Source organism: Ambystoma mexicanum, chromosome 1q (assembly GCF_040938575.1).
Source record: "Ambystoma mexicanum isolate Mex_15411 chromosome 1q, UKY_AmexF1_1, whole genome shotgun sequence".
Classification (NCBI taxonomy): Eukaryota; Metazoa; Chordata; class Amphibia; order Caudata; family Ambystomatidae; genus Ambystoma; species Ambystoma mexicanum.
Genome location: NC_090922.1, coordinates 151,242,144 through 151,314,232, shown reverse-complemented (window position 1 = coordinate 151,314,232; position 72,089 = coordinate 151,242,144).

Sequence of the window (72,089 nt, the reverse complement as noted above, 5' to 3'; positions counted from 1 at the left end):
CATGTCACAGGCAAAGCCTAGGAAGTGATTACTGAAGTTCATAAATGTAGATATGAACTCATGAGTTATTGTAAAAACTGGAATACATACATGCATAGATTGGTATTGATAGGAATGGGCAACACCTTCAAGAGAAGATTGAGACACAAGTGCACACCGAATAGGGTTTAGATTCCCTTGTGACAAATTTAATGGAGTTAAAACCAGGATGTCCCATTGTGAAGCTATGGGTTCATCATATATTATGTATGGCAGTATATGTATAGAGGTGGAATTACATGCCCACTAGGGCCTCACAGTATTCTGTACTAACTCTTGGAGCTGTATTAGAACAGGAGTAAATACATCCACAATGCTTCAGTTTATTTATGCTAGGGCTTTTTAACCTTTGGAACTCTAGATGTTTTGAACTACTAATCGTGCCAGGCCGATTGAGCATAGTCAGGGGTGAGTGATCATGAGAGTCAAAGTCTAAAACATCTGCATTGCCATAGATTGCAGATAAATGATTTATGCTATAGGTGATAGAGTATGTTAGAGGCAAAAGCAATATGTGGATCACTGAGTGGACTGTCTTACTGTCTAACGGGCTAGCAGTAAGCGAAAGGCAGGCCATTTTATAATTGTAAACTTATATATTTTTTCTTTATATCTTATTACTTACAAGCAGTAGCTTGGAGTTCACTATAATTCCGTATGTATACATTAAAAATGGGCATGATTCACACAGGAACGCTTCAGCATGCTAACAAAAGAAAATCTGCGTTTTAAGAAAACGCTGCAGCGATCTCTATCATGGTCTACAGACATCCAATCCTTCTATCTGAAAGAAAAAAATCTTACGCATAATGGAGAGGAACTAATGGAAGATTCGGGTGACTCAAACCAACTAATGAATAGTGCAGTAATTCTACCGGCTATGCCGAATGCAAGTACTTCATCTCTCGTGTCCACGGCAACGGAAATAAAATCAACCTGCACTTATGACTGAAGAAATCACAGACTCAGTCCTTGACTCTGCCTGGTAAAGCGGCGAATTACAGCCAGCACTTTCCCTGGATTCTGTTGAGCCAATCTCATGTAATTTTATCCAACAAATGTCGGCAAATTGTATGCCTATGCAACCCATCCATGTAACACGCGAGGCTAATAATACACATAAGAGGTTCACTATCACAAGAGAAGTGGATAGGGAAGGTCTTGACTTTATGAATAGTCATAGCAACTTGTTACAGAATTCACAGTACATACTCTACATATGTTCTAATACAGGAGATCATATCCAGTTAGAGGAGGGCACAGAAGATTATAAAAGTATAACGTCCCCTGTGTCTGATCCCCTGGATGTGTCTAACAGCCAAATGTCGGCGGATAATAGCAACTTAGGACAGCATGATTTATATAAATCACTGGCACTGTTTGACAAATAACAAAATGTTTCACGTGAGTCCTCTCCATCCTTTATCGCTCTGACGTTGCAGCGCTCTCAATTCAATGAGGTAGCAGTCGGACAGCAGTTTTTCATTCGGGATCAGCAATCTCAAAGATTCTCATTTCCGGAAGCACCAGCTCTAAACAGCACACTTGGGGCAATGAATACTGCCTTATTGGCAATTGCCAAATTGTTTGAAACATTGGATGTGAGAGTAACCAAACAAACTGATATGCTAATTGAGCTAATGGAAAACAGTACCCTTGTGAAAGAAGTTTTAGCAAAAGTGATACAGCAAACACCTTCACCAATTTGGAAGGCTGTTATGAAATAGCCAGAATTCATTAAACCTAGCAGTTAGGAAATAAATATAGTATCTGATAAGAATGTGATAGAAGTTGAAGACGTTATCCTGGATAATACCCAATAATTGCCAGTGTTGCCTTCCAATCCTGCTGCTCAAGAAGTCATAAGGCTGAGCTTAGAAACTACACCTAGACCTCCAGGTAATTTAGGAGTCTCAATAATTTTGGCAAACCAATTTGAAGAGGTAACCCGAAAAGATAATGACACAATTGTGCATGCTAATTTAATGAACGCATTTGATATGTTCAATAAATCTAAATCAAGTGATGACAAAACGCCAAAAAATACTAAGTTAGCCATTAAACGGAAAGCAGTTAATATGAAAACACAATCCTTAGGAAAACAAAAATCTAAAACAAGGCGATTTGTTAAGATCTTGACAACCCCAATAAACCCTAAAACAAAGGGGAAGACTCTTTATAAAATTGATCGAGTGGTGAAGACATAGAACACTAACCAACAAGATGAGAGTGTGGCTCAATCAGTCACTGAAGATCACTTAAATTATAAATCATTAGAGGACTTAGTAGCTATGTCTGCGGTAGTTGAGGGCAAAGAGGTGCGACCTGTGCAAATTAAAAGCAATGCACAGACCGTGAAAGCATAGACAATTCAGTTTTTCCAACATTTCACCAGATGCGTGATGAGATGAGGAATACGATCGCCTCATATATCACTAATCTAAAAGATGATATGAAGCCAAAGCACCGCCTCACACTTGGAGGAGGCAGTGTATAAGCCGACACTCCTAGGGCCACTCACAAATAAAACAGATGAAAATTGTTTAAGGCCAAAAAGCACTCAGTCATCGAGTGCACAGTTAATTAGAAACAGTAGGCCAAATAATGATCAAGGCACCTATAATGAGGAATCATATCCTATTGAAGCTAAGAGGTTGAGTATTGTATATCCAAATTGTCATCGCCTGATACTAAAATGCAAGGGGTACCCATGTTAAACCATATTCACATAAATACTTCCTGATTATAAACATTGGCCTAAGCCATTTTACATTTGTATTAAAAACCTATGCTTAACTAGATCTGGACAGAATTTACTTTGCCGCCATTTTGGAAAACATCTGCCATTTTGATTCTGACTCTTGCTCTCAGAAATGATTAACTATGTTTCCAGCTGCCAGAGCAGACTGATCTTTGAGCATATGTCAACACTAGAGCTGCCAAGAGCAGACTATTTGTTCTGTGCAAAGAGACCTTGTAGTCAGAATGAACTCTCATTCAAAGTGTTATCTGTGCCTGCAACCTCATCCTCCCTCAAACAATGACATACAATGCAAAGTAACTAATGCTGTGCGTTTTGGAAGAAATCCTTTGTGCATTTCCTGGAACAGGACTTATCCTAAAGCTCAAGAAACAAGTGAAGATCTACACAGCTGAATACAACAAAGTTTGCCAGTATCTTTAAGAAACCTTGGAGCCACAGTGAACCTCAATTCAAAGTGTAGTCTACATCAATAGCATCAGCCATATACAAACATCAGAACTGAATGGTAGACAAACTAAAACTATGTGCCTTAGCAATAAACTATTCAATTTATTTCTTGAAACTAGGATCAACCTAAGCTGGAGAACCAACATCACCATTGAATCTTCAAGGATAGGACAACCATTCAAAAGTGTGTACTACTATTGTTATATTTATTATGTGAACTGGGCACAAACCCACATTTGTAACTTATTGGTTTGGAGAAGAGCTGGGCTATGACCAGGACACTGTATAAATAATGCATGCTCACTCGCCTCACAGTGTCTGCTGGTACACACTGTGAGGCGCTTGGGAGCCAGATAGCTATCTGCTTTGATATTTGAATCTGTACGGAATAAAGTTATATTCATAACTTTGACTTTGTGACTGGCGGATTCCATTTTTGGTGGTACTAAGCCTCGATATTCCTTGCTGATCTATCACCCATTTCAGAACTTTCATCTTAATCGAACAAGTGTATTTAATATGTGCTCTGATATACCGAGCTTGGAAGACATTTCGACTTCTGATTTTGGCTTGATACAATTTGTTCATGATGATGATCTAACTAAAGTATGTTTATGCATCCAGTCAGGGGTAGTACTAAATACCCTGTGGCTAGCAAGACAATCACTTTTTGAAATAGTGTTTGTATTAACACAGGATCATTCTGTGTACAAACCTAGACCTTTTATGACTAAACCTAATGTATATGGACATTTACAAAAAGGACACTCAAATGCAGCCATGAGAATACAAAATACACAGACAAGTCAAATGGTGAGTCAAGATCCACGACAATAACAACTCACAGACCAATGTACAATGAATATGCAATGGAAGAAACTAGGAGCATATGACATCCTTGTGCTCCAAGAAACTTGGCTCACCACCACCCCAATATGGGACTCATGTAACATCGTAACAGTTCCAGCCATAGTTAATCAAAGGGGTCATCCTGTGGCAGGGTTGTTGATCGCCACGAACAAGACAAAAACTTTGCGGTTGTTCCCTACACTTCACCTACTAAATATGTTCAGGTAGTCAAAATAAACATTCTCAGTATAGGTTTGCTCTTGTCAACATTTACTGGGGTAGGACGAATGTACCTGTAAATTTATTTTTTACACACCTGCCGAACATCTTAGACGACCTCATGTTGGATGCAACTCCTCATTACACATTAATTATGGAGGATCTAAATATGCAAATCCTGGGATGCACAGCCTTTGAAAAACCACCTGAAGAACTCAGATGGTCTCAATTAATGGCAGATACAAACTTTTTCATTTTAACGGATGACACATTTTTTAACAAGGTGCAATCTTTAAACGTTATTGACTCAGGTTTAAGCGATCACAAGCAAATTCATCTAACATGGACTTGGCCGTCTGCAGTGACCTATCTGGAAGACTATAAAGATGTATCACAGCAATTTTTATGGAACTATCTATTTCACACTACCAAAAAATCTATACTGTACGCCATTGTAAAATATCTGCGCAGTTTGAATTTGAAAAGTATACTGTAAAAAAACAAAATATTTGGGGAGCTGGTTTGCGAGGATTAACTTAATCTTGTTTGTATTAGTCTTGTGTTTAATTGTATTGAATTCACTTCTATGAAGTTGCAATGTGTAAGATGTAAGATATTGTTTTAGTCATTTTTATGTTAACCTGTATGGATTTGTTAGTGTTGAAAGCCTGAAATTCATTTTTTTTTTAGCCAAAACAACATAGATAAAAATAATAAATAAGTGATGGTTGTAATAGCACTTTTCTATGATCGAGATTAAGACTAACTCTAGAAGTTTGATTTCAAAATATTGTAAATACATAGGAGTTTACAACTCAGTCTCCTCATGTTTTGTTCATATGGAAGGGATATCATCTCTGGCCATGTCTGAGGCCTGGTTAACCACCCAGAGCAGCCAAAAGACAAGATGTGAGGAATTTGACCATCTGCACGGGAGTGTGTGCTAGCCTGGGCTTTGTTGAAGTTTTGTAATTAAAATGAATGATGGGACATGAACCTCGGAAAATGTGTGGGGCTAATCCACACATATTTTCCTCTGCTCACCGCACAACAAACACATGGTCAAGTGTACGCTGGGGGGACACAGCCTAAAGGTGCTGTCCTCCCTTTCACATTTAGCAACACCTTCCTCTGGCCATGGCCAGCCTAATGCAAATATCAAAGGCCCCATGGATCTGCCCTCTTTATTGTCTAACGTTCTGCTGGTGGCAGCACATACTGATGAGAGTTAATTGAAACATGCCTGTGATAGGCCTGAGCACAGAACTGACACAAAGGGGCAGTATGCTAACACCTATTTGAAATGCAATGTGTCAACTTGAAGCTAGCTCACACTGATCTGTATGAAGGGTAGTGAATGGCATGTCTGGGACAACTATTTACAGTAGGCCACCCCTGCTGGGGGACCACCTTTCAGGGGGAAGAAGTATGTGATTTGATGGAGACAGAAAGTCTATTCTCCACACACTTCAAGGGAGACCTGTGCTTTGATCAGGAGTCACAGAGAGCTCAAATGACCAGAGAGGTACTTTGATTCTCAACAGACAGGAAGATGGGTGGGACTTAGTAGTACATGTTGTCACCCCTTACCTGTTGCAAAGCACTCTGGTTATGACCTCAAGCATAACAGAAGATTGCTGATGGGGACCCAGGATTGGTTAATTAAGGTAGGCTTAGCCTGCACCAATCACTGGGGCCCATTTGGCTTTAAAAGAGGGCTCAGCCCCTCACTTAGGAGATCATCTGACAACTTCAAAAAGAGTAAGAAAAATGGCTCATCAGGGTACAGAGGGAGATACCAACCTCAGAGGACCCCTACAGCAGTTCCAGAACCGGTACCCAGTCATCACACAGCATGCCCTGCTACGTTTTGCCAGTAATCTTCATAGGTGGGAAGTGCCAGAGAGTCTCTGAACAAAGGACAAAGCCGTTGCCTGCAAACACTCTCCTCAGCTTTGCGCTGTCCGCCTTAAAGGACAACACGAGCCCTGTGAAGAAGCTAGTATAAATGCCACAACAAGAATCAACCAGCACCCATTTTTAAGGACATTTTTGAGGCAGTCGAGCCCTGAAACTGTGACCATCTGCAATACTGAATGTTGTCATGCTTCAGTTTTTTAGCCATCCTAGATGCCTCAACCAGTGTTCCAGATCTACCAACCGGCACAGAGACAGCGATTCTTGACCCCAATCTGCTGTGTAGGCCAGCCTGCAGCCGTCCAGCCAGCCTCGCTTGACGAACTGCCTGCTGCCTGATACCCGCAGCTGTCTCCTGTCTTGAACTCTGTCGCAGGATCTGCAGAGCGTCCTGGAACTGACTCGATGCTGTCAAGCATCAAGATCATCTCAAGCACCAGGTACATTGTGGTTCTGTCCCCCTGGTCCTTCTCTGAAGGCCACTAGTGGCATTTACAACCCCTAACTCCCGGTGTCCAGTCAAAGTATCGAAATAAAAGGATCGAATGACCTTTTTTTCGAATCCAAAAGGATCGGGAAAAAAGGGTTGAATGTTTCTTTATTTAATTATTTATATATTTTTTTAGCTTTGTATGTAAAAAAAGTTTTTTTAAAAGAGAAAACAGGAGGTTCGGGGGAACCCCCTTAAAAAAAGAAAAAAAATAAATTGACCCTTTTTTTCAATCCTTTTGCTGTAAAAAAAAAAGGCATTTGATCCTTTTGTTTTCAAATATTTGACCTAGAACCCTAACTCCCTTGGTGTGAAACCAAATAACATTGAAATGTTAAGTCTGATTGCTTTACCGACTACCTTCTTGTCAGTATCCAGAATGCAACCCTTTCCTTCGTAAACTGTCTGTCCTCTATGTTCAATTACAGAGTGGGTTGTATTTTGTAGTGTGCTAGAACTGTCTGTTGTTATAATAATAAGGTAGATATTTGTATACAACCTTGACTGGAAAGTTCCTTTTATTTGTCAGACGTTCATCCATTGTCATTTTTTGCCAAACATTTTATGCAGGAAAAGATCATTGAAAAATATGGAGCGGGATGGGGTAAGGTCATATATGGGGTGGGGTGGGGGCATGGGGAATGAATAATAGGGGAGTAGGAGTTTGGTGGGACCTCACCAAATAAAAAACAAAAAAACATTTGATGCATTTTTTCAGCAAAACATTATCGGCAAAAAAAGCAGTGAAATAATAAATGAATCAACATAGAACTCTTTTATCATTGGGTAATAATTGTATTTTTGCTGTATTGCAACTAACCCACGATTCACGACCTTGCAGAGTTAAGCCTGCCGTTGCATCCACGTTACCAAAATTGGACAAGGAGGTTTATAATTTACTTATGTTTCCAATCGGTTTGGATGGCTTGTGGTGTACTAGAGGTGTGGGCTGATTGATGGTTTAGAAACCAATATTCATCCATGGACCACTGCTTCCCCCAGAACTTGATTTGTCAAATTAGTGGCAAGAGGTTGGATCAGTTGGAGCCTTCCACACAGCTTAGTCACCTAACGATAAAAGTACTGTTGGAGGCAATGTTTAGTAACTGCTAGGTATTAGTAATAGTCATGGATCTTGAGATGGAGACTGTAAAAGGCAGGACCAAAGATGTCCTGTACGTCTTAAATCAAGAATGGGACTTTCCCACAGCACTAAGGTTAATAAACCTGAGTTGATGACCAGCATCCATGCTTGGGTAGAAGCAAGGGTGGTTGGGGAGAAGACCCTAGGGGACGGGCTAGGCCCCGTGTACTCGAACTGATTAGACCGTCAGTAGGGGGAAAATGATGAGAGCGACTGCATGAGCAGTGTTTCTCGCCAATCATCCCACTGTGGGGCAAGTGTGGTTTCTCAACACTCGAGAGTGTCAGTGAGGACAGGGGCTAGTGTGGCATCCCGTAGGTCCCTGGACTCAGCACAGTCTCTAAGTGGCCCAGTAATTGTTCTGGCTGTTAATGAGATAGCGGAGAGGAGACTGCTTGAGGAGATGATTCTAGCCCTAGAGGAACAGAAAGAACGGGACAAGGTCACCATAGCACTGTGCAAGCTGGCACTTGAAGAGAAGAAGGAAGCCAACAGATCCACCTCTAGTAGAAGCAGCAGAAGTGGCTCAAACCAAAGTGCCCGGGATAAGCCCTGACGGCACATCCACAAAGACTTAGTGCAGGCTATTGAAGTGGGGAAGGTTATTTTTAACTGGTTTGAAGTGCTCGAGCTGGCTTTCCAGCATCAATAGGTGGATGAGGTACTGTGAGGTGCAGCCCTGATGAGTCTTTTACTGATTCCGGTGACTGATGCAATTCTTCAGTTAACTCCTGAGGAAAGGCCTGTTTATAAAAGAGACTGGATGAACAACTACATGCGATTGAGTCCCTTTTGAAAATAAGAGACCGGCGCCGGGCATAGCAAGGGAATGTATTCAGAACCCGCTCTCGTTAAAAGCGGTTCTACAGGCAGCAGGAAACAGAAGAGGCAGGTTAGCCGCTACAAGAAGGTTTCCCCCACCAGTGAGGGCAAGGATTCTCCCTAGCACCACCCTGTTCCAAATACCTTTTCACCAACAGAACGATACCGGTTTGTTCAAAGGGGCAAGACTGGAGTTAAAACACGGAAAAAGATGTTACAACATGACTAAGACCTTTTGTATAAGTCAATACTAGATTACCCGGTCCCGACTAGACTCCAGTCGAACCTTAAGAATATTGAAGATTCTAGGTTACTCGCACCGACCACTGCTAATAATAGGTGAGTCATCCATGTTTTAACAAGCACAACGTGGTGCTACAGATCGGACCATCAAAGATCAAATTTGAAAGTCTTCGTGACCTTTCCTTATCCTCCTGAAGAAGGTTCCAGATACTTACAGCGAACCAAAACATGTTGAGGGCAATATCTAATAACTATTTGTATTAGATTATGATGTGGATCATAGGAGATCACAGTTCAGTGGAATGGTGTATTTGTTGTTTCTTCCCTGAAATGGATGTTGTTTAGTTCTTGTTATATTGTGTTGTGCATGTCTGGCCGTGTATAAAATTGTGAGTCACCAGTACTTTCTCTTTATGTGTTATGATTTATTGAAAATATTTGTCTTTTTAATTGATACTGTTAATTTTAGCAATGTTTTAAATATTTTTTCTATGAATAAAATGTGTAATTTTGTGTATTACTTGATGAGGTTATTGTGGATGAACTGTATTTGTTGCAGGTATCTACCTTTTTTATATATACACTATGAGAGGATGAAGGCAGCCCTCCTGAGGAAGTTCTGTAAAGCCCCAGAAAAGTATTTCAAGAGCTTCAGAGAGCTCGGAAAGAAAAGTGGGCAGGCATTTGAAATATTCACACACTTGTCGTTGAAATATCTGAGCGGGTGGGTGACTGGTAACAAAGTTGACACATTTAAAGGGATGTAAAATTTGATTGCGTATGAGCATGTATTGAAAAATTGTGAGGCTGACCTACGCCAGCATCTTGTGGACAAGACAATCATAGACATTATGGAGCTTGCAAAGGCTGCCAACAGGTTTGTGAGTACTCAAGTCCAGAAAAAGGCTCAGGTGAGCTCATCTAACAGGAAGAGAAATCAGCAGACAATAAAGTAAACAAGGATGGGAAGGACAAAGGTCCAACCCAATCCTATTCAAAGTCAAAGGACAGATCAGGTCAGGTCAGGTCAAATTCAGGTCCCAAGAGGAACAAAGGGAAATCCCAAATCTATAGTTCAGCCGTGCACACTGAAAAGTGTTCTCACCACCCACAGGTTGTTTTGTGTGGAGCTGGGCCATCTGAAAGGGGATCCTCCTTGGAAGGGCTTACACAAGCAAGCCATAGTGAATGTTGGACTTGTGGAAGAGGCCATCATTAGTATGGGCCTCTTAGAGGAGGACTTCCCACTAGGCCAGGGAGTGGCCGAATGTGGATTGGTTACACTGAGTGGGAACAGTACCGGCTCTCCAGAAGAGATCCCAGTTCCCATTAATACTCAACTCTATCTAGAACCTGTTTATATCAATGCACACAAAACTCCTGCAGTCTGAGACACTGTGGCTAGTGTCACTGCTGTTACCCGGCAGTGGGTAAAGCCAGGCCAGTATATTGATGGGCCTTATTGTAGCATAAGTGGGTTTGACGGAAGAGTAAGTGCCCCTTGGTGATGATAAAGTTCAGCTGGTGAGGTTAAACAATCCAGTGCCATGTAGCAGTGAAAGACTCAATCCCTGTCTTATGTTTGTTGGGTAATGATCTTCCTGATCCCGAGATAGTCGCAGCGGCTACCCGATCGAGGGCCCAAGAGATCACCAGATTGAACCAGATCCAGAGCCTTAGGGCCTGGAGTGCTTACAGAGTGCTTGTTTGAAGGACTGGGGTGGCCGGTAACCCCTAGTACAGTTTCACAGATTACTGAGTTGCCTACTCCTGCGGGAGAGGGGCTAGTAGCCGCTAAGGACCCTACTTTGGAAGCAGGGGACTCAGTGACATCAGAGTTGCCTGGATCAGTGCAGGAACCAGAGGTGGAGGACCAGTTGGCGCAGATCTGAACGGCCTGCCCAAGCTGAATGAGTTTGCACCAGCTGGGGGCTCAGGTCAGACTGACTTCTTCACAGTCCAGAAAGAGTGTCCCACTCTGGTGGGTCTGAAGAAGCAGGTGGAGGAGCAGGCTAAGGGCGAGGCCCCTGGCCTGGTCAAAGTGTACTGGGAGGATGGACTCCTGTACAGTGAGCTAAATGACTCTGAGGACGAGGGCACCAGAAGGTTGGTAATTCTCCAATGCCACAGGATGTTCCTTTTATATTTGGCTCACCAAATTCCTTAAGCGGGTCACTTGGGAGTGACTAAGACATCAAACAAGCACTTTTACTGGCCACAGTTCGGCATAAAAGTTGAGAAATGTGTCCGTTCCTACCCAACTTATTAAGCTTCTGGCAAGTCAGGTGGTGTCACCAAGGCCCCCTTGATTCCAATACCCGTGGTTGGGCAGCCTTTCGAGAGAATAGGCATGGACATTGTGGGTCCTTTGGATCCTCAAACCAGCCCAGGGAACAGATACATCTTGGTGGTGGCAGATCACGCCAAAAGATACCCTGAGGTTCCCCGTTTGAGGAGCATCAAGGCCCCCGTGTTTGTGAAGGCTCTGATTGGGATATTCTTCCGTGTTGGATTCCCCAATGAAGTTGTTTCTGATAGGGGATCAAACTTCATATCCGCCTATATGAAGGCTTTGTGGGAAGAGAGTGGAGCAACCTACCGGTTCTCTACATCCTTCCATCCACAAACAAATGGGCTTTTTGAGTGGTGCAACAGGACCATTAAAAGGCATGATAGGTGGCTTGGAAGAGTACCCGAGTAGAAAATGGAATATTCTCCTACCATGCCTTCTGTTTACCTACAGGGATGTGCCACAGAACGGAGTAGGGTTTAGCCCCTTTGAGCTTCTGTTTGGACACCTTGTACGAAGTCCCCTCAGTCTAGTGAAAGAGGGATAGGAGGGCATCCCCTCATCCCCTACGTGAGATGTGGTGGACTATGAATGGCAAAGTACATGAAACAGTTGACGAAAAACCTAACAGCCACTTTGGAGCTGATGAAGCACTAGCATGACCAGAAGGCCACAATGACCGGCTATTCTCCAGGCCAGTGGGTGTGGATTATGGGGTCTATAAAACCCATTGCCCTTCAGGACAATGAGACTGAGTCTTACTGTGTGCTGGAAAAGGTCAGTTAGGTGAATTATATGCGCCTTACAGATGTGCTGGGTCTTTCACGTCAACAGGCTAAAACCCCATTGTAGTTGTGAAGACTTGGTCATGGCATTAGTCACTAATGTAGAGACTGAGGAGGATACCTATTCCCTCCCAGACTTCCTTCAGACTGAAGCCACAGCTGGTTCAATTGAAGGCGCCAACCTTACAACAGACCTATCAGAACGGCAACTGACAGACTGTTGCTGTTTACTGGGATAGTATGCCGGTCTGTTTTCTCTGACTCCAGGTCACTCAGACTGGTGCACCCATGATGTGGACACTGGAGACAGTAAACCGGTGAAGAGTAGGATTCACTGGATGTCTGATAAGGTTGGGGACACCATCAAGGTGGAAGTTTCCAAGATTTTGTCCATAGGAGTGATAAAGCCATCCCACAGCCCGAGGTCTAGCCCAATGATACTGGACCATAAAAAGACCAGTGGGTGGAAGATCTTTTGTGTGGACTACAGGGGTCATTAAGACAGGTGCTCACCCCATTCCTTGGACAGATAAGCTCATTGCCAAGCACATGAGTACCTTTGTCCTCACAGAAGGGCACTGGAAGGTTAGCTTGACAGATGAAGTGAAAGAGAGGTAAGCTTTCTCAACCCCAGAAGGACATTATCAGTTCACTGGGATGCCATTTGGAATGAACCATTTCCCTGCCACTTTTAGGTGAATGGTTAACCAGGTTGGGTCTGGGCTGGAAACCTTCAGTCTCACCTACTTAGATGCCATTGCTGTGTTCAGCCACATCCTAGAAGGATCCCCTTTCCCACCTGAAACTAGTGCTTCAGAGGCTGCATAATGCAGGTCCGACTGTCAAGGCCACAAAGTGCCAGATAGCGCAGTGCACAGTGCACAGATACCTAGGCCATGTGGTCTGTGGAGGTAAGAAACAACCTCTCGAGGCAAAGTTACAGGCAGTGAAGGATTAGGAAATCCCCACCACACAGACGCAGGTGTGAGCCTTTCTAGTTCACTGAACTGCCTGCCGCCTGATACCCACAGCTGTCTCCCATCTCAAACTCCTTTGCAGAAGCTGCAAAGCACCCTGTAACCAACTTGATCATGTTGAGCACCAAGAACATCTATAAACACAATTACATTGTGTTTATGTCGCCCAACGCACCACATGTTAACCATATGTACTTTGACTCCTTCAAGCAAATCAAAGAGCAATGTAAGATGTGTCTGCACTTTCTGCACACCTTGCAAGGCTGCAAAGACTATCCTTAAATTAACCCTTTAAAATAGGTGGACCAGAGCTGGGCCACAGAGATCCCAGAGACGATCCACCAGTCTGTAAGGGAGTGAAATAAAGAAACATAGAAAGTTGAGATGTGGTCCTTGAAGCTGCGTCGAGCAGCTACTAGAGACCCACACAAACCAAGAAATCTATTGGCCACCTGAGTTCCCTTAAACCAGAGAGGGCTGAAAGGCAGGGCCAGGATTTCTCGGGCAGAAGGAGGGTCACCCATGGAGAGGGTCACAACAATCCTACGTCCCACACCAAAGCTGCCATCCCAGAAGCAGAGCTCAAGATCTAACCTCCATCTCATCTGCCAGATCTGAATCTCATTACTCCAGAGGGAGGCTGGCAGGAGAGGATAACCCCCTACTAAAACCCAAGGGACCAGTCAGTGGTTGGTAAATCCATTTGGAGCTGGAAGGAGAGGCGAAGTGATGTTGCTGAAAATGATGCTGCAGAAGGATCCGGAGTTGGAGAAGGAAATAGGGAGAGGAAACTGGAACATAGCCCCGTGGAGCCTGGGGAGAGCAGGAGACATGAGTGTGGTGATGCAACAATGAAAACTGTGGTAAGAAGGAGACAAGATTCTGCAGCGAGGACCCAGGCGACTGGGCAGAGACATGTCATGAGGGTGGGAATTAGGATACCCAGTGAGCTGCAGCAAGACCCAGAAGGCTGGCTAAAGAAAGGTCAGAGGGGTTGCAGGATATTGATCAAGGGGGTCAAGGAGGTAGGAGAGATGGATGTGAATTGTGGATTCTTTCTTTTCATGAGAGAGGGACCCGGAGAGGAGAGGTAAAGAAGGAAAGAGAAGAAGGGAACTGGGGAAACTGAATTGTTTTAAGAGAGGAACCCAAAAGGATGAAGCAGGTTCTCAATGAGTAAAACAGTTGAGAATAAAATAGACATCTGTTGTGGGAAAGTAACAATGAGAGACAGATAAGAAAATAACAGGATATGGAGGAAAGCGAAGCAGTGTGGGTAGATGATTTTATTAAATTGAAGGAGGGGCGGAGCGACCTTCGGAAGATGAAAGAATAGGTAACTGAAATAAGTGAAGGTGAAATGTTGGGTATGGAGGCAAATGAGCATGAGGTTACAAGGAACATACATGTAGGACCATTAAGGGAGTAGGCAAGAAGGTAGTTGAAAGAACCGATGCGATAAAGGGGAGGACCAGTAAAGAACTAAGAGAGGAGATAGCGGAGAGAGGTGTGGAGAGGAATTTCTTTAAAAAAAGAAGGCACTGAATGCTAAGACCAAATATGGTTCACGTAGGCTATGAGATTTGTAGGAGCTAGACTTCAGTCAAAATCCTAAGAAAGAGAGAGAGTTTGGGGCAGGTGGTTGGCAGGGAGGCAGGGCGGGACAAAGTAAGAACACGCCACTCAAGGCCCAATTCCCAAAATCCACCCACAGCTTCCTAGTATGGAGCTGAAACCAAAGAATACAAAAAAACATGAACTGTGGCAAACAAGGTGTGAGAACTCTTAAAAACAGTGATGGAGAACTAAGGAAACAAGAGCTCAAGAACTGTGGGGAACAGGGTGCGGGCACCCTTAAAACCCACCACTGAAAACTAATGAGAAGAGACATCGAGAACTATCGGAAATGGGGAGATAAAATCTGAAACTGTGGGCTCAATAGTTATGGTGTTGATTTTCTGGGAGACACTCGGCTATGAAGTTATTGGAAACTGGAAGAATGTTTTGTTGGAACACTGTACTTTCCCAAGAGATGATTTATTTTGTCAATTGGTCTCTGACACTACCTCACATTGGGTAATAACCATCTTGAAAAATCTTAGTTTAGTTCAGTCCCGACTTGTTTATTTTGACCATCGCTTGCACAAACTGTTAATAAAGAGTCAGTTTGATGTACGGAAATATTTATACTTTTTTGGGCCATACAAAGTTAATATCACGTCTTTGGCTCTTCTTTAGAATTTTTTTTGGCATGTTATGTTATGTTAGTTTGCATTTATATAGCGCCTTATGTACCATTGGTATGATCTCAAGGCGCTGGTAGGTTGAACGCCCTTGGGAATCGAAGTTCAAGAAGTCAGTAGAGAGAGGAGCGAGTCATAAGGTGCGAGTGATCACCGGATATGTGTGCAGCTGGTGTGGCATTCGTGTGATAGCTGCTTCTTAGCAGTAGGTGTGGTGGTTGATCAAGAGAATGTGATCGTTCTGGCAGGTTGTTATCCAGACCGATTCTGGCTGCGTTAGGCCTGAGGAGAACGCCTAGGCTGGAGGGTGTGTAACCAGCTGTGTTTAGTTAGGATGATGGGAAGTATGAGGCAAATGATGGTATGAGAACAGCTATACCAAATGGTGTCATAGTATTGCCGTGTTCTAGTTGAGTGGTGGTGTAAGGAAGAGAGTAGTAAGCGTGGAGATGCGATATGGTGGTTTACCTTGGGTGCTTTAGATCGAGCACACTCGCACTACTGCAGCCAAATGCTTCGGTGCTTACTAAAAACACGTAAAATAGACACATTTTCAGATATTGGGAATTTTTCACCTCTCGAAATCCCAATGCTTTCAGGTTTTTTTTTCCAGCAATATTTTCTTTGCATGTAAACATTGATAAAACGTCACCAAATTTGCCATGAGTTTTCTGATTTGGCAAGATCAGTTGCATGACTAATTAGAATTAAGAGGAAAAGTAGACAAAGATGATGCTATCTTTTTGGTACTCTTTTTGTTGTTTTGATTAATTTTGTTACCTTTTTTCTTATGCTTAGAAGGGTGATTCTAATCTGCAATATCTTGTGAATGTTCACGTAACTGACCGTCACTGAATGCTGAATGTGCTTGTAACTTATTGAGAATCAATTGCTTGAGCGCCTAAGTCTGAGGCGTAGAACAACGCCCAGATCTAACATTTCTTGAATCTATTATCTTCAATAAAAATGAACAATCCATAAGATTCCAGATGAGCATGCCAACTATGCTGAAGATTCTGAAAGTGATGACCATTAAAACTGTTCTCCAGAAAAACAGTTTGATTAATTAATTTATTCAGCATGTGCCTCAAGGAATGTAACCATCAAGGCCAAACCCAATTTAAAGCACAACGTGTATGTGAGCATTTCGTCTGTTGGGAATGTGATTTTGTAAGTGCTGGTGACAAAGCAACAATGCTTTCTACTCTAAGAAGTATAGTAATTCCCATTTATGAATTGCGTTCTTAATTTAACTCGTGCCTCACTGCATTTGACTCCTTGAACACTGTACAATCTTTGTATGGTCTAGTTGGATATGTATTTTTACTTTTGAATTTGTGCCACACTTTATTTTGTATCCTTATCGTCCTAGATGATTTGCCTATGGTCTGAATGGCATGTCCCAACACCAGAACACACTGCTTCTCACCCAAACACAATATATACAAAGTACAACTATGCAACTATTATGGATCGATTTAGAATCCCTCCCTACAGACACCAAAGAACAACTCTACATCTACAACCAATTTACCATATACAAGTGTCCTTGTCAGTGCAGCCTAGTGCCACAATAGCATGAGGCTCCATTGTGGGTACAAATACCTTTATGACAGTCCTCGACAAAAAAAACACCTTGAAACAAACCTGGCTACTTCCAAACTTCATGCATCAACATAGCAGCAAAACTGTTTTGCATTTTCTCTCTCACCCCCCTTACCAGACCCAACCCCTTTTTTCGCAGTCCATGGTATCTATCAATCCCTGTAACATAAAATGTAAAGTACGATGCAATCTTAACTATGCAGTCATGGCTGCATAATAAGAGAGAAGCAAAGATTTAGTACACCTATCGTACCCATATCCTATCACACCTCAGGTAATATAAAGAAACAGGTGGCACTTCCCCTTTCCTTGTTCTTTGGATATTGGCACCCTTGGCAGGAGCGTCACCTCATCAGGTGGCTCAAACCCGTGCCGAATCAAACAATCAAAGCCCGTGCTTCTAGAAACCTATGAGCTCGATGCACATTGCACCCACAGTTTATCTTCGTTTCTGCTCCTCAGTGCTTACCTTGTCTCTCTCTACCCGTCCCTCTCTGGCCCCAACGTACCTGCAGCTCCTGCGGTTGCGCACCTCCGTTTCTCTCCTCTCATGCCCATGGCCGGCATGGAAATGGAAGAAGGGCGGCATGGAAATGGAAGAAGGGCCCTTCACGGACCCCCTCTCCATTTCCATGGCACACATGTTAAGTGAGGAAGAATGTGCGAGAAATGTACGCACTGGTCTTACAACTCGCCGTTTGGCCGCAGGGTGCTAATAGCCATAAACTAAACAGCAGTTCTGGGGGCTGCACTGGGGGCTTCCACTTAGGTTACAGGGTGGTGCACTTTGATTATTAATTGTTTGCAAATGTTGGCTATTGGTTGCGAATTAATATAATTACATGTTCTAACACAATCCAGTCATTTTTGGTTTCCTGTAACCATTTAGCCCGGGCGATTGGGCAAAAGTAGGTTTGAAAACATACAGAGCTACTTGCCCTGAAGATGGAGCGAGGGTCCAAAGTGTATTGGCATTTGTAGCTTATTTTGGCAAAGACTGCGTATATTGGCTCAGAGAATTTGGTGTTAATAATTCAATTGGTATTTTGCAAAAAAAAGTTGAGTTGTTTGGAGTATTATTTTGAATTCTAAATCCAACAAAGAAGATTGTATACAAGAGGTTTAAATACCTCGCATCTAATGTTTATCTAGTTACTATACTACAATAAGGGTGTGCGAACCTGCACCGAAGGTAAGTTTGACCTTGTTCCACAGCGCTGCACTGGGCGGTAACAGTACCAGGGTCGGAATGAAGGACTTCACTTCACTTGGGCCTACAGTTTGGGCTCAAAGGCTCTTAACACCCCGTTCACCCCCCTGAACCAGTGTTCCCAATTGCTATAATCAAGACAGATACAGTTTTACAGTTTCATAAACCGATGATCGAGACCAGCCAAGACCGAGAGTGTATGCTTTGTGCATTTGAAAGATTTTTCGTAGCTTTGAACCGAGACAAGAGAAAAAATGGTTGAATACATTTTACTTCATTGTGAGATACACATGGAAAACGTTAGGTAGTTCATCTACACTCCCTTTCATGAGAATCTAAATAATGTTCGCCATTAAACAAAACCCGCAGCCTTTCATCTCATAATTGCTTAAAAATATTGTGTAACATTAAACCAAAATAGATTATAAAGATTTGAACATTACATCGTCCAGCTTCTCCTTTTCTGCTAAACTGAACACAATATTACAGCAGGACATGCCATACTATTGCTTAAGCTCATGGTCAACAATGTTTGGAGCTGCTTTTCTTCTGTTTCAGAATGGCGTGCATGGCTCAGCCTTTCCCCAAATTGTGTTGCTTGGCAAAGAAGTACTCTTTTGCAAGATCGAAAAAAAAGAGGATGCTGTGAACCTCTCCAAATTTCACGTCTGAAATTCGAGAAGTGATGGTGCTCGAAGCTAAATTTCCAGTTGGGTTCTCCGCTTTTACCATATGCCAAACAAAGTTAATTCTGCTCATTAGTGTCCAGGGAAATCTTCGGCACAGCTGCAGACTTTCCAGGGGGTTTAAATTACACAATTTCTTTTCAACCTCCGTGTCAGTGGGATTAGCAACCTTTGTCATTCGGGATGCAGTACTTTACGGTCAAAATCGTGCCAGCAAAGACTACAGGCACAAGGTTTGTAGAGGTTGCTCGCCAGCCTTAGCCTGCAGTTCTATACACACAGTGATTGGCTGGAAAGCAACACATTGTCTCAGCTCCGATCGGTAATTATTGAAAGTGGATGTGAAAACAAAGCATTGGCCCATCACTGGTGAAATCTATAATGACCTCTGCAAGTGGCATACATTGGTGGGACAACCTTCTTTAACTTTAGATATTTACCATTATGTTGACTAGCCAATCCCTAAAACATCTAACACGAGAAAGGAATTACATAGGAAATTAACAATTAGAATCAAGCGATGACATGAACTCAGATGCAAACAGTAATCTGGCCTTGCACTGTATCACTACAAGCAAATTATTGTTACATTCTAAAAACCTGTTTCTATGCCATGAGCATTAGGCACTGGGGCAGCCATCGCATAGTAACCTTACACATGGAACATTACGATTGTGACTTTAGTGTTACCATCGAAACAAGTTCATTTCATAATAACATATAACAAACATTCAAATATCAATACAGAGACTGCACGAGGGAGTAAAGTGAAATCTAACCTCGCCATCATCAATGTTTATTGGAATCCGCAGAGAATAAGCAATACAGAATTTTGCGATAACATCGCGGAAACCATAGACGATTTCACTACTAATTGGCAACTGACCACATCATAATCTGTGGCGACTTGAACGCTAGAGTCTATCAACCTCCTTCTTCCCTCTATCTCTGCGCCTCCGCGGTGAGAGGCGCGCTATAGTCTGATCTCATGGACACAAGAACATTTTAGAATGTTGCATCAGCTCGAGGTCAGCTCCCACGGATTCCAACTTGGGAACGAGCGGAAACGTCAGCAACGCTGGATCATATTTTTATTTCATATTCACTCCTCCCTTGTGTTGACTTTTTTGAGGTATACAGAACTAAATCCAGTGACCATAACCTTTTGACAATGACTTTCGAGTCAGAAACCACTTCTAAGCAAGTCTACCCTTTCGAGGTGGAGGTAGCACGGAAGTCGTCGCAAATTCAACTCACAGCGACCAACATCAAGGAAATCGGCAAGAAGTTTGATGTACTCAACAAAAGCATGATGAACCCACCAAACAGACCAATCTACATTCCCTTGTTTCTGCCACACAGGAAAGAAAAAGGAATCTGTACCCGACCTAAAGGGAAAGGTGTACACGAGTACGACATCGAACTGGTTATGAAACGAAAACAAGTGCGTAAACTGAATCGCTTAGCCAGAGCATCCAATAACCTCGAGCAAAAAGCCATTGCCAAAGCATCAACCAGATCATATAGATCTTGGCTGAGACAGCATAAAGGAACAATGTACTAAAATGACTCGGAGCAAATGCTGAAGACATTAACATCGAAACATCCTAGAGAATCCTGGGCTTTGATCAAAGATAAAAACGGCGAGACAAACAATCAATTGTCTAACGCTCTATCGGAACAGGCGTGGATAACCTTCTTTTCATCACAATTTGCTCCTATACCGCAAACTGCCAGTAATTACACATGTGATATAACATCGTCGTGGGAAGATCTGGCAGATCATGAGGAAATCTTGGCAACAATCCTGAAATTAAAAACTTCTAGGGCACCTGGTCCAGATGGTTTAACCAACGTAGACCTAAAACAACATCCTGAGGATTGGGCCGGCCTTATCACAAAAATGTTCAACCAATGTATGATCACTAGACAAATACCTAAAACATGGACTGAGGCGGTTATAGTACCTATTTTCAAAAAGGATAACAGAGAAAACCCGGCAAACTATCGCCCTATCGCCCTCCTTGACATCATGGGCAAGATCTTTGCTACCCTGTTACTAACCAGGTTTCATAAATGGGCGAGATCGGCGCCCTGTCTGGACAAATTTCAAACGGGCTTTGTTAAGAACGCAAGCACCAGCATCAACATCCTGATTCTGAACATCATAAAAGAAAATGTTAAGAATGGTGCTCCAGTAGTTTACATCACGTTCATAGACTTGACACAAGCATTTGACAAGATCAGCCGTCAAAGGCTGTGATAGAAATTAACAAAGGGGAACTGCCCTGGAAAAATGTTAGGCCCGGTGATCGCACTACATACGGACACCAAACTCAGAGTTCGTCTAAACCAGCATGGGATGTTATCAGACCAATTTCCATCAGAGAGTGGCGTGAAGCAGGGATGCCCGCTCGCTCCGGCCCTTTTCATTGCCTTTATGGGAGACTTCCAGTATACACAACCAGCGGTCAGAGCCTTCCCGCCCAAACTGGGCAACACCGCAATATCTAGACTGTTATATGCTGACGACTTGATCCTCATGGATCAAACCCAAATTGGTCTTCAGCGCCAACTCACCAACTTGGCAAAGTACATCAACGAAAAGGATCTGGAGATAAACATCGATAAATCGAAAATATTGACGATGGGGAATAATCTCTCAGCAACTACAGACCGAGGCCACTGGTATATAAATAACATAAAAGTTGAAACCGGCTCTACTATGAAATATTTGGGAATTATGATAGATTCAAAAAGGTCAGAAAGTGTGACCCATTCAGCCCTATGGTCAAAAATCAAAATCTTGACAACCCAAACTAAATTACTAGACCGCTACTTCCGGCGATCCAATTTTACAAACAAAAGGTAGTGCCATCAATAATCTATGGCATGGACGCTGCGCTGAACATTGACAACACCATATGGACAAAGCTGGAAGGTTACCTATGGAAAACCGTGCTAGGTCTGCCAAAATCTTCATCTATTTCAGCTGTCAGACGGGAATTGGGTTTACTATCACTCCAAGCATCAGTCGACTAAAGTCAGATGAGACTCTTTCAGAAAATCATTCTCCCAGATTCTCTCCCAATCTACAAGCTGGTCCAGATCAAACTCAGCCAAGGCCACTGCAGGGCCTTAAATAACTGGGAACAAAAACTCACAAACAAACTATCAGATTGGGCCTGCTCATCAGAAGACCTCATTCTAAACCCCAACAAAACCAAGAAAAAAATAGCACAAGAAGATTGAATCCAAACCGGTGAGAAAGCAATAGGAAATAAGCTATTGGCTCATTTACCAGCAACAACAAACAAACTCAATCAACCGATGAACTATTGCATAAAATTCCCTAATAAAAAAATGCAGAAAACTTTTATGAGAATAAGATTCAATCAACTGCCAATGCAGGAAATTATAGCCATCCGTAAGAAAACTGAAGCACGAACTTGTAGACTTTGTTTGGACCCAGAAACAGTGGAAACGTTAAGACATTTACTTCTGTCTTGTACCAGAACCGCGTTTTTGCGGGATGCCTACTTGCTGCCTCTGATGCAGGTTGTATCCCTTCGAGAGGAAAACACTTGGTGGTGTCGTCTGATCGCAGGAGATAGAACCAAGTGGTCAACAGCGGCAGTAAAGATTTTAGAAGCAGCACTGAGTTTAAACCAGAACTTGTAAATTAACCGAGTGTGACTAAACACATTTTGATGTTTCCTGTAAATTTGGACACTACGTGTTTTTCGAGCATTATGCTTTCTGGTTTTGCTTCTTTATCTTTTCTTTTTCTTCTGCTTCTCCTTTTCTTTTATACTGATACTACTCATTTTGTAAAATGTGTTCCTATACGAAACAACGTCTTGTAAAAATCAAATTGTTTTTGATTACAAACAAGTAAATAAAATAAATTTTAAAAAAATTAAAAAATATCAATACAACAATGTTGAGTTCAGTTGTCATTATCATGGGTGTTTAAAGGCCTCCCAGGGAGCTGATGCTCTCTGAGCTATGATGATATAAGTTTTCCTGAACTTGAAACTCATTTCCATACCAGCACCAAAGGCAACAACTGAGCTAATTTCAGTTCAAAATAAGATGTGTTCCCAGGTGTCTGACCTCTGCAATATGGGGATCACAGTGATTATTTTGCCTTCTTCTAAGCTTTCTAAATTTAAATAGGGTTATAAGCGATGTTCCTTCTTATCTGCCTCCTAATGCACTGTGGGGTTCACAGTGCACTGGTCTTCCCCTCACCCAACTAAAGCACATGGTGGACTAAGTTCTTTGTTCTTTCTGCTCTGCAGTGGCAGCAGGGCAGGTTCCAAGGTCCCATATGCATTCCTATACACAGCTCCTACAACACAAAGACAGAGGTCACTTTTTAACTGACTGCATGTCTGGTTCAAAATATCATAACTTTGTAACCCAGACAGCATGGTGGCAGTTATTAACATCCAAATGTAAGCCATGTCTGGTTTTGACATGGTGGCTACTGAGATTACATAATTATACAGCCACATACAATCATGTCATATCACTGTCATCTTGGTGAGCAGTAGCTTATGCATGGTAGGGCCTAGTGTGTATTAACTCCCTGACCTCGGTGTGCCCATGACAACCATGTTGAACCCTGCCCAGGAAGATTTTATTTGATCCCCCATGGAATGTCGACATTTCCTCCAGAAAACAGGAACCCTCTCAGGGAGGACTTCCTTGGGATGTACCATGGGAAACGGTGCTTCAAACACAGTCCTGTCATGAGACTGGTCATATCACAACAGGGTTCTGATTACTGGAGACCCTTTGATGCAGACAGGGCGGGGAAGGGGACAACATTAGAATAGCCCAGAGGAGATGTTCAGGTAAAGGAGGAGTCTCACCATAATGGTTTTTGCTAAGGCTCCCAATCTTTCTATCACCCTAATTTCCTGTAGACACGTAATTCTGGGTATGACATCAACGGGCAAAGAACACTTGTTGCAGCAGCCTGAATTGGACCCTTGACAACAGGCTTGCCGTCAACCAATCCACCATAGCATGTTGCCTATATTATGGGGGAAGCTGTTCTATTATTTAATTCATCTTTGGACTCTGAATGAAGAAGCATTCACTGGAACCTGATTGGAAGTACAGTCTACTCCTAAGTCATCTACCATAGAGGTGAAAGTCATGCTCTCCAAGCAAGAGGAAAGCTTGCTCCATGCCCATCGCAAGGACACTTTTGGTGTGAAACTGCTGAGTTATCAATGCCTACTGCAACTGAGACACTAGTACCCAGGACTCTGTCACTGGAGGTGAAAGAACCCCTGCAAAAGCCAGTTATAATACTTCATGGCTGGGAACGGCAGAAGAAAGGACAACCTCACTCCCTGAGACCTTGTAGGTTGTCTCTCAGTGACTGCAAAGGCCAGAAATCAACACAAAGCCTACCTATCAAGACAATGTCTTGAGCTGGTTGGACAATATTTGACTCAATTCAAGCCACCACAGGATCTATAATGCCTACTCTAGCTCTCCAAGTACTTCAAACCACTTGCCTGTTCTTCGAGTCATCCAGATGACAACTCAACCCATTGAAGCAGGTTTCCTTGACTCGACCTGAATTGACTGTCCACTCAACCCAGTAGAGACATCATCTTGTCCCTGTCTCAAATGCTTACTCAATCCGCTGGGAGACCTAGCCGCCAACCATCTCAATGCTATCTCACCATTGGGAAATCAAAACTCTAACATCTGAACACTGGCTCGATGGTAGTAAAGCACATAAAAGCCTGACTCAACGTTGTTGCGTCCCAAAAAAAAGAACATAATGTATTTGAAGTGATTCTTTGTACCTGATTGCTAAAAACCCAGCTTTAATTTTTTTTATTTTAAAGTCTGATTCATCTGTTTTCCCTTGCAGGGGTGAGCCAGTAGTGTTTTTGTTTGGTAGTTTACATAACAATCCTATTTTTATAGAACCTTGGTTGGACATTCTTATGTTTGGTACCACAGTACTATTGCCAGTTAGATTGCTTCAAAAACAGCTGACAACTCTCCTGAAGAGAAGAGGAAAAGTAGGTATACCTGCCAGGGTGTGCTTGATTCCCATCTATGATTTGGATAACTGCTGGTTTAGTTTTAGTGTGGGGTTGAGCAGGCACATTAAGGACTACTCACACTGGTAATCCAGTAATTTCATCACAGAGGGGTTGTAAGTTCCTTGGCCTTTTCTCTGTCAACCAAATGCACATGGGTTTCACAGGATTTTGGCATTTTCTGCCTGCTAAATGCATGTGGGATTCTGATGGCTTTTGTCTTTTACTCTGCCTCCAAAATGCATGTGGGATTCTCAGTGCTCTGGCCTTCTTCGCCCGCCTACTAAATGCAGTGTGTTTCCAGTGCTCTCACACTTCTACCGCACCCACTCAAAGCAAATGTGCTTAACACTGCCTTGAACTTCTCTCTACGTCTACCTAATGCAAGTGGAATCTTCAGTGGGTTTGGTCTTTTCCTGCTTTAACAAAATGTATGTGGGTTCTCAGTGCTTGTCTTTCTTTTCCACTTACTTATCAGTGCTTTTGACCTTCTAGACTGCTACTAAATGCAAGTGTGCCCGACACAGCATCTCCTCTGTCTACTAAATACATTTATGACTAGCAGTGCTCTGGCCTTCACTACTGCCTTGCAAATTCATATGGGGTTCTCTGTACTTTGTCCTTCTCCATCACCTACTAAAGGGAAGTGAGTTATAAGTGCTTCAACTTTCACCTCCAAATACAAAATGCATGTTTGGTTCATAGTACATTGATCTTCTTCTCCACCTACTTAATACACATGCTGTTCTCAGTGCTTTGTCCATTTTCTTTGCCAACCAAGTGCTTGGGCCTTCCCTCCTCCAACTAACCAAACATGCAATTGTACGTTCTATGGCTTTCTCCTTGGCCTAGTAAATGCACATGATATTCTCAGTACCATAGCCTTCACCTGATCTGCTAAATACACGTTGTTTTCTCAGTTCTTCCACAACATTTAATTTTAGACCACTAGCTGAATTCATCAGCTCCTTCTATTCCCACTTCTTCACGTATGTGCATGTTACTCAGATAATTCTACAATTCGGAGTAAACCACTAGAAATCAGCCAACAATTTCATTGAATGCATGACCAGTGTTTTCATTTGGATGAATGCGAACAGACTCAGGTTCAATCCAGCCAACACCTTCATTGAATGCATGACCAGTGTTTTCATTAGGATGAATGCGAACAGACTCAGGTTCAATCCAGCCAAATGACAGATTCTCTCTTTCAACTAAGAATCACCATCCTGGATTCCAAACAAATGTTCTATGTCTCTAGGACCGTATCCCACCCAGTACATAACATCTGACAACACATCGGCTCACTAGCCACAAACTGTTTTTTTCAGCCTCATAGCACTATGTGACATCATGAATCACTTCACAAGCCATCATAACATGACCATTGTGAATACTTCCATCTCATACACCTGGATTACTGCAATGGAATCTATCTTGGCCTCCCCACATACCAAATTCTCAGGTTAAAAAAAATCCATGATGCGCCTTCTAACCTCCTTTCAGAGCAATGTCCACATGCCACTTGCAATTAAATCACTCTGTAGACTCCCAATTCATAAAAGAACCACATTTTAGCTGTTCTGCATTAGGCCTGCACTGGCCTTGACCTCAAAGTCATCCTGGAAAAATACCTCAAAGACACACCCTCGAGATCATTGACATAATCTAACAAACGATGCTTTGTAACCCCCAAAATTCACTGATGAAGAAAAGGTGGACATGACGTCTCAGCCGAAGACCAAAGTAATCAGAGTTCTCTTCCACCAAATATCTTCCAGAGAGGGACTGCAAAACTGTCTTTAACGACCTTCAATTTCATATCCTTCTCCACCTAATCACCTCATATCAATGTCATCTTCAGCAACATGGTACCCTAGGGCAAACAGTGTGCTTTACAAGAAAGCACAAATAAGACATTAAAAAGAAAACATCATAAAGCTAATTGATAAAGCCTCACAATGTTTTAGGGACAAGTCAGAGTCCAATTTGTTGTTACTAGTGTACGTACAAGGAATTCGACCATTTGCACAGTGGATGTGTGCTCGCCCGACTTTTTTTGAAATTTTAAATGAAATTGAATGACAGTAGATAAATGTCCGTACATTGTGGGGGGCTAATCAGCACACATTTACTATGCTCGCTGCACAACATACACAAATACCCATATATTCTGGGTGGACACAACCTGCAGGCGCAGTCCCCCAGTCCCCCTGTCAAATTTAGTTGGAAAATGACAGCCAGGATTAACCCATGTCCTCTTAAAAGGGGGAGGGCAAAACATTCCCCCTTCCATGGCCAGCCTAATTAACTAACAAAGACTCCATGGATCCACCCTGTCCTTTTGTTAGCTCTGCTGCTGGTGGCAGCACTATTTTTCAAGGAGTAGCAAGAAGAACTCAGCATTGGACCCTGGCTGAAGGTACAATCTGTCTTACATCTTGTGCCAGTGAATGACGGCCGGGACCTCCAAAAGAGTAGCAAGATCTCTCCATTAAACATCTCCCAGGGAACATAGTGAGATAATGAATACATAAAACCGTCCAGCAGCTCCAGAACCGCTACCCAGCCAGCACACAGCATGGTTCTAGGTCAAATATTCAAAAATAAAAGGATCAAATGCCTTTTTTCGACGCCAAAAGGATAGAAAAAAAGCGTGGAGGGTAATCAAGGGGTACACAAGCCACTTAGTTCCAGTTATACATCTGTATTCATCTTCTTTCCTCCATCCTACATCCACTTTAAATAGCTGTGTTTTATTTATGTTTATTTGTTTGTGTTCTTCTTAAAAGTGACCAACAATGAAAGGACACAGATTAAAAGACATACCTTTGGAAAGGAAAGCATTACAATACCTGTTATTTCCCTAAACCAAAAGATACTCAATGGGTGATCAACCTCCCAGTGTTTGCCCAAAGCCATGTTTTAGCTTCTATCAAGCATAACAGTTTAGTTAAACATAAATTATTCAATGTAATATATTTTACATATTAGATTGTACGCCGCACTTGAATCCTGGGGGCTCACACCCCTTTCCTGCAATACAGTGCAAATGTATCTCCTATGTGTGCGACCTGTCCTATATAACATCAGTACTGGACTGTGACTATGATCTCTTGGGAATTGTCAGCAATGTCAGGGATTTGTATTTTGAGTATCTTCTGATCACATCTTTTATGAGGCCATGAATAACCACTGGCCAAGAGTTGTGGTATAAAGTACATTCAAAGTTGTATTGATTGCTAAACACCTTTGTTGAAGCAGACGGAAGCATGCATCTTCTGAATTGAAGTAACATATATTTAATCAAAACTGTTTGCTCTCAGAGAGGTAACAACAGGCACATAAGTGATATATTATCACAATCATATATATATTACACAACCCACTGTAATGGCCGTGTAGTTATGGTTAAGTTGCTATTCCCATAGGAAGAGCACTTTTTGGGTGGCTTATAACTTCGCTCTCCCTGGACGAACCCTCACGAAACTTTGCAAAAAAAGTATATGGCCCACTCAGAATTTCTTTTGCAAAGTTTAGTGAGTTTTGGTGCAGGGGAGACAATGTTATAAAGTGGGGTCCCAAAATGTCTTTGTTTCCCATAGAGTGAATGGGGAAAAAACTTTGCTCACGCCTACAGCTCAAACCGCTGGACGGATTTGCACCAACTTTGTGGCAGGAGCAGCGGCTTGGTCCCGAAAGCGTGCTTTTGTAAATTTGGTGGAAATCCATCCAGTAGTTTTTTTTAAAACAATCAAAAAGTAGGTGTCATAAAATTACTGATATCTATGTCTGCTCTGCAGACACATTTCTATGTTCACTCCGCGGACAGGAAACCAATTGGCTTATCAGCGTGCGTCATGTCCGCGGACATACAACGTGTTCACTGATTGGCTGGGATGAAGCGTGAGGTGCGTCGTATTGTTTTGATGTGCCCGCCATCTTGGACAGCGTGGCGATGAATGGGGGAAACATATAACTTTGGGGAGTGTGCTGGTGTTTAAGAGTGCTTAGGGAGGGTGGAGGAGTAAGAGATGGGTCAAATGCTGTATTTGTTTAGGTGGCAGGCCCCCCTGATGTGTTCATCATGTCCGCCCATATAGCACAATTAAAATGTTTGATTTTTATGGGTGTGTTATGCTGTGGTGGTTGTGGCCACTTCGGCCATGCACCCAAGACTCTAGGCCCTGGCCACAACCACCGCAGCATAACACACCCAGAGAATCAAACATCCATCAAATATCCACAAATCTACAATTTGTGTACTGTTTGATTTGTATAGTTTGTATGTGATGTTTTGGCTCAGTCATGTAATTAAGATTGTAGAGTTTGGTAACAAGCACTGCAGTATAACATATCCATGGAAGTAAACATTTTGGATTGTGGTATATGGTTAGATGTTTGCTTCAATGGTTGTGTTATGGAGCAGTATTTGTGAGTTGAATTATAATATACTTACTGTTTGATTTTTTGTGATTGGATATATTTTTTTCATAACTTGGGTAACTGGAGCAGATATTCTTTTTCAATTTCTGTGATAAAAGAAAAGATCATGTTAGTGTAGGTAGTTTATAAAGAGTTATTGCATTGTATAATAGACATTTCTGCGTTATTTCGACCCTCATATTTAGTAGTTTACAAACCAGTGTATCATGCAATTTGCTCAGTTTCTGTGTTTGTTTCTTAAATCATTGGGTCTGTGGGAAAAGAAATCCATGTTGGATTAAAAAACACCTTTTTTTGTTATGGTACTATACATTTCTTTCTTTGTTTTCAGTGTTTATTTGTTGTTTCTGGCTAATGTTCTATCTGTTGGCTTGTTGCATATTGTTAGATACCTGTTGGTGAATTCTAACTGGTTATAGTTTTTTATTTATATTTTCAAGTTGCTCATCTATCTGTTGGGTTGTTGCAGATTTTTGGGGCAGTTATATATCTGTTGGCGTATTCTAACTGTTTATTTCTTATTATTTTTTAGTGGCATTGATTTATTTGTTTGGTTGTTGCAGAATCTTGGTGCAGTTAGATATCTGTAGGTGTATACTAACTGTTTATTTCTTCTTGTAATTTAGTGGTATTGATTTATCTGTTTGGTTGATGCAGAATCTTGGGGCAGTTAGATACCTGTTGGCGTATCCTAACTGTTTATAGTTTCTTAATTGAAGTCTTATTAATGTTTATGGACAGATTAGTTATTAAATGTTGGTTTTAAGAATATTAAATAAGTGTTTATAAGATTTGCTGGTAATCTCTGCTTTAGAGTAATAGGACTATCATTACATTCGAACCATCAACAATTCTTGTTTATATTTGCAGTGTAGTGACCTGCATTGATTGTGGCTCCTGTGTGGTAGATTATACCTATTGTTGTGAAGGTTTTCTTACCAAGTGATACTTGTCCGTGTGTGAATCCAGTCAGTTTGCACTTGTTTTTGGTACCATCTGCATTGTAACGTAGACGCATTAGTATTATGTATTTACTATGTGTCTGTATTTGTAAGGTGGAGCGATTATCTGAATTGCATGTAGTACATAATCTGCCATGGTTTGCATTTTGTACAAGTTGCTGAAATGGAACGGATTGACAGTTAGGTATGGATACATACACAAAGTGTTCATTAGGAATTTGTACCTGTGCCACATTGTTGCAGAGAGTGCATATCTGTTTCCACATGTATGAAATCTGGAAGATTTCATTTATAGGTATGTTTTTGTTTTCCAGTACTTTTATTAAGTACATTAGAAATTCTTGTGGATCTTCTTGTGAGTTTATAGTGAATTTCACAATTCCAGCACATTAGTCCAATTCTTGCCTTATTCCATGAAAACTGTATGGGCCTCATTACACGGATGGCGGTAAGGGATTACCGGTACCGGTAAGGGTACAAGTACCGGTAATCCCTTACCGCCATACTACGAGGTCCCTTCGCGGGTCCCTACCTTAATGGCTGGTTTTACCAGCCGTTAAGGACGGGACCCGCAAAGGGACCTTGGAGGTAATTACGGTACCGCAATTTGCGGTACCGTAATTATGCCTTCCCCATTCCCATTGAGCCCTATAGGGGCTCAAATGGGAATGGGGAAGGGCCAATGGTGAATGGGGAATTACCGCCCCACCCACCTTGGAATGGGGTGGTAATTCTGCCATCCACCATGGCGGAATCAGTAAATTACCGGCGGCAACTATGGAGCTAATAGCGCCATGGTTACCGCCTTCCGTGTAATGAGGCCCTATGTGTTGTCAGTCTAGGATTGTTGCTTGCATTTCTATGAAGGACTAACATTTGCAAACACAATTGGTCTGTATTGTGTAGGTAAATGTCAACAATTGGTGGCAATTGGAATAGAATATTTATTTCTACGTTTGCGTAGCAATTTACACCAGTTATATTTGAAAATTTGAATGGACCAGATAGTTCTATGTCCAAGTCATTTCTTTGGAGTGTGTGTTGCTTCTTTGAAGAAGTACCTGAGTTACTTTGAGTAGTAGATTCTTCTTTGGTTGTAGTAATTGATGAAGTATTAGCTTCTTTTACTTTATTTGGAGGTTTTGCAGTGAGATCCTGTTGCATTTCTGTTTGCAGTAGATTTATTTTACAACGATTTGCTTTTTGTGGAACAGGATAGGTTTTTAGATGGGGGTGTACAGTGAACGTAGTCTATTCTATTATAAAATGCAAGAAATATCAGCGTTTACTTTACTTGCATCAAAGGTGATTAGAAATAGACAAGTGTACGTAAGTGTGATAGTTCTACGTAGCTCATGCCTTCTTTAAAGACTGTGTTCCCAATATCTATCAATGCTTTATCTATGGTAAGACCTTGTGATTTGTGAATGGTGACTTTGTATGCTAGAGTTAGAGAAAATTGCTCTCTGCGTACATACATGTCTTTGAAAAGAAGGAATCACGCTGTTGACCGTCCTATCCTTTTTACTTCTGATAGTTTGTCAAAGACAATATTGATAAACTGAATGTTGTTGTCACGTGGGTGAGTTTGACAGCCAACAACTGTACCAAGTGCTCCATTAACTAGTCCTTGCTCCACGTCAAGGTTACGTTTATGCATTACTCTACAGTTTAAAGATTATTTTAATATTTTCTCCAAAGCAGCTGTGTTGATAGAGTTTTCTAAGGTATTTAGTCTTGTTGTGGCTTGTTGACACATGGGTAGTGTCATACCATGTACATCCAGTTTTTCTGTGGAGCAAATTTCAATTATTGGTTGCATTTCTTTTTTCAACAATGTCTAATCGAATTTTGAACAGCTTGCAAGAGTTGGCATCAAGGACATACAATTGCCATTTTTGTGTGCTACTTTTTCCATGACATCAGTAGCATATGAGTTATGCCCATACAGTGCATGGATGTGCCAGGTTTTTAATATTGATTGTGCTTCTTGAGGTAGTACACCAACTCTAGTACTTTTGAAAATGTTGGTGTATGTGAGGTCTGCAGACTGGGGCATGTTTTCTGTTAATTCTCTGTATTGAAAATGTTGCGAAAGGTTGACATTTCCTATGCTGCCACCAGTTTTAGTGCAGAGTTTGTCTCCTTAGGTTTTAAAAATAGGTTGACCTTTCACTGGTGTCAATTGAAGAAGATCTCTGAAAACAATAATGTGTTTTCCTCCAAAGAACTCTTCATAGTTTGTTTTGAGTACTTCTTGTTACCTGAGGTGAATCAAAGCCAAGATTAGGTTGGAGACCATGCTCACTTCATCTATTTGTAGCATTTTCATTTGTTTTAACACTCTGCATAGTTCCATTGCAGCTTCTGTAGAATGTTTGTAATATTCTAATTTGTTTTGGTGTTCTACTGGAAGGAGTAGTAATCGGTGTAAAGTGACAATGACTATGTTGTAGGCAGCTAAACCTGTGGGGGCAATTACAACAGCTGACAGTTTGTTGTTTGTCAATGGTTGGAGGAACTTGCTGATGATTTTGATCAAGAATGTTTTGACCACTTATGTATAGTAGTATAGGTTTGTAATTTTGGCAGGTACATTCTTTATTTTCATGTTGTACGCCATGTGCAATTTATTTTGTTACTTCTTGATAAATGCTACGCTGCTCATTGTTCAGTTTTGATTGCAGTACAGTTAAGTCTTCTGTATCTTCTTCATAGTGACAGGTGTTTTCTACTTCTGTCATAGCTAATTCTGCCTCATTTGCTATTAGTGGCTGTCCCAGTAGTTCTTGGCTTCCTGTTACAGAAGGTTTACTACTGCCAGGTGTGTCCTTATCTAGTTGGGCCTGGAGTTATTCTTCATATTGCTGTTCTTTGTGCAACATTGTTTTGTACTGTGTAAAGTTTACATCAGTTATAGTGCTTTCATTTGCTTTGAAAGCATCGTCATAGGAGTCATAGATATCTAGTAACACTTCTTCTTTTCTCCGTGGTTTAAAAAGTTGTAGCAGGGACATGTAATATAGTTATTTATGTTGAGGAGTTTTTAATGACAATTTGATATGATTAATTAAGCTTTGTTTGGTAAGTTTCACTAAGCTGCCTTCACAATTTGTCACTCTGTATCTACCTTTATTTTCATCTGGTTTTATATTATTTTTGTATGTGAAGTTGTGGGCTATGTGGTATAGACACATGGTTTCCAAAGTGGTACTCCTGTTTGGGTAGTATGTGTCTAGTAAATTGTTTTACAAAATGTCTTGGCTGTTGGGATCATTTTTGGCTATTGTTTCTATGTCGTTGTATAATCTGAGAACTCTTTTTCTAGATTTAGCAGGACCAAGACTTAGCCATACTATATTTTCAGATTTTCCATACAAAGCAGTACTGGTTAAACAATCTAAAGCTTCATAGCAGCCACATTCTCTATGAGAGAGCATTTTGATGCCTAAGCTGTACAATTTCTGAGACAGTGTTTCATCCTATGATAGGTCATCCCAGAGGTCTTGAAGCTCTGTTTTTTTCTGCTTTGGTTAAGTAGGCTGTAACATATCGTGCAACTGCAATGGAATTGTCTGCAATGTACAGCACATCTATGTTTGCATTCCATAAGAGGGCAATGATTGCATTGTAATCATTGATATATTTTGCTTCTTCTGTTCTTTTTATGTAATATGTGTTCACTAATTCTGAGGGTGGTAATTTTGCTCTTTTTGGTTGAAGGCGTATTATTGCTTGAAATGGATGCACTGTTTGAATTATGATGCTCTCAAATAAATTGAGTTGTTGCAAAAGTTTTGGTAGTGGGAATAATTCTAAGGTTTTGTGATAGCACGTGAAGGAGTTCGGTTGTTGTCAAGTTTTGCAGTGCAGTAACTGCAAAGTATTATGGAGTCATTTATTTTGTATTTGTTTTCTGCTATAAGGTAGAGAGCTAATTTAAACCATTTGGAATCTTCATTGTCTTCTATTTTGTATGTTATGTCTACAGTTTTTGTGCTACTTTTATAAAAATTTCTGCGGCCACACACACACACACATGGTTTGGTACTTCCGCGGAAGTACTTTTAAATTTTAATATTTCTTTTTTATATGTGTGTAGTAGAAGGTTGCCATTTGTAGAATTGTTCCTAGTCTGTTGTAAAGCTATTGCATTTTGTAAATGGCTTTTAGCTTTCACTTCCAAAATATTTTCTCTGCGTATGCTCTATTTCTTCTAGTAGGTCTTTGGCTGTACCATGTAGAAGATTGTTATTTAAATTGTCTAATGCTAAAGCTGGACTTTTAGCACAGTACAGTTTATGGACTAGATTTCTTATAGTTGAATGATGTGTTGATATCATTTTGATATGATGGAAGGTGCTTTTGCAATTAGGTCCCGAAATGCAGGCTAATGAATGTCCTTGTATTCCTGGGTGTTTGCGCACTAAAAAGGTATCCATATTTTTTAGAAGTTTCATTTTGAATTTCTCTTTGCCTTTTACATATTGATTGAGGAACTGGCATAAAGATTTGAAAGATTTTTTGTCAATGTTACACATTGACGTGCAAAGCCATTTGTACACTGGACGTTTTGGTTCAGTCTGATGGAGAGGTGATACTGAGTTTTCTAGGGATATTTTTGTAAGCAGCGTTTCTTGTTTCATTATGGTATTATTACGTTTTTCATACCCTCATCCGCTGCTATGTATGGCAATTGTGTTTGTTTGCTTTTGTTTGTATGCTTCTTCATTGAAATATGGTTCTGTACTCGTGGTGTGACTCCATTTAACTTCACAGATATTTAAGAAGTTATTTTTGTTGACATTCCGTTTATTGAGAAGTCTTTTTTGTAATTTAGTAGTTTTTTTAGTGGTTTCATTCTGTTTAACACTAAAATAAATAACTTCCTTTTGAGAAGGATTGCACTGTCTATGAGAGCTTCTAAGATTAATTTTCTATGGTAGATTTTAAGGGTTGTGCATGATTTCTCTCCTGTTTTTATAAGATTCTGAAGGACTCTGTGGCAGAGCATTTTTTCTAAAATACTTTTTTTGGTATGGTTGCTTGCCACTACATCAGGATTTATAGGAGCAGTGTTAGCAGTAGTGGTAGCTGAATTCTTGTTAATCACTTTCTGTTCGGTTTTACATTTTGAAAGAGGAGGCACCGTTTTTGTACTGGATGCTTGTTTTGTTTCCCTTAATGACTCTATTGGATCTTTTGTTTGAACCTTTTGTAGAAATTTTGCTAGAGATGAATGCTTATTTTGGACACTTTTATTATCATTTGCTCTACTTCTGTGTTGCTTTCCTCGGACTTGCTTTTTGGTATGCATTCTTTGGGGTCTGTTGAAAAAAATGAAGGTATGGGTTGGGCTGTTCTGCAATGTATGTGTGCTGTGTGCATGAGTGTCTGAGTATGATGGTAAGGATGTATGTGGTGGTGTGTGATTGTGCATTGGGCAGCTACAACTAGCTGGGAAGGCTATGCTTGTATTTGTGTATTACTATACTGGTGTTCGGATGACAGTAGAAAGTAAGCTAGTGGTGAGGAGAAGCACTAATACTAACAGGGTAATTCATAGAATCCAGCGCACAAGTAGCGCACGCGGCTGGCGCACAGCGTGCGCCTGCGATAGTCTGCGCCAGGCACGTGCGCTAAAACAGATTTCCGCGCACAGCGTATTCATGGATTTCAAGCTCCCAAAACAGCCGTGGCGCAGAGAATCGCAGCGAGCCTGCAGCAGCGCCAGTAACGCCCCCAAGAACGCCCTCGCGCACGGAAAAGCCATCAAAAGCGCTAAATCATCGCTAAGGGCTGCGCTAACCCCGGACCACTTCACAGGGCAGGCAAACAAGGAAAGCAAAGCGGGCAATCTCCAAATCAGGAGTACGCGGGAAGTACTACACGCGACTAGGCAGGGAACGTGAATCACAGGGGTACGCGGGAATCATCACACGCGAACAGCCAGGGTGCGTGTATTACAGGGGTAGCGGGAAGTTCAACACGCGATGGGCCAGGGAACGTGTATTACAGGGGGACGCGTGAAGTAGAACACGCGATAGGCCAGGGAACGTGTATTACAGGGGTACGCGGGAATCATCACACGCGAACAGCCAGGGTGCGTGTATTACAGGGGTAGCGGGAAGTTCAACACGCGAAGGGCCAGGGAACGTGTATTACAGGGGGACGCGTGAAGTAGAACAAGCGATAGGCCAGGGAACGTGCATCACAGGGGTACGCGGGAATCATCACACGCGAACAGCCAGGGTGCGTGTATTACAGGGGTAGCGGGAAGTTCAACACGCGATGGGCCAGGGAACGTGTATTACAGGGGGACGCGTGAAGTAGAACACGCGATAGGCCAGGGAACGTGTATTACAGGGGTACGCGGGAATCATCACACGCGAACAGGCAGGGTGCGTGTATTACAGGGGTAGCGGGAAGTTCAACACGCGATTGGCCAGGGTACGTGTATCACAGGGGTGCGTGGGAATTATCACATGCGAATAGGCTGGGTGGGCCCCCACAGGTGTACCCTGTACACCCTCCCCGGCCCCTGCAGGCAGCCCACAAAACAGTGGACTACCCTGCACACCTGATCATGTCCCCCTGCACCCCCATCCACCAGGGGCACCCTCCACCAGGCCCCCACCCATGTCTCCCACCACCCCCACCCCCCAGCAGTGCAGGGGCACCTGCCATCAGGCCCCCATCCATGTCTCCCACCACCCCCAACCCCCATCCACCAGGGGCACCCTCCACCAGGCCCCCACCCATGTCTCCCACCACCCCCACCCACCAGCACTGTGGGGCACGTGGCCAGCAGGCAGTCAGGCAGCAGCCGATGGCAGGTGGGAGCGTGCTCAGGGTTCTTGGGGACTTAAATTCGGCCTCCTGGCCAGGAGCGTGGTCTTTCGTGTTAGAACGCGTGGACAGCCTGATAGGGAGTGATTTTGCACCTGAAAACCCCACACTCATCGCGCGAAAACCCGCATCGCGCGAAAACCCGTCACCAGCATATGTGCGTCAATAGTTACCTGCACGTGCAGTGTCAAAGCGTGTGATTGGTGAAAAGTGAGCGACACGCAGGAGTGTCGAAGCGCGTGATTGGTGAAAAAGGATCCACATGCAGGAGTGACAAAGCGTGTGATTGGTGAAAAGTGAGCTACACGCAGGAGTGTCGAAGCGCGTGATTGGTGAAAAAGGATCCACATGCAGGAGTGACAAAGCGTGTGATTGGTGAAAAGATACCTACACGCAGGAGTGCCAAAGCGTGTGAATGGTGAAAATGGGCCAAGCACGTACACGCCGTAAGTGACGATGTACGTGTGGGCCTGTATAAAAGGTAGTGTTGAACACAATTTCCTTGTACGTGCTTTTCGTGGAGAGCGAGTGGGTGAATTCGGTACTTCTTGTCGTTTCACACGCGATTTACTTCACGGCGTTTCCAGTTCGTACTCCCTGTTACCTCTGACAGCTCTTTTCTCTTTTTCCTCTTGTACTGGTTTTCCTGGGCCTGTTCCCTCAAACAGTGTCCCCTTCTACAGTTGTCCTGTCTCCTCAGACAGCGTACACCTCTTCTTTTGGCGGGGGTGTTGCCAACCAAAAGTGCTATTTTTTCACGCTCTTTTACCTGGCAGACGGTGAGTCACGCACGTATCTAACATCTGTGCTTGCCCCGTGTGTAGCCTACCCCTTCAGAGGTCAATCTAGGCCGCGTGTGACACGCATACGTTCATTGTGTTACTGGATGCCACAGCGTAGTGCAGGGTTTTCCATCAGCACACGTGGTCTAGGAGGGGTATTGTGCACGTTCCTTAACTTTTTTGGGGTGCCTGTGCGTTGCGTGACCCGTCATCTTTCCCCAGGGGTGTCATATAGCCTTGCCACTGCACTAGGGTACGAATACCATCTGGTACCCAACCCCTTTGACACCCAATTGCCCAGGACAATTGTGCACACCCACTCCCATACGCACAATACCATCAGTGCCATGGTTGGGAGGCGTGCAAGCCGTAAGGGTGGCAAAGGTGGCCGAGCCACACGTGGTGGCCGTGGAGGATCCAACAGGGGACGTGGTTGTGACTTGCAGGGCGCCCCTGTTCCCCCCAGTCTGGAGGAACAGTCAGGGACACCCATGCCCCCCCCCCCCCCCAGTTGAGAGTCATGTGGCTGATACCAACCCTGATCAGCCCATGTCGGACCAGGCCATTGTGGCACCAGACCTGTCCGAGGGTGATTCCATCGCTGACATCCAGGTCAGCAGGTCCACTGCACGTGCACCGGTGCACATTGGTGTCATCAGGGCACGCGCATCTATGCCAGATAGGTCATCTGCTGGCCCCCGTAGCCAGGGTGTGGCTCAATCCACCCCACCTCTCATACACCCTGCCAAGACTGTGTCGGTCCTAGTTCATGCACCTCAGATCAGGCCTGACCCCATCCCACTACCCCCAATGCCTGCACCTACTCCCATGCTGAGTGGGCAATCACACACACCCAGTACAGAGTCCACCACGGCTCCTGCCCCTAGTGTCCACAGCGGCGTAGGACACTCTGGATCCCCACCCCCTTCCAAGCGCAAGAGGAAGAGTGCACGTCCGGCACAGGCTGATGCCCCAGACACGGCTGCACAGTCCGGCCCATCAAGGAAGCCAAGCTTCACAGACGCCGAACTTAATGCACTTGTTCAGTATGTGTCAGATCATGATAGGGAAATGGTCATCGTTGCAGGGTCCAAGACCACACATGCCAGACGCCAGGCACACTGGCAGACCATTGCTGACAGAATAAGTGCCCTTGGAGTAGTGAGGCGCACAGCTAGTGATTGCCAGAAGCGCTGGAATGACCTTAAGCGCAGGGCAAAGGATAAGCTGGCCTCAAGTCATGCCGCAACCTTGGTGACTGGAGGTGGGTCCCCAGCACAGGAAATAGAACTCACACCACACGAGTCCGTAGCTGGATCCTACGTCACCGAGGGACAACTCCAAGGTGTGGGAGACCTCCCTGATTACGAGGCATCATCCGGTGAGTGCACATGCATGTGTGTATCATCCATGTGCATGGTGTGTGTGTGAAGCATTCATGTTGGGTGCCTGTCAAGGGGGTGTGTGGCAGAGTTGATAGTGGCACCCATGTGCCTCATCCAGTATGTTCAGTGCAACACCATCTGGCCACAGCACTATCCCTACTGGCAACAGTGCACATATGGGCCAACACCATGGAAGTTGCCCTTGATTATTAATTTTGTCACTACATTGTTGCTCATACTCCCCTGTCTATTCATCTGATGTCTTACATACCATTCCTCTCCTTTCCCCCAGCCATTAAAGTTTCATCTTCACATGCCTGACATGCAATGATACCACATGCTAATGCGTCCTCTGTATATAAATGCCTACCAACATGCAGTCATAATGTGGATGTAGCCTTGACATCCACCTCCTTCCTGGGTCCTTTGGTACCGTCTGGTTTCGAGCCCCATTCCCTCACACTCCATGCTGCTCTTCATGGTCTATCTTCCATGACTTCTACAGTTCAGACCATCGTGCCCTACGCACGACACCTGCTTGCCAAAAGTCAAATGAGGGCAGCCTGCCCTCCAATGCGACCCACCCTATTGCTGACCAGTGCATCTGAGCCTACTCTAAGCTAACTCTCACTGACATCTGCTCATACATGCCTTTGCCTGTCCCATAGACCCTTCACATGGTCCCTGTCCTCTCTCCTTGCTCCTCTTCCACCATCATAGGTGGGACCCGTTGGGGTGTACTCCTGGCCTCCTTCCAATCCTCAGATACCACTAATGATGTGCATGGTAATGGGAGCGTCTCAGTCCAAGGCCCTTAGGCCAACCTCAATCTCCTTGAGAAATGCTACCCACATCTCATCAACTTCCTTACCTCTCCTGCTGTCCCCCCTCCTCTCTCCTCATCAATCCTGCACTGCCTCCCTGCACCCTCCCATGAACCTTCTCCGCCTCCCACTCCAACTCCTACACATGCGGCACCTCTGATCTCTAGCACTCCCCGTAAGTCCTACAAGGCTGTCAACCTCCTCCACAATTACACTCCTTTCACTGCGGCTGCATCAGGCATTCCTCCGATAACTGTCACTTACATGAGGTTATGCACCTTGACATCCTTGGTCTCATGGAAACATGTCTGACGGCCAGCTCTGTCTGCATCCTTGACCCTCTCCTTGGCCCGCCACTACTGTGCAGGGGGGGTGTGCCCTTGGCTTCCCTGAGGGTATTCCTGCCACTGTCACACCTACTTAGACCTACTCCACTCTGGAATGGCTTGTGTGAGGTTTCTGTCCACCACACCTTGACATTCCAAACAGTGCATACTGTGTCTGGGAAAACTGGTCAAATGTACTACTTCCTTTCTGAGTGTCCTCACCTCTCCTCCTCACTCATGTCCCCAGACACAGAATTCCTCATCCTTGGTGCGGTACGCATCCACCTGCATGCCTGTTGACGCCCCCACGTGACCTTTCTGTGACCTCAGCAACTCCCTCTCACCCTCTAGACTCCCGTCTGTCCCTACTCATTCTGCAGGGCACACTCTTGATGCTCTGATCTCATCTGACTTTCCCCTCTCCGTCCATCTCTGCACTCCTCTCTCCTGGAGTGATCACATTCTCCTCTCCTCCCAGCTCACCCTCAACACCCCACAGGCAAAGCCACCCTCACCACTGTCACACACCTTCTTGGTATTCCGACCCATGAAGTGTGTGTCAGTCGAGGCTCATGCTGCCAAAATGTCCCCCCCATCCAGCTCCCCCTTAGGCTCACTCCCATCCTGACAGGGCCCACTCCATGCTCCACTCCATGTCAGGTACACTGGATGTCTTAGCCACGGTCATGACCACCTGTCTGAAGCCCCATGCCAATGCAGAGTCCTGGCATGACTCGGATCTTGGGAACCCAAACCACAGGTGCCGGGTGGCAGAGAGGGAATGTCCTGCATCATGGCCATCCTCTGGCAAACTGGCCTGCCACATGCTCCAAAGGCAATAGCGCCTCACCCTTCTCACCAAGATGAGATCCCCAATCCAAGGGCACATATCTGCGGCATGTGACAACTCTGCAGGACACATAGAAATCTGAAAGGACCTTGCCGAGCCAGAGGCAGTGTGTACCTCCCCTGTCCCCTCCGAGCCCACAGCACAGCATGATTGTCTCTGTACCCCTATAGGCCACCCCCCCAGCACTTGTCTGCGCCTAACACCATCTGCCCTTGACGTCAAGTCCTACTTACCTTGTACAGCACTTCCAGCCGCCACTCCCCCTTGCACTTCATTGTGCCACCCACCCCTGCACTTGCGTGACATGAATGACACCAGCACCAGTAGTATTGTTGACTGGCATCCCCTTCTGCCCCACCACCCCTCAGTGCTCCGCTGCACCTACAAACATTACTTGACCGGTGCTTCACGAATGCAAAATTATTCCGTTACAGGTGTTGGGGAGGTGGAATCACAATGTTTACTGCATTATGTTGATCTAGACAAGGCACTGTGCATCGTTGCCAATTTGGACTAGCAGATCCATGTACAACATGTATACTAATTGATGTGACGATGCAATGTCAGGACCAGAGTGGTTGAAATCCAAAAAAGTAGCCCTCCTCTCCCTCTTCACTTGGTGGCTATGTCACATGCCATGTGTGTGATGGCATGTGCCTTTGACATGGCAATCACCGCCCAATGTGTGATGGCAGTGCTAGGCATCAAGGTGAGCAGGCGTTGCTCTCCAATCAGTACATAGTATGCCCTGAGCCTCCCCTACAGACCCAGTGATGGTGAATGCATAGGAGGACTCCCAGTCATGTAGGACATGTGTCGTAGGACTACTGCCTATGTTGTTCATCAGCCCTTGTTGCATGCCATGGTGCTAATGCCTGTTTCCATTTTTCTCTTTCATGTCTTTGCAGGGGACGAAGCACTTGTTGATGCTGGGGATGTGGTGGTGGAGCCGTCCCAGGAGGGCAACCCGGGCCGACCTACCACAAGTGAGGGACGTGGTGTGTTTGTGGGTGAAAACCCACAAGTGCTGCAGGCCGTGCTGTCGAGGGGTGTCTCTGGGGGTTCCTCCCCCGAGCAGTATTCAGGTGTAGACTCGGAGGATGACACCTATGTGCAGTCGCAGGTGAGTGTTCTTGGGAGAGAATCTCCTCTGTCCGACCCACCTGCAGCCAGGCCATTGGCCTCAATGGGGATGTCAGTGTCGGCAGATCAGCCTCCGGTGGTTACGGATGCAGGGCCACACCACCCAATCTCTGATCCTGTTCCTGGGGCTGCAGATCAGAGAGGGAATGCAGTCCTGCAGCCTGAGGCCTTGCCGGCACAGCAAGGCGCAGTCCGCCTTGCCCCAGGCAGGTGTGGTGCCCGTCAACGTGGTGGCCGTATGCCACCTGGCAATACCGTATGGGAGCAATCCATCTACGGTATGGCCACCCAACAGGCAGCATCATCCGAGATGATTGCACAGGCCATGGATAGGGTGGCCACTTCCATTGTCCCCCCAGAAAGGCTGATGGAGCGACTGGAGCAGGCTACAGAGTCCATCTGCCAGGCACACAGGGAGGATATGTTGGCGTCCAACATGGACAGGCGGGCGGCACTGGCGACTCTGCGGGAATCACTTTCCATGGAGTACCAGCGCCACAGGGAAGCCCTGAGGGAAGAACTCCGTCACCTCAGGTCGACCCTGTTAGAGCTTGAGGCTTCATCCCATAGAAGGACAGAGGAGCAGCTGGAGCGTCTGACACGGACGCTCTCGGCCGAGATGCAGGCAACTCGTGCGGAGGTCAGGTCATCCCGGGAGTTACTGCATGGGGACCTCCGCATGATTATAACCCAGAACCAGAACTACCAGACCCGCCTGCTTGCAGCCATGGAGGAGCAAACTCGTGCTTTGCGTGGGCTGCCTCCCATTGTCACACCATCTTCTGAGGCAGCTCCCCCACCTCCAGAGTCAGCTGCAGGGTCTGGGCAGAGCCATAGCGACTCATCTCCCACAACAGAGTAGCCGTGTGGGCCACGAGCCTATGGGGTGTTTTCCTTTCCCATGATCCACACAGGTGGATTGTGGCGTGCATCCTGTCCTCGGACCTCATAGGTGGCCCCCCCCCCCCCCGCCGGCCCTTTCATGGCCATTTTTTCTCTTTTTCATTTTTATTTTGCAAGAGTGTTGCCTTGTGTGGGTACCTGGGCATACACTGTATTGTGGCTGGGCACATGCAGGCTTGTCCTGAGTTTGGTTTCGATGCTTGGGTAGCAGACATCCACACCCCTCCTGCTTCCCTTTCCATGGGCTTGCAAAGGGTGTGCCCAAGTGACAGCAAATTACACGGTGACATTGGACTCCCATGAGCTGTTGGCCAGTCCATAGTCAATACTGTGTAGACATTCATAGTGTTCATTGTTGTTGCACCTAACTATGCATGATGGTATGATATGTGTCTCTACTTACATATGTTGCTCATGTTTTGCAGGTATTTCACACAGATCTTCACAAGGGCATACTCTCTGGAGTCACACTACATGTCGGTAGATGTGCACTGACACTTTTGCATGGCGCCATCACTGTACATCTGGACGGTGAGGACATACCAGCTGAATCAGGTAATGAGACTACCATTGATTACATGCAATGTGTCTTGTTTGGGTGGGCTTCAGGGTGGGTTGGTGTGTAATTTGATAGAAATTACTCTTACACAGGTGTGTAGTAGTGGCTCCAGGGCGGTTAGCTGCTCAAGTGCGGCTATGTTCCATTTGGGGCACTGCTATTTGTGACACTGGTGTCATGTTGTGATGGCCAGTTTGTTTGCTGTCACATACCATGACATGGTGTCCTCAGTGGCGGGACTGTGAAGGGAGTGGGTGACATGGCAATGTTGTCATGTAGTGAATCGCCTGTGGCAATGCATTTTAGATTGATGGAGTTGTGTCTTTGCGTTGTGATGCATAGCTGGTGTATGTGTAGCTAGGGGTGCACACATATTGACACTTCCATGTTAACAATCTCAGGCTGATGTGTATCTGACAGTTCATTGTCAAGTAATTTTCAGACATTGTCAGGTAGAGTCATCATTGATTGTCAGATGGTATGTGCCAGAGCAGTGTGCACTAGCCAGCACTGTGATTCCTAGGTGAAGAAGTTGGCCACCAGTTGCGTACGGGCTGCCTCCCCCCGTGCCCTTTCCCCTCCCATGCGCAGCGGGCGTGCATGTGGTTGTGGATGTGGGGGCACCACCATGTCCACGGGCAGGCCCCGGCGTGTTGCAACGTTGTGCAGGACACATGCTGCCACTATGATCCTGCACACTATTCGGGGAGCATATAACAGCTGCCCGCCAGAACGGTCAAGGGAGCGAAAGCGTGACTTGAGCACTCCGAATGTGCGCTCCACTATGCCCCGTGTAGCAATGTGGGCTGTGTTGTACCTTACCTGGGGTGGCGTGGTGGGGTTCCGGATTGGGGTCATCATGTGGGGGCTGATAGGGTAGGCACTGTCCCCTGCGGAGGTGGTGATGGGTATCATTAGTGGTGTTGTGTCATGACCCAGTATCTGACATGCATGCATGTGGAGTGGCATTCATGCTCACCAAGCAGCCATGTATCTCCATGCTGGCCAGCCTCTAGGTCCCGGCATAGGGTAGACATTCTGTAGATGAAGCTGTCGTGGGTGGACCCTGGATAGTTGGCATATACTGATGTGATGATTCCCTTGGCATTGCATACAACTTGGACGTTGATGGAATGCCAGTGCTTGCGGTTTCTATAGATGTGCTCTGTTGCCCTGGGTGGACGTAGAGCCACATGTGTGCAGTCAATTGCACCAAGCACTTTGGGGAATTGAGCCACACCATAGAATTCCTGGATGCACGTCCGCCTTTCTGCATGAGTCCTGGGGAGATATATGTGCCTGCGGACTGAAGGCCGTGCAGTGATGATGTTCAAGACCTGGTGTAGGCAGCGTGACTGCGTGGCCTGTGACACACCACCCACTATGGCACTTGTCCGCTGAAAGGATCCAGTGGCCAAGAAGTGCAGTACATTCAGGACCTTCTGCAGGGGGCTGAGTGCTTGGGAGCACAGGGTGGGTGATGTGAGGTCATCCTCCCACTCACTGACCAGGTCCAGTATGATGTGTGCTGGAAACCTGTACCTCCCATACACCTGGTCATCAGGCATCCCGAATAGGCTGGTTCTGGGTGTGAATATTCTGGCCCTGACTCTCCTCCTCATCCTCCTTTGGTAGCCCACTGCCACTGCTGCTAGGAACGGTATGTTCATCCTGGCATCTGGCTTGTTTATTGAAAAGTGCGCAAATTAATGCCTTGCGCGTGTAGTAGGCAGCGTGTGAGCTTCGCACCCCTGGAATCGGGTTCCCACTCCAATCGCGTGTGGAAATTCCCACGCTGCAGGCATACAGGTGCGCTGACGTACTTGCCTGTGTAAGTGGCCGCGCGCCCCTGAAATACACGTATATAGGCCAATGGCGTGTACGCGCACTTTTGGCCAATTACACGCGATGACACTCTGACGTGCAGGATTTCCACGTGTGCTCCGTCTTCACGTGCTGAGTGGGGAACGCCCGTGCGGATCACGTCAGACGCGCTTATGCGATGAGGGACTCTGGTCCAATAGAATCGCGTATGCGTGCTGACGCACTTACGCGCTAAGGGCCTTTCCTCGGATTTCACGCTGACGTGCAGGAATTTCACGTGCCAAATCACTCCGTATCAAGCTGGCCACCCGAAAACACACGGAACACCACGCTCCTGCCCCGAAGGCCGAGTTACTGCCCCCCAAGTGCCCTGAGCAGCCTCCCACGTGCTATCTGCTGCTGCCTGCCTGCCTGCCTGCCTGCTGCCACCGTGCCCTGCCATTTGGTGCCTGCACATCAGCCATCTGCAGGGGTCCAGTTGCTGTGTCCACCCCTGCTGGAACTGAAGACTCCCAACTGGGATTACATCGCTCCACAGCCCAGCCCCAGGACCCAGTTGCCCACCCACACCTGCCTCTGGGGTTGCCATGTCGGGCACTTCTACATCTGGCACCAGTGGCAACCCCAGGCCAGAGGGGCAGAGGGGCACCAGCTTCACTGCCACCGAAGTTGGTGTCCTGGTGGAGCATGTCCTGGGGCAGTATGATGCCCTCTTTGGATCGTCCCGCGCCAGCAAGGAAGGACGGGAGAGGATCTGGGCCGACTGTGTGGTTGCCATCAACGCGGAGGGGGTGGCAACCCGCAACGTCTTGAAGATCAAGAAGCGCTGGGAGGACTTGAGGTCCAGGACCCTTGTGAAGGCCCGGCGCCTCGTGGAGGGGGGCCGGGGCCACATGAGTTCCATCCAGAAGAGGGTCCTGGAACGCGTACGCCCAGCGCTCCACGCCCAGATCCTTGAGAGGGAGACCCGTCTGGAGTTGAGCGGTAAGTGTCCAAGCATCACTGTGTGAGACAGGGCATGTTGCGGTGTGCTGGTTCTATGATACTTGCCTGTATGTGTGCCATGTGCCATGTATGCATGTATGTGTGCTGGGACATCATGGTAATGCATGTGCGACCAGTGATGTGTGACCCACATGGTTGTTGCATGTGTAGAAATGCGGCATGGGGAGCACTATGCAGATTTGGGACATGAGAGCATGCCAGTCTCTGTACCTGGACATGGATGGGGGTGAGGATGGGTGCTGATGCCAGGTACATATATGGTAGCCATGTCTGTGTGCCTGACCTGCATGTCTGTGACTTGTGCATGCCATGGATGCATGACTCATGTGTGTGACAATGCACAGATTCAGTGACGCACCCACCTTACCCTTGTTTTGCCTGTGTTTGGTGTGATTGTGGCCAGATGGATGTGACTGAGGTGTAGTGTGTGCATGTGATATGCATGAGCCATGATGCATGTGAGTTACATTTCATTGAATGTTTCAAGAGTCAATTGGACATGCATGGAAATGTGCATGGCATGCACCATGCCTGTTACTGTGTGTGTTTTGCCTGGACTGACCCATGTGTTGTGGAGGGACATGATGGAAGTGTACTCTGACAGGGGTGCTCATCTGCTATTGCTTCCTGTCTAGGGGACCATTGTACAGTAGCCTGATGCTTGTGTTCTTTGTCTCCCTCTACGCAGCGGCTAGTGAAGAAGAGGGCGGAGACGGCGCTGTGGAGCAAGGCGGCGGGGATGCCCCCACGGCTGCAGCGGAAGGGGTGGGTGAGCCCCCACAGGGGCCTGCTACGGCGGGAGACGGTGAGGAGCCATCCAGGTTGGTGGTTTGCACAGAGGAGGAGGAGGCCGACACTGGTGCACACATGGGCCCTGGTGGGAGCATCCCTGCTGGTGCAAGTGGTGCAGTCCAGGGCCAGGGGCAGGAGGCAGCACAGGTCACCGTGGAGGGGCCTGTGCATGTCGCTGTCCCTGACCCTGTGAGTGCACCACCATGCACCAGCAGGGATGCCCCGTCCCAGGCCCGTCCGCAGGTAGAGGGGATGTCCATGTCAACTGACTCCCCTCCACCTGCGGCCGTGGGAACCCCTGGCCGCGTGGAGCAGGTCCTGATTGGGGTCGCGATGCGCACGGCTGTGATTCGTGATGCCGTGCGTGCTTCCCGGGAGGAGCACGCACGTCATCACGAAGTGCACCGTGCCGACGTGGCCCAATTGGGATCGGCCATGTTCGGGGGGTTCCTGCATGTGTTGGCCAATCTGACGGCCCTCTCCTCCTCTGTGCAGGCTATCCACCAGTCGTTCTCCTTGCCGTCTTCCGGCCCAGATGCCACCATGGCCCCCTGTGGACCTGCCCCGACCAATGCAGCCAGCTCGGTGGGGATCCCATCCCTGCCACAGTTGGGAGTCGGAGGTCCAGCAGGGGTGGACGACACAGCAAGTGGACCCCAGCAGATGGAAGATGTGCCGGCATCATCGGGCAGGGCACGTGCACGACGGCGTCGGTGGTTACCATCAGCCTGGATGCCGTCGTGCTGGCAGAGGCAGTGGCGTCGCAGGCAGCAGCGGGCTCGACGTGGGAGGCATCATGGCTCAGGGCCATCAAGATCGGAGGGGCAGGCATCGGCCGGAGGGCAGGGCAACCCTGGCATGGCGGTGTGTTCCGTGTGGGAGGAGTTTGGCCAGCGGATAGGTGCGGAGCGGCAGCGGGCGGAAGAGGAGCGGCTCGCCATGGCCAGGGCGGAGATCTCCATGCATCAGGCATTGAGGCGGGCTGAGTGCCTCGAGGAGGCTCGCAGGGAATTTGGAGAGCACATGGGGTTGTCCCTGCGAGACCTCGGGGCCAGGACTGAGTCCCGCCTCCAGGACATTGACGTGGAGTTCGAGGATGCCCTGGCCAGCATCACCAAGTGAGCCGCAGGACTAGCCCGCTGCCTTTGTATATAGTTTTTTAGTTAGTTAGTGCTAGGTTTCCTTTATTTAATTTTTTTTTTTTGGACCGCTTGGACAATGGCCACTTCTTTGTACATATTTTTTTAAATAGTTAGTATTAGGTTTAATTTGTGGTGTTGGGCTCATGGACCCTTGAACCATCCTGTGAATATAGTTATTTTTTGTGAGATAAATTTTTTAACTTTCATATTGGTCACACCATGTCGTAATGGTTTATCTTTCATTTCATTCTACATGTGTTTACTTTGGACAAAATCTATTCATTTTTCTATCCTTTGTTTTTTGGTTTCTCATTTTTGTTCCCGGACATGGACCTTTTATTTGCTTTACCAGATAGTTGTCAGAGTTTACTTTATTTTTATTTTTAATACATTTTGATATTATCTTACACTTGTGTCATTTTTTCTTTGGTTTCTTACATGCCATGATATGGGTTTTGACATTGACTTGCACCCATTGTGTATGTGTGTGTGGCGGACATGTGTTCTTTTGCTTACTTGCCTTTGGGGTTGTGTCATGTGATTGCATTCACTATGTGGGTGCATGCAATCCTTGCCTGGGTGTTTGTGCTGGGTATGCTGGTCATTACTGCCATTATTGTGTATCGTCAGGACCAGGGGCCAGGGGGACATGGGTGGGGGCCTGGTGGAGGGTGCCCCAGGTGGATGGGGGGTTGGGGGTGGTGGGAGACATGGGTTGGCCATGGGTGGGGGCCTGCTGGCAGGTTGCCCACAGTGCTGGGGGTGGGGGTGGTGGGAGACATGGGTTGGCCATGGGTGGGGGCCTGCTGGCAGGTTGCCCACAGTGCTGGGGGTGGGGGTGGTGGGAGACATGGGTTGGCCATGGGTGGGGGCCTGCTGGCTGGTTGCCCACAGTGCTGGGGGTGGGGGTGGTGGGAGACATGGGTTGGCCATGGGTGGGGGCCTGCTGGCAGGTTCCCCACAGTGCTGGGGGTGGTGGGAGACATGGGTTGGCCATGGGTGGGGGCCTGCTGGCAGGTTCCCCACAGTGCTGGGGGTGGGGGTGGTGGGAGACATGGGTTGGCCATGGGTGGGGGCCTGCTGGCAGGTTCCCCACAGTGCTGGGGGTGGGGGTGGTGGGAGACATGGGTTGGCCATGGGTGGGGGCCTGCTGGCAGGTTGCCCACAGTGCTGGGGGTGGGGGTGGTGGGAGACATGAGCAGGTGTGCAGGGTAGTTCCCTGTGGTGTGTGCTGCCTGCAGGGGCCGTGGAGGGTGTACAGGTAATGCCTGGGAGCTCACAGCCAAATCGCGTGTGCAACTTCCCGCTCACCCCTCAAATCCACGTTCCCTGCCATATCGCGTGTGGAACTTCCCGCGCGCCCCAGTAATCCACGTACCCGGCCATTTCGCGTGTGCAACTTCCAGCGCACTCCTGCAATCCACGTACCCGGCCATATCGCGTGTGGAACTTCCCGCGCGCCCCTGAAAACCACGTACCCGGCCATTTCGCGTGTGCAACTTCCCGCGCACCCCTCGAATCCACGTTCCCTGCCATATCGCGTGTGGAACTTCCCGCGCGCCCCAGAAATCCACGTACCCGGCCATATCGCGTGTGGAACTTCCCGCGCGCCCCTGAAAACCACGTACCCGGCCATTTCGCGTGTGCAACTTCCCGCTCACCCCTCAAATCCACGTTCCCTGCCATATCGCGTGTGGAACTTCCCGCGCGCCCCAGAAATCCACGTACCCGGCCATTTCGCGTGTGCAACTTCCCGCGCACCCCTCGAATCCACGTTCCCTGCCATATCGCGTGTGGAAATTCCTGCGCGCCCCAGAAATCCACGTACCCGGCCATATCGCGTGTGGAACTTCCCGCGCGCCCCTGAAAACCACGTACCCGGCCATTTCGCGTGTGCAACTTCCCGCTCACCCCTCAAATCCACGTTCCCTGCCATATCGCGTGTGGAACTTCCCGCGCGCCCCAGAAATCCACGTACCCGGCCATTTCGCGTGTGCAACTTCCAGCGCACTCCTGCAATCCACGTACCCGGCCATATCGCGTGTGGAACTTCCCGCGCGCCCCTGATAACCACGTACCCGGCCATTTCGCGTGTGCAACTTCCCGCGCACCCCTCGAATCCACGTTCCCTGCCATATCGCGTGTGGAACTTCCCGCGCGCCCCAGAAATCCACGTACCCGGCCATATCGCGTGTGGAACTTCCCGCGCGCCCCTGAAAACCACGTACCCGGCCATTTCGCGTGTGCAACTTCCCGCGCACCCCTCGAATCCACGTTCCCTGCCATATCGCGTGTGGAACTTCCCGCGCGCCCCAGAAATCCACGTACCCGGCCATATCGCGTGTGGAACTTCCCGCGCGCCCCTGAAAACCACGTACCCGGCCATATCGCGTGTGCAACTTCCCGCGCACTCCTGCAATCCACGTACCCGGCCATTTCGCGTGTGCAACTTCCCGCGCACCCCTCGAATCCACGTTCCCTGCCATATCGCGTGTGCAACTTCCCGCGCACCCCTCGAATCCACGTTCCCTGCCATATCGCGTGTGGGACTTCCCGCGCGCCCCTGAAATCCACGTACCCGCCCATTTCGCGTGTGCAACTTCCCGCGCACCCCTCGAATCCGCGTTCCCTGCCATATCGCGTGTGGAACTTCCCGCGCACCCCTGCAATCCACGTACCCGCCCAGCCCATATCGCGTGTGGAACTTACCGCGCACCCCGGTATGCACGCACACGTTTATTTTTTCTCTCTGCGCGTGTCTGTGTTTGTGGGTACCCCTTTGTACGTCATTTGTCCAGGAGGGCAACAGTATTGTACATTGGTCATGTCTGTATATAGGTGCTATTTGTTGGCGCGCCTTTTAGCGCACATTTCTTGCAGGCGCAGACACGCTACCGCCTGCTTTCTTGTGGCGGTCGTGTTTGTGCCTGTTTGTGCCTGTGCGCTGCTTTGAGCGTGCGCTTTTTTGCCCTATTCTATTCCATGAATACGTGTTGTATGCGAGCGTGTGGGCGTTCCGCGCACTTGCCTCCTGAACTTTCCCCGTGCCGCCCACATTCTTCCCCATTCCGAGTGTTGTGCCCCATTTTATTCCCCATTCCGAGTGTCCCGCCCTGTGTTCCGCCTACTTTAGAGCTGTGCGCTGCGCTCGGAGTGATGGCGCAGTGGCCGTGGCGCACGACGTTGGTTGAACTGTGCGCCGGCCTGCGCCGCGCGCTTTTTCGGCGCACGTCCTCTGCTTTTCTTGCGCACGGACTTCCATGAATCGACGTGCGCTGGTTTCCCTGCGCTTTGCGCTGATTTTCGGCGCAGCGCACGTATTGGCCCCTCTGCGCCGGGATTTTCGGCGCACATTTATTCCATGAATCGGCCTGTAAGTGTATGAAACTCACTTGGTTTCTTAAGGCTGTGTTATTGCATTTTAGGAGATAGAAGAAATAATTATATACTTATTTTGCAATTTTTATAAGGTAAATGGCAGAAACTGTATAGAAAAGCATAGAATGTATGCATTTGTGAAGGTGTGAGTAATAAAGCAGAAGGATGTGATGTACAGGCAGTGGTGTTATTTCAGCTGGGAGCTTTTCAATGATAGTGTCTATCTGTGTGAGTGTATAAAGATGCATGAACTTATCCTGGCTGTGTGCAATTTTATAATATACTAGTAAGTGTTATTCTACAATACAAAAAAAAAGAATTCAGATAGCAGACAGGTTTGGAAGTGACAGTTGATTATAGCAGATGGGAAAAATAATAGTAAGTTCATTTTATAGGTTATACAGGTTAAGTGGCAATTACTCTGTTATATGCATTTATAAGTGTTGTACATGTACTCTGCATAAAATATGCATACCTGTAGTTTGTATTCATGCATGTGGATATGAATGCAGCTGCAAGCACAAATCTTGGAGACTTGTACAGTAGTTTTTGTGTTAGGTGCTTTCCGACATGAGATTTGTACTCAGAGATATCAACAGTACATTTGAAGTGCTGAACTCTGATGATGAGGTTAGATGTAGAGGTCTTGGATGTGATTGGTGGATGGTTGTGTAACTGCTTAGCTGTATCCAATGAGGGATTGGCACAGAGAGTGAAGTGGAGAAGGGCTGTCCAAGAGTTATGTGCTCTGCGGACATCGTGGCCGTCCGCGGACAGGGCGTGCCACATCTGTGGTTTTCCAGCAAATCCAGCATGGAAAGGGGACTGTAGGGATTAGCCAATCAGGTGTTGAGGTTGTGGATTTGTGTTGAAAGAGGCTGTGTGTAGTGAAGATGGCAGAGGTGGAGAAAGTCAGGGTGGTGGTTGTTGGAGAAATGTTTGTGCATGGTTTACAGCAGTATTCTCAATGCAGGCATGTGGCAAACAATTTTGATGTTAAAGGAGTGGAGGTGTTGTGGGGCAATGTGCCTGATTGCAATGTACTGGGAATTGTTCAAGTTTGTGTAGATATGGGCAGGATGAACAGTTCCCATGTGTTAGGTTTGCACTGTGGGGATTTGCATTTGGGGTATGTCAGTGCCCCTACTTTGCAGATTTGGAACACTTGGTTCTAGCAGTAATGAACATCCTTCCAAATGCCAAAGTTATTTTTTCTGGATTAGTACCTAGGGCAATATGGGAGAATAGTTCTGTTTTTTGTCCTCAACAAAACATTGCTAGGTGTGCAATCAACCGAGGCATGTGTGCTTTCATGCTTAGAGCTGGTATGTTCTTCAGTAATAATGAGAATGTTGATTCCAGTAATGCTGTTTATTTTAAAGAAGATGGTATTTCTTTATCTTTTATGGGAAATGCCATGCTGTTTTGGAATGTAAGGGTTACTTTGGAGAAGGTTATGTGAAGATTTTAAGAGTAAAGTAAGAAAAAAATAAAATACAAAATAACAGATGTCTGTCAAGCATCTGCAAAAAAAACAAAAAAAATGGCTCTTTTCAGAGCCAACATCAAAGGGGAAATGGGGCACACTATTTCAATTTAAAATCACCATGCTCAGATTTTCGATATGTCCACGGACATGGCAGTAGTCCGTGACACCGTGTACTACATACAGGGATTTTGGGGTGGAGAGGCATGCAAATGAGAAAGAGTAGAGCAAGGGATTGGTCAATAACGTTTACTGGGTGTGTTGTGTAAGGAGATAGTTTGTCAGAAAGTTTTTTTCTGAGAGAAGAACAGATAGCTATGGCTGTGTGTTTTAGAAAACAGATTATCTGGATTTTGGGAGACTCATGGATACATTGGTTGGAGGTGCATGCAGAACGCTGTGGAGTAGCTGCAGATCTGTTGAAGTGCACTGGCATGGAGTGCGTGGAAGGAAGTGGCTGGACTTGGTACCTCTCTGTGCTACTTTGGAGACACAGCATCATCCAGACATAATTGTAATTCATTATAATTCATTGTGGAGGGAACAGTTTAGGACATGTGTCTGGAATTTCTTTGCAATTTGCAATGGAAAAAGGACTTGGGAAGGTCATTGACATGTTTCCAAATTCCCAAGTAATTCTTTCTCGTATTGCGCAAGACAAATGTGGCTGTTCTTCTTCATTTGGTACACAAATGGAGAAAGCGAGGCACAATGTCAATAAGGCTGTTTGTGCCTTTTTAAGGGATGTTGGCATGTCCTATTTTCACAATGAAAATATTATGTTTCGTAGCACATTTTTCGCAGAGATGGAGTCCATCTTACTTATGCTGGCAATCAGATTTTTCTGAGAAATATACAAAATGCATTGCGACCTTTTTTGGAATTACAGACATTCATTTTGCAGTAGGTGTTGACCATTTGAAGTTTTTCAAACACAAAAAAACACCACTAAAAGGCTCTTTTCAGCGACACCGCTTCCCCCCATAGAAAAGTGCAATGGTTATGATAGGGCAGCACCCCAAACTTTTATATGTCTGCGAACTGTCCGTGGACTTCTAAAAAATGCACAGGGCCTTGCACTATTTATTTGTCACTTCCATTTTTAAACTGTGAAAGGCGGCTCTGAAAAGAGCCTTTTTTGGGGGGGTTTGTTGTTTTATATTTTTTGGGGTTTTTTAAACACGACCGACAAGGAAAGGAGGGGAAAGGAGGGTAAGGAAGGGACACCAACCACGGGGATAAGAAAGGGCAGGTGGAGAGAGAAGATGTAGGGTGGGCCTTATTTGGGTAGGTACCAGACCTTCTCATGCTCCGTGACCGCAGTCTCGAAAGCACTCTGAAGATTCTTCCCCCTGCAAAGTACTGCGTCGCAGTACATACACAATATTGTGACCCTCAAAAGGTAAGGGTCAACAGCATCATGAATTTTGGCACTCCACCATGAATGGTAAAGAATCGCAACACCCAAGACTCACGGTGGGTGCTGGTAGTAGGGACTTCCACTACCTCATCCTCTTCATTCTCTTCATCCTCTTCCTGTACATCCTCACGCCTGTTCCCATCTGCAGGCCCTTTGGGAGGTGGTGGTGGGGGTGGTGCTGAGGCAGAAGTAGCACCAGCTGGAGCAGCAGCAACCATGGATGCCATCAGGTTAGATGATGGGAAAGCAGCAAGAGCAGCAAGAACAGCAAAAGCCGAAAAAGCAAATCAATCTGCAGTAGTAGAAAGACAGAATGAGGATGAGCTCTGAGGTGTGGCCTTTAATAGGGGTGCTGGTGCGTGCTCTGCGGACAGCCGCGCCATCAGCAGACAAATCAAACACCCCAAAAAGGCAAAAAAAAATCCAAAAAGTATGTAGAATGCCAGGGACATTGTCTGGGACATGTGCAATGGTGATATTTTACTGTAAAATACTTTGGATTGTCCAAAAAGTACTTAAAATGTTCGGGGACCAGGACAGTGTCCGTAAATCAGGACTCATGCTCAGCGTGGATGCGGTCAGATGATGACATCGCAAACACATGCGGGAATGGGACTGGTGTCCGCAGGACACCAAATGCGTTGGAACGGTTATGCGCATGCGCGAGGGTGTTCTATGGACAGACAGTGTTCGGGTCCTCAAACTAGGTAAAAGTGTGACACACGTGAGACGGACAGTTACGGACTGGCGCGATGTTTGTAGGACCTATGAGTTTGGTGCGCATGTGCATAGATGTATTATGGACAGTACGGACAGGTATAGTGTCCTTAAGACACCTCCGTTTTGGTTAATTGTGGACATTCCAGACACCAAGTCTGTTCTAAGAACAGTTCCATGTTGCTTGTGGACAGTACGGACTGATTTGTGTCCTGGGACACCTCCATTTTGGTTAAATGCGGAAATTCAGGACACCGAGTGTGTTCTAACAACAGTTCCGTCTTGCTTGCGGACAGTACGGACAGGTATTGTCTCCTAAGGACACCTCCACTTTGGTTAATTGCGGACATTCAGGATACCGAGTGTGTTCTAAGAACAGTTCCATCTTGCTTGAGAACAGTACAGACAGGTATAGTGTCTTTAGGACACCTCCATTTTGGTTAATTGCGGACATTCAGGACAAGTGTGTTCTAAGAACAGTTCCATCTTGCTTGCGGACAGTACGGACAGGCATAATGTCCTTAGGACACCTCCATTTTGGATAATTGCGGATATTCCGGACACCGAGTGTGTTCTAAGAACAGTTCCATCTTGCTTGCGGACAGTACGGACAGGTATAATGTCCTTAGGATACCCCCATTTTGGTTAATTGCGGACATCCCGGACACCAGCGCTGTCTGCAGACAGCATAACTGCCTTTTTAAAAAAAATAAGACACAAAGGACTGAATTAAAACACACATAATATTTTTTTTAATTATATACTGATATAAAATTTATGAAAGAGAGGGGAAGCAGAAACTGACACAAATACAGGGGAATTACGGGTTTGGAGAGAATGGATGGGAGGGGATGAAGGTATGGAAGTATCATCATAACGTTTTTCTTGGTGGTGAGGGTTTGGGGATAGTTGACTGGGACATGGAGCGGGGGAACAGGTGCATGTGGGACAATGATATTTATTTTTTTCTTTTATGTGGTCCTCCACAAAATGTTTTAATAGATTGAAATTTTCCATAAGCATATCCATTTTTTGTTCCATGCGCTGCAGAGTATTTTGTAATGTCTCCTTTGCTATAATATTTTCAATGTTTGTATGGTCTGTTAAAAGAAATATATATATATGTTAAGTACACATAAAGTAATAATTATTAATTTGCCTATATAGAGAAGTGTCTACCATTAGTATCACTGTCTTCAGTCATTTCCTCACGTGGGAAATTTTCTTCAAGCCATTCCAAAGTACTGGACATTTCTGTGTAAAAAAAAAATATTACTTTTAGTGTACCTAATACAGAAAGTTTAGAAATATATAAGAAAAATGAAGTTTACTTACTAGTTTCTGATAAGTTTTGTTGTTACTGTTGTGTAGCTCTGCTGTTGCTTCTTGTTGTGCAGTTTCTGTGAAGTAATTCTGTTGGAGGCATATCTTTTTTGTTTTGGTATATTCCATTTTAGTACATATGCTATTTAAATGGACAGTTGATGTGTTACATATATAGGTTCCACTTCTTATTTATTATTACATATAATGTGTGTATGTGCTGCTTTTTGAACTTGTTCAGTGTTTATATGGCATGGTAGAACAATTTAAGATGCCCTCTGAGTTTTTGGTTAGTGTTGATGTTGTCCGCGTCTGTCCACGGACATATGCACAGTCTGCGGACATCAAATCACTACCAGAGGGTTCAGTATATTCTATGTTACATGTATATAAAGTAAGGGAATCCTAGTAAACATCTATGAAATTTACACTATGAATATGTATGTTCAGTAAAAAAAATCTTTGATAAAGGGAGGTTATGGTTAAGTTGCGCTATTAAAAACCTATGAAATTCAGTAAAAAAACTTTGTTAAAGAGGCGTTATGGTTAAGGCGCACTACTAAAAACCTATGAAATTCAGTAAAGAAACTTTGTTTAAGGTATGTTACGGTTCCAAGTAAAACCAAAAACCCCTGAAATCGCTAGTTATGGTAAGCTAAGCAACCATAACTCGCGCCACCACCGTGCATTGCTAAGACTAATACCCAGGACATCAAAGATGACATCACAAATGTCATTGATGACATCACTGACGACATCACATGTCTGGCTCCCTCTTTTTTCCTTTAGTGATATATCTTAGCCAGTAATACTTAGAAACAAAGAAATCAAAAACTACTATATTTGTAGACTTATACTTCAAATATGTTCTTACAGTAATTCATTTGGGGTTCACTCACAGAAACATATACGCTCACCCTTTGATCATCCGCCTACAACTCCCTCAGGGTCAGTCGCTTCTCCAAGCAACGAGTTGGTGGTAGATCTCTCTCTTCGGCTGGGGCCTTCCTCTGGAACAACCTCCCCACCCTCCTGAAACTTGAGGAGAACCATCTTCGGTTCCGGAAGCACCTAAAAACCTTCCTCTTTGCTTCTGCTTTCTCCCTTCTCTCCCCTGCTGAAGTCCTGGCTGACAATGAGACTGAATGGTTACCTGGCCTCCCATCTGAACTCGAGCCCTAACCCTGCCAGTTGCACGCTTGTGCTGCCTCCCTGGCAACGCCTGCACCTGAGGACTGTTTTCTGTATCCCTACAGTCCCCATACCAGCATTTATGTCTGCACTCACCCTGCACTTGCCAGCACTTTTCTTTTTCCCCCTTCCCTTGCACTTGTGAGATACGAATGACACCTGGCCTAGTAAGATTGTTGTCTGTCTTCCCTCTGTTCCCCCTCCCTTGCCTCATCGCGCCTTGAAACACTTGTGTATAGGCGTGTTATAAATGTCATATCATATCATATCATGATATCACAAATGTCATCACCAGAACATGAGAATTACAGTTGATCATCATGTACACAAATGAATTGTGTGTTTGAGGCCTGCTTGTGGGCCCGTGTATGTGCACCATGAGCTCAGATCAAACTGTAAGGAAAGTACTTTCAGAACATATGGGAAGGTTAATGTCTGGATATATAGCACCTTTTGAATTTTAATATTCTGACTGTCAGTGAACAAAAACACCTGGCCTAGATCAGTCAACACAGGTCATTGAACACAAGTGGCCTAGATATGTACCTTAAAAAAGAAAACCTTTAAAAAGAAAACAAAAGCAAACACGACCTATAACAGATCTCCCAACAAAACTGCAAAAGAAACGAAGACGAGCTGCTGCTCCATCAAATAATACAACCACACATTATTGGCGTGCCCGAGAAGGAGGAGGGCCCCAGCATGAGGCCCTTCACAGAGGACTGGCTGGCGGACCTCGTTGCACCAAAGAGACTTTCTAAATTCTCTGTGGAGGAGCACACAGAATCCCAACAGTCCGGCCCACCCCAGGGCACCCCCCAAACATGATAATAGCAAGGCTATTGAACTATCGAGGTAGGGATGCCTTATTGCAAATGGAAAAGGCCAAGGGCCACATCACCTACAACGGCCATTGGTTGGGCTTTTTCACAGACTACATCATCGAAGTTCAGAAGGAAGGGCAACCCATACGACTCAATCAAAACAAAAATCTGCATTCGCTGGGCATCAAATACGCCCTCTTTTTCCCAGCCCAACTCAAGGTGCAGCACGGAGGGTCCATCCATCTCTTCTATAACCGAAGGAGGAATGGGCTTGGTTTGAGACTCAGGTTTTATCGGGACCAGGAACCCAATTGACAAGCGTGATGCTATGATGTGAACCAGCCCAAGATACCTCACTGAGCGCAGTCAGTAATCAGACTCTGGAGCAACCGCCACAGAATGAGGCTTGGTCTGAAAAAGGGAAACGTCTGATGATGCAGCCACGAGAAGACTGGCTGCAGACTGAATGACAATGCAACAAGGTAACGGGCATAAGTGGCCACAGAACCAGAGTGCTCCATGGTGACTGTTTTAGTGGTCTCCCCGTAGATATTTCTCATTGTTTTTTGCACACTTTGGTGCGATTTTGGGTGACAAGTGCTTCATGTTGGGTGGAAGTATAGGGTGAGATACAGGGGGACTCTCAGGGTGAGTCTGGCAGTATATTGATCTGTTGTTAGGGCTGAAGTGTTTTATGTAAGGTACAGTTGGGTGGCGGTTAGGTGCTGGGGGGCTTGGTTGTTCAGAAAGGAAATGTGAATGAGAGGGCTTGCATGGAACGGGGCTGGGTGATCTGGTATGCCCTACTGGTTTTCTAGCGGGATGATAGCTGAGGGGAAAGTCTTCTTGTTGACGTGGAATGTTAATGAACTGGACTCCAGCATCAAACGAGGCCTAGTACTACGGTTTTTGAACAGACACACCCCAGACATAGTGCTCCTTCCTGAGACACACCTGGTGGGGAATTAGTTCGAAATGTTTAAGATGACCACGGCATATCATGCAGGCTTCTCAAGGGGAGCGAGAGGGGTGCTGATACTAATTCACAAGAGGATTCCCTTCCACCTTACAGAAATCAGATCGGATCCTCGGGGTAGATGTGTATTAATTAAAGGCGGAGCTGTGGAGTGCCACATGGGGGGTGGTGGCTGTATATGCCCTGCCCCCACTGACACTTCAATTCTTGAACGGTTTCCAAACCCATCTACTCCTAGACACAGCATCCACATGGGTGATCGGGGGGGATTTTAAAGAAGTCATGGACTTGAGGGCAGACCGCACAAACCTGGGAAATAGGAACCCAACCCTCACCATTAAGCTACAATAATTTACCACAGCATTGGGCCTAGTGGATGGGTGGTGACTGTTGTACGAGTCAGAGGTGGGGTATTCCTTTTTCTCGAATGCACATAGCTTGATGTCACACATCGATTATCTCCGCTAAATATCTGGCCGAAGGGATCTCAGACCATTCACCACTCCTCTTGGAACTGAAGAGTGGCCGGATCAAACCAGCGGCAATGTGGAAGCTAAACGCATACTACCTAGGGGTTCCGGAAGTGATGAATGGGTTGTCCAACTGGTGATCGACCCGATGTCAGAGCTACAAACACCAGCATCACTCCACGAAATTGACTTAGAGAAAGCTTTTGACTCGGTAAGATGGGAAGCACTTTGGGAAATTATGGGAAACATGGGTTTTGGAGAGGATTTCATATGGCGGGTCCGCCTGTTGGACGTATCCTCTGAAGCAACAGTCATGGTCAACTGGGTTCTATTTCAGCAGTTAACTCTTGAGCGAAGAATGAGGCAGGGGTGCCCCCTAACCCCCTGGCTGTTCAGTGTTTATCCAGTTTATCCATTGAACCACCGCCAATTAAACTCAGGAATGACCTGGCCTGGGTGGGCTTCTGCTGGCCCTGGGGAGGAGAGGACTGGGTTTCACATTATACGCTGATGACTTTCTGGTATACATGTGCGAACTGACATCCTCCTGTTCAGCTGTGATTAAGACACTGAGGGATTATCAGCCCTACTGGGGCACAGGGTGAGCCAGCAGATGTCAGTATATTTCCCGGTGATGGAGGCAGCGGCAGCGGCTATCCCTACGGGCTGCCCCTTCCCAGTCTTGGTCTGAGTATCCTGGTACTTGGGCATAAATCTGGGTCCCAATCCACAGGACTACCTCCAGCTCAATCTCATCCCGCTAATGTACCGGTTCTCGTCAGATGTGGCGCACTGGCAATCCCTCCTGTTGTCACCGCTGGGTAAAGCTGCACTTTTCAAAATGTTAGCTCTTACTAGATTCCTATGTGTGCTACAGAACGCTCCCAGGGTGATTCCTAAATCTACTTTTGGCATTATTGAGAACTTCTTAAGGGGGCTGCTGTGAGGAGGGAAGCAACCACGTATCGCTCTGAGGATGCTCCAGTGCTCGCTTTGGGAGGGGGGTCTGGTAGTTCCCTGCCCTCAACTGTATTCCTGGGTGGTACAAACTGGTATAGTGAATGACTGGCTGCATGTGGACCCAGGCTTCTATGCGTGGGAATGGAGAGGGGATGGATGGGGAGACCGCGTGAGCAGATACTGTATGGGGACAAGAACATGGGCGCAGACCTCCCTCGGTTGGTTAAGCATACCTGGCAAGCGTGTAACAAAGCACATCATGACATGGGGTGGAGGAAGAGACCCACATTGGAACAGCCTTTATGGAACAACAGGCTCCTCCCGGAGCTCAGAAAAATAGGACTCTTGAAACAATGGGAAGAACTGGGGTTGAGGAACCTCGGCGATGTGGTCCAGGACTGGGCCCTCACCTCCTTCATGAAACTGCAAGACACATTTGGAGTGCCAGGGAGGCATTACTATAAATACATGCAGTTAACCCATGCAATGAGGTCTCAGTTCCCTGCTCTGGGTGAGATACCTACATGTTCACCCAGAAAGTCAAACGTCTTCCCTGAACGCATGCCTACAAAAGTCACATCAACCCTCTACCACATACTAACTGCCTTCAGATCTCCAGAATTGTCCCGGCTCAGAGGCCGATGGGAAGGGGAGGTGGGGATACTAGATCTAGAAGAATGGGTCAAATAAGCACTTATATTCCCGAGAGAAATTGGGATGGCTGCCAGGTTACGTCTGATTCAATACAAAATATTCAATAGGGTATATTACTCGCAAACATCACTAGTTCAATAGGGTGTGTCAGACCAAGATAACTGTTTGAGGTGTGGAAGAAGTTGGCATACTGTTTTCAACACTCTTTGGGAATGTGCACAAATACAAGTGTTTTGGGGGAAATGTATTCTGAGATTGTCAGCATCAATTGGGTCGGAGGTCCCCTGTGGTCTTAAACTGGCTATTGTAGGAATCTTGGGGGGCACTGGATTCACGAGACATGAAAAGGTGTTTCTGTCCACTGCACTAGGACTGTCAAAACAAATCATTGCAACAATGTGGGGGTCTGCGGATCACCTACGACTCAGCTGTTGGACTGCTGAACTGGATAGATGCATGTCTCTCAAAAGGCGTATCTATAATGCCAGAGGTTGCCCGCGAAATTTTCAAAATGTGCGGGTGCAGGGAGTGGGGAGGTTGACTGACAGGTGAGAGTTGGGAGGCGTATCCCACCCCAGATTAGCTGCCATTGACTATGCCCTTATGATTACTTGTACAATGTTGCATATGATTCCCGTGCATATTTGATTGATGAACCAATGCTGACACCGGCAAGTGTTTTGTAATGTTATCTAAAAGTAATAGAAGAGTTATAAATAAACAAATAAATACATAACTAATACAACCACAAAACTATCTAGTACAAAATCAACTGCACGTCCATCAGAAGATGAAGAGACAAATGTCTCCCCTCAAAAAACAAATGCAGGCCCATCAAAGGTGCAGAGGCAAAACCCTCTGGTCCGTTTAAATTCAGCAACACAATTGGAGTAAATTGCTGTGCAAATGCAGCAATGAATCTTCTCTTGCAATTGCCACCAGTTGTTCACAACATTAAATGGCTAGGAACAGTTCTGTTTGCAAATGCCTGTCATTTATAGAAATGCCTCATATAATCCTGATAGCACTTACACTGTCTCAGGTATAAGGCAAGAATTGGACTACTGTACAAGAATGGTAAAATTCCCCATAAACACACAGAAATATCCACAAGAATTCCTAAAGTACTTACTACAAGTACTGGAAACCAAAAACATCCATCTAAATGACATTTTCCAGATTTAATACACATTGGGCCTCATTACACGGTAGGCGGTAAACCATGGTGCTATTAGCACCATGGTTGCCGCCGGTACCATACCGGTACCACCATGGAGAAAAGGGGAATTACCACCCCATTCCAAGGTTGGTGGGGCGGTAATTCCCCCTTTCTCCATGGCCCTTCCCCATTCCCATTTTTGCCCCATAGGGCATAATGGGAATGGGGAAGGAGCTAATTACGGTACCGCAAATTGCAGTTCCGTAATTAGCACCAAGGTCCATTTGCAGGTTCCAACTTTAACGGCTGGTCTACACCAGCCGTTAAGGTCGGGTCCCGCAAAGGGACCTTATAGTAAAGCGGTAAGGGTTTACTGGTACCGGTGCCCTTACCGGTACCGGTAAACCCTTACCACCTACCGTGTAATCAGGCCCATAGAAACAATACTGCACTCTCTGAAACCATGTTTCACAAGAGCACATCCCTAATGAACTATGTGTGTATGTATCCATACCAAATTCTGAATCCATTCCATTTCACCAGCTTCTGCAGAATGCAAATCATAGCATATTATGCCTTTTTTGTAATTCAGACCATTGTTTCAATATTAGGGAAATGTTGAGGTTTGCAGCGGGATAGAGGTGGGTGAAAGGAACTTTATAGGACTATACCTTTATTCACACTGGGAGAGAGGTTGGTGATTTCAGACTTCTCCATTGTCACCCCATGCCATTTGGCTATGTGGAAATTAATTACATTGTTCATTAATCCCAATGGCTAGGGATCTACACCTGGATGGCCACCCTGTGATTGTCTGTATGGGAAAATAAACCAATTTTACAAGAACCACAGCAATGGTTTGTTCTGTTGGGATTAGGTACTTACATTGAATATCTCTCTGGATGTGTGCTGAGGAAGTCCATCAAGCTCCAGGGTGAGTTTGTTTGTCTGTTTGTTTATTGATTTTAGGGCACACCAAACCCTTAGGTAACTGGACGCCCAGCATAAAAAGAATATTTAAAACTTAGTTACAGGTATAGAAAGGTACAAAGAGTACTTAGAAGCTTAGTTACAAATGTAGAGAGGTATAGGTAGGGAGCATACATGTATACATACAGCTGTGATCATTAGTCTTAATGGTCGTTAAGGCGTAACCAGGTGAGGGTGTTGCATCTGAAACTGTAATAGGAGTGATCCCTTCTGAGCTCAACTGGTAGTGCATTCCATTCCTGGGCCGCTTTTACTGGGAAGCTGTTGCCTCCCGTTTTTTTAAGTCTGAATCTAGGTATTTGAAGGCAATAGGAATTGGTTGTTCTAGAAGGTCGTACAACGTTTTTCTAATTATTCCTTCCTTCAGGTATGGAGGGGCTGCATTATTAAGACATTTGAAGGTGAATGACACAGTTTTAAATAGGATCCTATCACTAATTTTCAGCCAGTGATGGTTTCTCCTAGCATTGGATATATATGCTCTCTGGTAGGGAGTTTCAGGGCCTTTCTGAGCGCATTATTTTGCAGAGTCTGTAATTTGTTGATGATATATTTGTTGGCTCCTAGGTACAATGCATTACAGAAGTCCAATTTTGATAAAATGAGAGCATTAGCTAAGATAAGGCAGCTTGCTAGTGAAAGGAATGGTCTACATGCTCTGATGAGTTTGCCAGTGTATGCAGTGGATGAGGCCAAGTAGTTTATTTGTTTTTTTAGAGTTAGCATGGAGTCCAGCTAGAAGCCAAGTGTCTTCACTTCTTTGGCAACTGTAATTATATTGCCATCAATGTCGAAGACGCTATAGTTAGAGTCAAGTTTTTTTAGATTATTAGCTGCGCCAAGGATTAGGATCTCTGTTTTATCTTCATTCAGGCAGAGGCGATGGGTTGCCATCCATGCCTGAATGAGGTTGTATATTTTGTTTACCTGGGCTATTTTTTTTACCTGGGCTGTATCTGAGGTGAAATTGCCCGAAAGGGGAATGAGGATCTGGGTGTCATCTGCGTAATTTGTATAGGTCACACCCAGTCTATCCACTTTGTCAAATTGTCACGACTGGTTTGAGGGCTCACCTGTTTAGGATTGATAGGCTTCTTTCTTGTTGGATCTGGCAGCCTGCGTTTCCTGGAGGTGCGGGTCTCGTGGAGGTAAGGACGGGCTCCTTCAGACGCCACACTGTCTATGGCAGGTAACCTAGAGTTCAACGTTCACTTGATGAATTGTCTGGGTCGATGTGACGGCCCTAAAGCAACTGCACAAGTCCTGGATGGAGAGCCACGGAAGGTGGTGAGTCTCAGCCGCCATCGAGGTCCGGAAGATTCCGGAAATCCTGGGTTGAGTTAAGGCGGTCCGAGGGTGACCACGAGAGCAGTCCTGGATGGAGATCCGCGGAACACGGAGAGTCGCAGCTGCAGTCGAAGTCCAGAGGATTCCAGAAATCCTGGGTAAAGGTAAGGCGGCCAAGGCGACCGCGAGAGCAGTCCTGGATGGAGAGCCGCGGAAGGTGGTTGCTGAAAACTAGGAAGGCACAAAGAGGTGAAGGAAATTCCTAGGAGCGTGCGCGAGGAAATACACTCAAGCAAGGAATTGTGAGCGCATTGACACGCACAGAACTGCAGGGGTGTGGCACTTATCTAGGCACGCTAGAAACTATACCGCTGATCAAGGAGCAGCATCCGCCATGTTGAGTGGGTGTGGGGAGTGTTCAGGCACGTTACTGAACGGACCAGGAGCTCCAAAGGGGGCGGTGGTGCAATTTCATGATACAAATAAAGGCTTAGTAAAGATATTATACATAGTTGGTGAGACACAGGAGCCCTGTGGGACACCACGTGTTGTTTGAATAGGGTCTGCTGATGCTGAAGTGGAAAAGACTCACATATTTCTGTTGTCTAGAAAGGACTGGAACCAAGCTATGGCTTTGCTTGAAAAGTGGGCAGCCGATGCTAGGTATTTGCATAACACTGCATGGTCCAAAAGGTCGAACGGTGCCGACAGATCAAGGAGGAGCAGCATGGCTGTGTTTCCTTTGTCATTAAGCTCATCAATTTGTGCTTTAAGGTCTATTAATGCTGTCTCCGTGCTGTGCTGGGGTCTGAAACCCGATTGGCAGGAGCCTAGTAGTTGGTTGGTCTCAAGGTAATTCCGAATTTGATGATAGGCCTCTCTATTATCTTGAGGAGGAATGGGAATGTTGTTATAGGCCTGTAGTTTGTTGGGATGCAGGGGCACCCAGGATTCTTTTAAGCTACTTGGGACAGTATTAGATCAAAAGGAGGCATTAATGAGTTTAGAGATAAAGGGGGCTAAATCTCTGGCCTCATCCTTAATTATTTGGGCCGGACAACTGTCTCCTTTACAGTTTGACGGTTTTAGGGATGCAATGATTTTTTCAGTTTCCTGAATGGAGACTTTGGAAAATTTAAATGGAGCCATGTCAGGCTTGTCATTGTGAGTGGTATTTGGTGGTATTTCAGCAAGGGGGTGAGAGGCTTTTTTAGCTGCAATTTTAGTTTGCAGTGTTTTTATTTTATTTGCTAGGGCATTTTGAATGCTAGTGCACCATTGCTTGTCTTTGGGTACATTATCCGGCAGAGGTATGGGTGCTTCTAATTCCTGAAAGATCACAAACAGTTCCTTGGTATTGGAGCATGCTTTTGAGATTCTTTCATTAAAGACTTTTTTTTGTTTGGATAATTTCTTTCTTGTAATTAGTGGCACTGAGTTTTAGTTTTAGTTTATTTTCTTCCATCGGTGAGTGTTGCCATATGGTTTCTAGTTTCCTTTTTTCCAATCTAAGTTCTTTGAGGTGAGGGGTGAACAAGGTATTAAGGTGAGTCTGTTGTTTACTCTTGCGTGCCTTAAGTGGGGCAATGGTATCTAGGACCTTAGCCATAGTGTCATTATAGGAATTCACCAGAGTATTTGGGTATTTGAGTTGCTTGGCAAGACGTTAATCACAGGAAGGAGGAGAGGTAGGCTGGTGTCTGGTGTGATGTTTTTCTTCGATCTAGTGGGAAGAGGGGGTGCCATAATTGTATCTTTATCTATTTGTTTGTTTAGTGTTAAGCTGAAGTCAATTAGGTGGTGGTCGGTCCAAAGTTGGGGTGTAATTTTAGTGATGGCTGTTGGGCAATTTAAGGTGGATACACAGTCTAGGGTCCTGCCTTTATCATGAGTAGGGGAGAGGACTTTTTGGATGAGGCCATGTTCAACGAGCATGGTAGCTATCGCTTGTGCTTGTTTGTCATCCGGATCGTTAAATCCTAAATTGAGGACACCTAAGATAATTATCTGGGAGGAGTCTTTTATATTGTTAGCTAGGAGGCTAGATGTGTCCTCTTCCAATGAGCCTATGGGTCCTGGTGGCCTGTATATAAGGTAGATGGTTAGAGTGCAGCATGGGGATATAGGCAGTTTCGCCGAGAGTAGTTTGCAAGATTTTAGTGGGGTAGCCTGGATAGTCTTAAATCCAGGTTAGCTTTAGCAATGATAGCTAAGCTACCTCCTCTAGTATTAGGTCTGTCCATTCTTAAGCGTTGATAGTCCTCTGATATCGCTAATGTAAGCGCTGGGCCTGCTGCCTCATGCAGCCAGGTTTCTGTGACCGCTAGGAGGTCAAGGTTGTCGGATGTTAGAATATCGGCTATTTCGGTGGTGTGAGCTACGACAGATCTGGCATTAATCAGAGCTCTAGCTAGCATAGTTGTGCTAGGTGATCTCTGAAGTTTCAAAGTTACTGGTGTGTGTTCTTTAGTTTTAGCATCTGAAGTAGTTTGCATGTGGGCTTGCTCCATATGCATAATGGTATGTTTAGAGTTGCTACGGCGGTTTAAATAGGTGTTGCTGGCCATTTTAGGTTCTTAGATGGAAGAGGGTTTAGCTCGAAGCCGAGTGTTTCTGTTCAGTGTAAGACAGGGTGCATATTTAATTTGATCCATGATTAACAGGATTATTTGTATGAGCAGCAGTGGTAAGGATAACAGCAGGGTTTTGCTGACATACATACTAAGGCAGTTGGTACAGGCTTCAGTAGATTGGATCAGGTAGGCTAAAGCTAATACCTAATTGGCGTAATCTGGGTCAGGCTAAATTCCGAGTAGGAGTGGTAGCCTCGATAGTCTGTGTTCAACCTAGTCACAGCCGGCTAAGTTCGGCCTGGGCACAGTAGTTTGCAATGGGCTAGATTCAGCATAAGCAGAGTAGGCTAAATTGAATATGGGCATAGTGGGCTAAATTCAGCAACATGGGCATAGTAGGCTAAGTTAAGCATTGGCACAGTGGTCTGCAATGGGCTAGATTCCGCATAGGCTAGATTCAGCATAGGCTGCACAGTGTGCAAACAGGAGCAAATAGGCGCTAAACAGGGCCTTGTCTCTCAGGCCTTTGCCGGAGGGACTGATGCCGGCTTCCACATGCCAGCGAAACAGCGCAGGCCGAGATATGGGCTGGTGTTGCTAGGCAACGCGGTACACAACCTCGTTGTGGAGGCTGCGTGTAGGCCAGGCGGCTAAACGGCTAAACACTAAACAGCCAGGTTATGCAATACAGTCCTATGCAGGTGGAGGAAGGGTTAGCATCAGTGAGTTCTAGTTCACAGTAATGAGCAGAGCTAGAGAGCATAATACATTTACAAAGCGGTATTCGGGTGGAGTAACACCATACGTATGCAAGCGTAGCATTCAGACAAAGGTCTCCTGGCATAGAGCATGAACCATAGGGTATGAGCATATGAAATGACAGCAAAGGCCTAGTCAATAATGCTACAAGAGACAGTCAGTGTTACCCACTGGTGACTTGGGAGATGATGGGTGTTCAAGGGTTCATGGCAGGGGCAGCCCGGCGGCCACGGACAGGCACATACAGGCACGTGCCTTTAGCGGAGGGTCATCTGAATGGAACAATAGGAATCTGGTAAGACTGCCCTTCTAGAATCAGTTATGTATAACCTCCAGCATCAATTCATCTGTCCTGGTTCACTCAAGATTTTAGTCTTTGTCCTGTTCTCATCCACCACCTTCTGTATCCCTTCCAATAGTTTTATAGAGCTCCAGTCAGCTTGGACAGCTCAGATCATTTTAGACAGCTCAGATCATTTTAGTCAGCTCATCATTCAGGACATACAATTCTCATTTTGGCAAGCACCCTTTCCCCATTGAGCGGCTACTTTTAAACTCATACCCAAACCCGAAAATATCTAAATCATGAGATGCCAGCTTATTGGCATGTGATTCCGATTGGACATCTATTTGTCCAGACCCATAAACAAGGCATAGCCCCTTTTCTCTGATCGGTCCCTTTTTGTTAATAGGCTCCATTTCTGAGTCATGGCTCCACCCATTCAGAGTGACGTTTCTAAACACTTCAAATGGACATCAAATCTTCAACATGGCGAGTGGCGTATTTAGGCTTTCTGCTGCCCTAGGCCCAAATAGGTGAATGCACCCCTCAAATTTACTCTACCTCTACCAGACTCTGCACCTTCACCAGATTCCACCCCTTCAACAAACTCTGTCAGTGTTGGCCAAACTGTGTCCCTGCTCCCCTATTTTGTCCCCCATTTCTGGCTTCATGACATTATACAGATGTTGTTAAGGTTGCAGAGATTAGAAAATTATTGCTTCCTCTCTCTTAAGTCAAGCCTGTTATGTTAGTTGAAAGAGGGGTCTCAGATCTCTGCTGCCCCAGATTTGGAGTGTTTTCTACAGTTGAGTCGAGGTAATTGTTATGGTTAATTGTCTACTCTCGGCTATGTCCAAAAACAACCTTTTAGAGGAAGTGATGAGAACTTAAGCTGTTTGTCAACTGGACATAAGTGAGAGCAGGTTGAGTGGTGAATATTGGTTTCAATGCTAAAATCTGGTTTCTTTCACAGATTGCCTGCTGTCACTCTATGAGAAGCACCTAGACTGGTCTATAATATTAATGCAACATAACTAAATTTCTACATCCGGTCTTGTCAAACGGTAATGTTTACATATGAAATATATGCAAGTGGTACAGGCATATCTTATAAAAATTTTGATTAAAAGAACTCAACCCCATTCTCATTGTTACAGCTCTGGTGTTAGCAAGGGGCAAAATGGAAATAAGACAGGTTACCTGCTACAGCCGAAGGACCGCCAATCTCTCTGGCTGGAAAGACATTATAATATGGCAAACTCACAAGTGAAGTTTGTAAACTCTGCCTGGCCATAAACACCTCAGTAGAGAAAAGACAGTTGCAGAAGGTTCTTGGAATCTTTAGCTGTGCAATCTCACGGCAGAGGAATATGACGTTAAGCACCCGTTCCAAGAGTTGGAACAGGTGTTAATGGCCTGGGGCCAAGTTAAAGACACGAGCGAAGCAAGGGATTTTATCACCCATTTAACACCTGTTACAGCCCTTGGAACAGGTGCTTAATGCTATTAGCACCAAGGTTGCCAATCCGGTAACCCAGGGTGCTGAGAGCAGTGTATTGTCTTTCTGTAAATGGGACGTCTCTCTGTGTCCCGTTCATGGAAAGAAAATACTTCCATTAGATGGCCGCCACAGAGCTCTAAGGTGGGGATCCGTATGGAGCACCTCTTCCATTTACATGGCAGCCGGCAAAGGGAGATGGAGCAAAGCTGCAGAGCCGCCACAATCAGGTAAGTGGGGCTGAGGAGGGGGATTGGGGTTACTGAAAAAGGGAACGGAAGGGAGAATGGGTAGAAGACGGCACTGCAGGGTGGGGAAAGCAGCCATCGGGTCCCATGGAATGCAGCTTAAATCAGTAGTTCAAGCCCGCAATCCAAAGAACCTGATTGGCTGCTCCCCCCACCCTGGTGCTAATGGATAAGGCCAACCCTGAACATACATGTGTGGAAAGCAACATCATTCCTCATAGCTGCATAATGAAGGCACCTTTAATAACAAATGAAGTGGCACATACTATTTCCATCATTGCTGTATGTGCAATTGTTCCAAATAACCAACACTCCAAGAGTAAAATTCAGCAATGAATCGGGCTTTGTAGCACAAAATTACCTTTGTGGGTATTGTAAGGGTGCAGAAGTACGAGTCTGACACAGTGGTGCCATGTTTGTTGGCAAATACTTTTATTTATATATAAAAGTAAGAAAAGGAAAACCTATCTTGCCCTATTTCTATGAGGCGTTGCTCCACCTCAACAAAACAACTAAGGACTCAGTCAGGCTGTCCAATAAAGTAAAATGACAACTGGAAAGATTGGTGTCCCATGTCTGTGGAAGAATAGCGTCCTCTTCACACCAAGTATTGTAAAACAAACAATACTTAAATTCCAAATTTATTTGTATAGTAATAAAAAATAAGATAGTAATTGGAACCTCAAAGGTATAGAATAAAACTTCCAAATGTATTACATAATTAGTGTCAAATATGCACAGTTAAATACAGAACTATTTCAAATTAATAGGTATTTCGAAACATAAATCAGAGCTCTACGTGTTTTAGGATGTATATCCCTTCCTCAGGAGCAAAAAAATATCTGTGTTAGTCTTTATAACACCTTCATGGTAATCTACAATTCCAAGATAAAGAATGCCTATATTAGTATACAACATACATTTAATCATACAGGTCACTACCATCATTGATATTTCATTGAACTGTCATGACCCATCATTTGCCCATTCACCTGGTGTAGCTCAAAATGAGATGATCCAATGGGATATCTTCAATTCTAGAGTGCTCAAATCCAACCGTGATCTGCTCTATTGAATAAAAAAAATGCAGGGTTTTATTCTGGTATCCCTTTCAATTGTAATAAGAAATGGGTGTCTTGTCTGAGGCTCGGTGTTGTGACAGATTTCTTACCTCTATGCAGAAAATTAACTTGACTGTCTTGTCTGCACGTTGCCTCTGAAAGATCATTTCCAATCAGATATCTCCAGACTAGTTCAAACCATTAATATATGGTCTACTATATAGATGAATAAG